Source organism: Oryctolagus cuniculus, chromosome 12 (genome assembly GCF_964237555.1).
Source record: "Oryctolagus cuniculus chromosome 12, mOryCun1.1, whole genome shotgun sequence".
NCBI lineage: Eukaryota > Metazoa > Chordata > Mammalia > Lagomorpha > Leporidae > Oryctolagus > Oryctolagus cuniculus.
The window spans coordinates 64,598,641-64,666,169 of NC_091443.1; the positions used below are offsets into that span (position 1 = coordinate 64,598,641).

The 67,529-nt window shown below is 55.3% G+C and overlaps 4 protein-coding genes across 12 annotated transcripts in view; 1 reads left to right on the forward strand and 3 right to left on the reverse strand.

Moving 5' to 3' along the window:
- The window catches only part of LTK (leukocyte receptor tyrosine kinase), an 8,607-nt gene extending 6,091 nt beyond the window's left edge, over nt 1-2,516 (reverse strand). The window contains exons 1-7 of one of the 5 annotated variants that reach the window (XM_002717779.5): nt 2,259-2,500; nt 1,634-1,777; nt 1,359-1,530; nt 812-962; nt 528-674; nt 156-312; nt 1-80 (exon numbers count right to left, since the gene is read on the reverse strand). The exon at nt 1-80 is cut by the window's left edge and continues 103 nt beyond it. In XM_002717779.5, coding sequence (XP_002717825.2) covers nt 1-80; nt 156-312; nt 528-674; nt 812-962; nt 1,359-1,530; nt 1,634-1,777; nt 2,259-2,301 — 894 coding nt within the window. In that variant the 5' untranslated portion in view covers nt 2,302-2,500. Of the gene's footprint in view, nt 313-527; nt 675-811; nt 963-1,358; nt 1,531-1,633; nt 1,778-2,258 lie in introns of all 5 variants that reach the window. The other 4 variants (XR_007910448.2, XM_008269170.4, XM_017348122.3 and 1 more) reach the window with 4 other exon arrangements.
- A 1,613-nt stretch (nt 2,517-4,129) lies between these two features.
- RPAP1 (RNA polymerase II associated protein 1) lies at nt 4,130-26,485 on the reverse strand. 3 transcript variants are annotated; one of them, XM_051822499.2, is made up of 25 exons: nt 26,080-26,485; nt 17,738-17,978; nt 17,336-17,484; nt 16,318-16,407; nt 15,764-15,884; nt 14,953-15,174; nt 13,962-14,141; nt 12,902-13,017; nt 12,534-12,632; nt 11,658-11,759; nt 11,269-11,436; nt 10,889-11,071; nt 10,641-10,775; nt 10,379-10,549; nt 9,775-9,932; nt 9,212-9,370; nt 8,866-9,067; nt 7,733-7,842; nt 7,309-7,504; nt 6,975-7,127; nt 6,580-6,722; nt 5,275-6,031; nt 4,921-5,097; nt 4,714-4,773; nt 4,130-4,597 (listed from the first exon to the last, which is right to left on the reverse strand). In XM_051822499.2, the coding sequence occupies exons 2-25, from the start codon at nt 17,916-17,918 to the stop codon at nt 4,448-4,450; spliced, it is 4,182 nt and encodes a 1,393-aa protein (XP_051678459.2). In that variant the 5' UTR covers nt 17,919-17,978; nt 26,080-26,485; the 3' UTR covers nt 4,130-4,447. The 3 variants fall into 3 exon arrangements, with proteins under 3 accessions (XP_051678459.2, XP_008267388.2, XP_017203610.2); XM_008269166.4 differs by having other exon boundaries at nt 26,176-26,484; XM_017348121.3 differs by lacking the exon at nt 11,269-11,436 and having other exon boundaries at nt 26,176-26,485.
- A 7,550-nt stretch (nt 26,486-34,035) lies between these two features.
- Nucleotides 34,036-34,656, reverse strand: LOC138844800 (acidic proline-rich protein PRP25-like). Its single transcript, XM_070054851.1, has one exon. The coding sequence runs from the start codon at nt 34,654-34,656 to the stop codon at nt 34,036-34,038; it is 621 nt and encodes a 206-aa protein (XP_069910952.1).
- TYRO3 (TYRO3 protein tyrosine kinase) lies at nt 34,373-50,422 on the forward strand. Of its 3 annotated transcripts, none has more exons than XM_051822497.2 (19): nt 34,376-34,816; nt 36,560-36,743; nt 36,927-37,027; nt 37,671-37,841; nt 39,221-39,307; nt 40,053-40,168; nt 41,488-41,665; nt 42,200-42,345; nt 42,781-42,925; nt 43,239-43,368; nt 43,452-43,552; nt 44,093-44,188; nt 44,504-44,584; nt 45,091-45,183; nt 45,608-45,729; nt 46,128-46,237; nt 46,430-46,589; nt 46,756-46,892; nt 48,989-50,422. In XM_051822497.2, exons 1-19 carry the CDS (start codon nt 34,675-34,677, stop codon nt 49,371-49,373), a joined length of 2,685 nt encoding a protein of 894 aa, XP_051678457.2. In that variant the 5' UTR covers nt 34,376-34,674; the 3' UTR covers nt 49,374-50,422. The 3 variants fall into 3 exon arrangements, with proteins under 3 accessions (XP_051678458.2, XP_051678457.2, XP_008267386.2); XM_008269164.4 differs by lacking the exon at nt 34,376-34,816 and adding an exon at nt 35,103-35,754; XM_051822498.2 differs by lacking the exon at nt 39,221-39,307 and having other exon boundaries at nt 34,373-34,816.
- The last annotated feature ends 17,107 nt before the right edge of the window (nt 50,423-67,529 follow it).

Consider the following 67,529-nt stretch of genomic DNA (forward strand, 5'->3'; position numbering starts at 1 on the left):
CTGGCCGCCCTCGGCCCCCTCCCGCAGCGAGCGGCCCGCCTGCGGCGAGGGGGCCCGCGAAGTCCAGCCGCCGCCTCCACCTGCGGAGGAACAGCAGGGTGGCCGGCAGCGGGGATGCGGTGCACGCCCGCCTGCCCGCGGCCGCGCGCCCTCACCTGCCGCCCCGCCTCTCCCGCCGCTCCCGGGCGCTGCTGAGCGGTTCTCCAGTTTCTCGGGGGCGGCCTGAGTCCGGCCTCCGTCCCGCCGCCTCAGGTAGGCCCGACCACCGCCTCCGGCAGCCACTAGCAGCGGCTCCAGCTCGCCCTCGCGCATCTGTGGGGCCAGCCGCGCATTCAGGCGCGCGCCCCGCAGCCGTCCAGGGAGGACCAGGACCCGGGGCTCCGACGAGGACGGAGGGCTCGCCGCTGGGGCCAGGGAGCGGGCGGCCTCCGGGAGCAGACAGAGCGCGGCTGTGCGCGACTGGGGCAGAGGATCAGGACTCAACCTTGGGCAGTCGGGGCGAGGGCGGCCAGGCCGGGGGCACCTACCTGGAAGACGAAAGTGGCGCCCCCGCCGCCCCCGCCGCCCCCGGCCCAGCGCCTCGACCCAGGCACCGTTTCGGGCCCATCCGTCGCTTCGTGCTCTTCAGCCGCCCAGGACTCTCCGAGGCAGACGCGCCGGCTCTCCGGGCTCCCCTGCGGGCCCCAGGGATCGGGGCAGGCTGAGCTGGCGTCCGCACCCCTCGGGAAGGACCCCCAACCCCAATTCCCACACCGGCCCCCGCCCCGGGCATTCGAGCCGCCCAGGAGTAAGCAGAGCCGGGGACGCTTACGCCGGGGCAGGCGTCCTCTCCCTGCTGCCCCACGAGGATGTAAAGTGGGTCCCCGCGACCCAGCGAGAAGACGGCGGAGACGAAGACGCCGTGTGCCCGCGACAGGTGGTTCTTGGCGCCTTTGCCGCCCGCGGCTCCGTAAGCCGAGATCCTGTGGGACACGACTCTGAGTGCTCCGGCCTGGGTCCTCACGCCCGCTGTCTAGCCTAAAGGTGGGAGCCCGGGGCACCTCCAGGATTTATCTGGGGGCCATTGAGAGGATGTAGTCAACTCTGAAGGGCTGGGAAGACTAAGTTTGTACACCAACGATTTCGATTTCACGTTTATTTCAGGAGTTAATGGAGACGGGGCAGACTCAAGCCATCGGCGGCTGGTTAGGGACCCGGTACCGGCTGATCGGGTTCCTTAGGAAGGAGAGGCGGTGGGGTCACACAGGTTGGGCCGACATCGCTTTGGAGGACCTCAGAACGCAAGGTCGCCCGAGCTTGACCTTCTTGCCCAATCTGGGGCCTGAGGGTCACCACCCACCCACCGCACCCGCACTTACAGGTATTGCCCAGGGCCGGGCGGTTGCCACAGCTGCACACCTCGCAGCGGCCCCGCGGCGCCCACCGTCACCGCCACGCTGCTGCCCGCGTACGCCCCGTCACACTGCGTTTGTGTGGGGCCGCGTCGGCCGCTGGCCCCGCAGGTGGAGAACAGCCAAGGCCCCTCGGTGCCTGGGAGAAGCGGGAAGGGAGGAGGAGGTCACGGAGCCCCTGGCCCGGCCTGGGAGAGTCTGGGTATGGCGCGCAGAAGAGCAGAGAGGAGCCCCGAGTTCACCTAGGGGATTTAGGGGAAAGGGTGGCTCCAAGCTGCCAGGTCGGGTGGTGACTTTTGGGTCCTGGGCGCTGGGAATGGACAGCGGCCGTGGTGAGGATGGCAGAGAAGGCGCTTGGGACCCCGAGCTGGAGCAGAGAATGGCGCCTGGAAGGTGACAAGGAAACAGCAGTGTTGGGATAGGGAGTAGGATTGTAATGGGGGAGGCGGTAAGAGGGATAACCCCCAACAGCCCGCCCGGGTTGCCCGTGGCCACACCCCTAGTCCCGCCCTGCCGATGCCCAATGTCCAGCATGGACGCCGGCGCAGCCCCGCTCCATCCGCCAGGCCCGCGGAGCCCGATACCTCTGCCCGTCGCCAGTGATGACCCGTGGGTCTGCAGGCGCTGCCTGCTTTTTCTGGGCTTGGACTGCGGCCCGCCCCAGGGAGATGCTGAAACCGCCGGGTTTATCCCTCCTTCCCAAGATGCGTGATCCCGCACCCCAGGAGCACAGACCGGAGAGCTTGGGCCGCCAGGATTCCAGGCCTCTGGAGGAGCCACCGGGACCCGGTGTGTGGCGACCGCGATCCCCAGGAGCAGGAAGGCGCCCCGGCCTGAGCGGCCCCCGGACTGCCAGACGGCACTTACCCGCGGCGCCGAGCCACAGCAGCAGCCGGCCCGACCGGCCCATCACCTGTTCCTCGCCGGGGCGGGGGCTGCTGGCTTGGTCCTTCAGCCGCGGCCCCAGTGTCCGGCCGCAGAGATGCCCGGGTACCTAAAGCCGCCTGGCCACGCCCACCTCAGACCCCGGGACGCCGAGGAAGGAAAGGGCGGGGCCTGTGGGCAGCCAGGTCCGCACTCTTCCGGGAGGAGCGTCGCGGGGCTCCGCCCAGGGGCTCCTGCGGGCCGGGGAGGAGGCGCACCGCCCTCTGGGGCAGGCGCGTGGGGAAGCCGCAAGCCTCACCCCAGGCACCTGCGGGGGCTTCGGGATTTCTCAGGACACCGGCAGCGCGGCGTGCGCCTCGATGGTGGAGGTGGTTGAGCTGGACAAGCGCTCTAAAGCGCGCCTAAGAAGGCACCGGCGCTGTGTTTACCCGTGTCTGTCGGCGCCCTGTAAACCACCGGGTACCCCCCAGCTGGGAGGGCTTTCTGTGTTGTCTTCAATCATTTGCCCAAAACACCACCAAAGGCCGATGCCCGTGCTTAATATAACACACTTGAAAAAAAGCCACTATGGTAGTGATTTAGTGTACATCCGCACTGCTGGGTGTAGATGGAACACTGGGTTTTGCAAAACTCTGATACCCATGTGCCGATGTGCTCTGTAGAAAGCCTTCTACAAGGTCACAGAATTGACTTCATAAGGCCTCCATCTATGGCTGGTCCTGGAGAATGGAATCAGCTTCACCTGAGAACCTGTTAGAAATGCAAATTCCCCACTTTCACCCCAGATCTACTGAACCCGAACCTCTGTGGCAGCACTCAGCAATGTTTGTTTTTCAGATGTATTTATTGGAAAGGCAGAGTGAGACATATACATACACACAAAGAGAGAGGGAGAGATGGAGGGAGGGAGAGAGAGAGGGAAAATCTTCCATCCACTGCTTCACTCCCCCAAATGGCTGCAACGGCCAGGACTGGGCCGAGCTGAGTCAAGAACCAGGAACTCCATCCCATTTTCCCAGTGGGTCGCAGGAGCTCAAGGATCTGAGCTATCATCGGCTACTTCTCAAGCACATCTGCAGGAAGCTGGATTGGAAGTGGAGTAGGGGTTGGCATCCTGGCACTTTTGCAGGCTGCAGGCATCCCAAGTGGCTTTACACAGGGCAGCACAACGCCTGTTGTAACGACTGGTTCTTAACATGGTGGTTTGTGACAGGTAAATTTGAGAACCATTGCTATTTGCAAATACAGTACGTACAAGGTTAATGAAACCTGTTGGACCATTTTGTGTTCAGCAGTTCCATATATGGGGAGGGGTTCTTTCTACCTACTGACAGGATGAGTTAAGGCACATTACACTCACTCTGGTGACCTGCTAACAGTTATAAGTAATCCACACAGCAAACAACATCAGAAAGCCTAAGTGCTAGAATTCAGAGAAAAGAACCACATAGAAACCACCAGAATAAAGAGGAGTGTCTGAGTGTATGCTTCATCTACCCCTCCCCCATTCTGGCCCACCACCCAGAAAGTTCCCGGTGCAAATGCTGATGCCGGCAGCCACTGCCCCAGTCTTTGTGGCTTCATGTCTCAGGATAGCAGCAGGCACACACAGGGGGCCATCAGAGTAGATGCTGAGCTCACTAAGGACACCTATCCTAGTGGAATGCTGAGTTCCAGAGGGACCCTCATTCCCAAGAGTATTCAGGTACACTGGGGCCCACAGGCTGTTGCCCCCTCCCACTCAGGATTCCCCCCAAACCCCTCCCCCAACAGTCCTGATCCTCCCTGGGGTTAGCCCACCCCTTCATACCAACCCTGGACTAGCATGACAGAAATCAGTTGCAATCCCATTCTAAGGAGGTTTTCAAAACCTTTATTTCAACGCACAGGAACAGTGTCCATATGCTCTGGCCCCGGGGGGAGACTGGGGCAGGTGCGGAGAGGCGCACGCACCCTGTCCTGTCTCCAGAGGGAGAAAACGCCTGAGGCACCCTTCACTCCCCACACACCCCCTCAGAAGCTGCAGCTCCAGCAGGTGTCAGGAGTGGCCTGGCTCCCACTGGTTCCAGCAACGTGTTTCCAGGAAGGCTTGCTCCTTTGCCGCCTGGCCAGGTGTCTGCTGGTGAACCCAGGGGAACGTGGTGTCCATCTCTCCACCCATAGCCACTACACTAGATCTCGCGCGCCCCACTGTGGAGCCCCCCTGAGGTCAGTCTCTGCAGGTACTGCTGCCGCAACGGGGGCAGCTGGGAATACAGCTGGAAGCCTTCTGGGAGGGCGGAGTCGGGAAGCTTATAGTGGAGGAGGTGCTGTCGGAGACCCTGTGGAGAGGGAACAGACTTTATGAAGCGGGCAGTGACACCCTGCTAAGGTCTCTGTCCCCCACAGCCCAACCACCTCCTACCCTAGCACCGCCCCTCCCCCCCCCTCTACTCACCTCTTCTGCCAGCAGCCACGTTTTCTGCAGCATGCTCCGGCGGGCAGCCTTTACCTCGTCCTAGACACGAAACAGGCAAAGGTGGCCCTGAGCCAAGGGCTGGCATCCACCACTCGCCCGCGTCACCCCCAGCTCCCACCTAGCTGGCCTGGAGCCAGCCCAATCGCTGGCTCCTTTTGTTACTCTGAAAATGGGGACGTAACTTACTGAGCTCTTTGGGTCCTGGGAGAAGATGAAGCTGTTAACGTGAGCCACAGCCACGGCATAGAGCACTGGGCACCAGTGTGGGCGGAGCGCACCTGTGACCAGGGCCCGGAAGTAGAGCTGGAGGAGGGCCAGGTTGTCTTCAGGAGGTCCCGTGTAGCACTCCAGGGACACAGGCAGCTGTGGTGGGGGGAGAGGCGTGCGAATGGGACGGCGTACCACCCGGCAACATGACGGGGGATCCACAGTCACAAACACCAGACCAGGAGGGCAGAGGGCAAATACTGGACAGATATTCACCCTCCTCTGGCCCAGTGCAGAGTGCCCCTGATGGGCGCTGGTGGACTGAGAAAGTACCTGGGTCAGAGGCAGGCTCAGCGCTCGCAGGGCTCCCACATGTTCCCCAAAGAGGGCGAGGCGCAAGGTGACACTGAACCGACGCTGCAAGGGAAGGAGGACCAGAGCCCCGAAGAGGTGGTCCCCAAAGGAGACAGCCTCAAAATGTTCCAGGAAGCTGGCGTAGAGGTCAGGAAAAGACGTCAGACCAGGAAGTGGGCAGTCCAGGTTGAGGCTTGGCAAGACTTGCGGGTGACAGAGCCGGGCCAGGAGGGCTGCTACCAGATGCTGCACCGGGGTCTCCCGGAACAGCTCGCTGTCCACCAGGAACACACACATCAGCCTCGCCAGGCGGGCGGCGGGAGGCACGGCACAGAGGGCCTGGGGGCGCCAGCTCTCCAGAACCAGCACCCACTGCAGGACACGCACGGCTGTGGCCACAGTGTCAGTGGGAGGGAGCTGGGAGGGGGAGTCAGCAGCTTGGTGGTAGAGATGGATCAGTGGCAGGAAGGGCCAGTCGGTGGGCAGAAGTGGCTCCTTAGGCACAGGCAGCAGCAGGCTTGGGAGCCGCTGGAGCTCTCCGCGGTACAAGGCCTGGGAGGCCAGCAGGCTGGCTCGGGCCGGCGAGCAGTGGGTCAGGTAGCAGCTGCGGATGCTGGGGAGGTCTTGACAGGCCTGGGCCAGCAGAGCCCCTCGCCGGCTCCGAGGATCCCCGCTGCTTGCTAAGGATAGCTGGTCAGAGAAGTCAGCTGCCTCTGGACCTCCTGCTGCGTTTTCGCTGTAACAGGACCCAAAAGCCAAGGTCGGGGGCTGGCCCCACAACACCCAGAAGGCCACGCCAGCTCTCCAGAGCTTCCCCAAGGCGCCCATGTCCAACCCTGTTCCACTCTGTTCCCCTGGCTCCTCCCACGTAGTCTGGCTAACAGGAGAATGGCCACGAGGGCCAGCTGCTGGGGGGAAGCTTACAAAAGGGCTTTGCGCCTCAGTCTCCTCACAGTAAGACTACCAGCACCTCATGGCATGGGTGAAATACTTACAAAGGGAGGACCAGACCTGGAGCAGGGACTCGGTGGCTGTTGGCGATCCCATGGGCACTGCTGGTTTCCAACACCAGTTTTTAGCCACATGGTCACACTGAAGTCTCACAGCCACACTCTGTGATGCGGTTAATCTCATCTCTCAAGTTTAGTAATGAGGAAGCGGAAGGTCAGGTTAGGCACAAGCCAGGGAAGGAAGGAAACCTAACCAAATTCAGCACTGCTTTCTTCACCACCACGCAGCTGCCTTTCTAAAAGGGCTGGACTGATGTCACGGGCCTGCACTCACGGGAGGAACTCCAGCCGGAACGCGCAGAGCAGCAGCAGCTCCTGGGCGAGGTGCTCACTTCCAGGCAGCAGCCGGCTCAGCAGGGCCAAGGCCATGCCATGATGCAGGGCGGCACTGGTGGCTGGCATGGGCTGGCACATTGCCTGTGCACAGAAAGGCAGGGAGCAGTTCAGTGTGGCGGTGGGATGTGGGGGACAGGCGAGGGGGGCAAAGCAGAGAGAGGTGAGGGAGGGAGGGGCCATGACGCAGGCTGCAGGGCGCTGGTGCGGGGTGGGGAAGGGGCAGGGTCTGGAGGACAGCAGGGGCTGCACGGGCTGGCAGCAGCAGCACAGGTTTCAGGGAAGCTGGAGGGGCTGAGGGGGTGGGGGCAGAACCCGGCAGACGGCGGAACCCACCACTTTCTGAGCCAGGGCAAGGGCCAGGTACTGCAGATGGCACTCATGGCGCAGGGCCCATGCAGAGAAGGGCGTGAGGGGTGGGGCAGCCCGAGGGGCTATGCACTGGAGGAAGTAGTTCTGGAGGCCTGGGGCAGCCAGGACAGCACCCAGCTGAGGAAAAGCCATTTTGTTCAGGTTTAGTGATTGGTTCTGAGGACTTCTGAGGCTCCCCAGGTAGCTGCCCCTCCCACCTCCCAGCCTCAGCACTGGCTGAAGCCCTCCCCCTTTCTTCCTGACTCCTGCCATCTCGTCCCCCTGCCCGGCCCTACCCAGGCATCCAGGGCTCGCCTACCTGGCCACACAGCCCCTTGTGGATCCGGGCCAGCGTATCGAGAAGGGAGAGGAGGGCAGTGAGGAACGGGAAGGGCGAGGCTGAGCCGGCCAGGCTGAGCCGGGGGCTGCCTCCCGTGCAGCCCAGTGACACAAGGCTGGGGAGAGCTTCAGGGGCCGGAGCACAGGACAGCGGGTTGCAGAGAGGGGAGCAGGGCCTGGAGGGAGAATGTTGAAGCTGAGGTCTGCCACGGGCATGGCTGTGTGCGTCGTTGCCTGCAGTCCTCAGAGCCCCCACGGCTGCTGCCTGCCAGGGCTGCTCTCAGGCTCCGACCTGCTGCACCCGGGAATGGGCCAGGGAACCGGACCAGGAGTCCCATGGGGAGACAAATGCTTCTCTTCTGCCTGTCGCCACCGCACCCCCCAGCCCCACATGTGGTACATACCCCAGCGAATCCCAAAGGCAGCCCAGGCTGGGTTGGCTCAGCAATGGCAGCAACAGCTCACGTGACAGGCGTTCCATGTCCTCAAGCCAGTCCCCTGGGCACAAGCCTGGCTGGAGGACCAAGGGGTTCACTGAACAGATGGCCCAGGACACTGGGTACGCAAGCAAACCCCACCATTCCAGGTGCCCCAAAGGTCAGCTCTGAGGAGGCTTCTCCATGCTGACCTTTTTTTAAAAAATTAATTAAAAATTTTTTTTTTCATTTGAAAGGCAGAGACAGAGACAGAGCTCTCGGATCCACTGATTCCCTCCCAAATGCCCACAACAGCCAGGACCAGGCCAAGCTGAAGCCAGGAGCCCAGAACCCAGTATGGGTCTCCCGATGACAGGGAGCTAGCCATTTAAGTCATCATTTGTTGCCTCCTCGGGTGTGCATTAGCAGGAAGCTGGAATCTGAGTGGAGCGAGGACTGGAACCCAGGCTGTCTGATATGGGATTCAGGTGTCTGATATGGGATTCAGGTGTCTTAACTACTGTGCCAATGCCCAACCCCAGGCTGAGCCTTCTGGAGGGAAAGGCACCCAGTGTCTACGGCTGTCGAGAGGCACAGTGACTGCACGAAGGCTGAGGGGTTTCTGGGCCCCAGCAACAAGGTTCCTTGGAAGCTTCAATGGCCTAGGGAGGAAGCGAGAGAACAGGTGGGAGCAAAAAGGTGCAGGGCGGGGTGGCACTGTGGCACTGTGGTTAAGCTGCTGCTTGGTACACCTGTACCTCAGGTCAGAGTCCCTGGGATGCAGTCTCACCTCTGCTTCCAATAAAGCGCCCTGTAACGCACGTGGGAGGCAGCAGATGAAGGCTCAGGTACCTGGGCCCTGCCACCCACATGGGAGACCCGGATGTTCTTGGCTCTTAGCTGTGACCTGGTCCAGCTGTGGCTGTTGTGGGCATCTGGGGAGTGAACCAGCAGCTGGAAGATCTTTCTCTGTCTTTCCTCCTTTCCCTGTCACCCAGCTCTTCAAATAGATCAATAAATCACTTTAGGAAAAGGTTGGAATGGGGAGGCAGGAGTAGAGAGGTGGAGGGAGAGGAAGCAAGTGGGAAGAATGCAGATTGAGGCAGGCAGGCAAGACTCACTTGCTGGCTCCAGGCCTGGTAGTAGGTGCCCAAGTATAGCAGGCAGGCGGCTGGCACCGGGCCCAGGGCATTCCACATCTCAGGTCTGGGCAGCAACTTCAAGGACTGCCTCAGACAGGGCTCGACAAGAGGCTGGAGCCCAGACACCTGCGTCCATGAGATGCAGGAGGAGCGCGCTGACAGGCCGGCCTCAGCAGACTCACTGCAGGAGGGTGATGGGCCGTGGTAAGGCTCTGGCTGCCTCACTCCCCCTCAACTGCAGCCACTCTGTCCTGCGGAGCAGGCCCGCTGGGCTTGGCGTGGCTGGTAAGATATCCCCGCTGGCATGCTCAGGGCTGTGACCTACCTGAGGGGCTCAGGGCGGGTGCCGGCGGCTGCCAGGGTCAGCTGGGTGAGCAGAGTGAGCAGGGAGGCTATCCGCTGCACGGCAAGGGGCGACGGGGGGTGGGCACCCAGCTCCGTGGGCACAGCCTGCAGGGCCCGCATCAGCACTGGGTAGAGCTCCCTGGTAAGGAACAGTCCCGGACCTTCACTGCACGAAGGGAGCAGGAGAGCAGACCCAAGGCCCTGCCTGCAGGAGGCGGCCCCAGGGCCAGGACATTCTCCCCAGGCTGGGCCCTGACAACAGGGAAGGAGGTGGCCCTCTGAGGCTGCCCCCCAGCCCACAGGGAACTTGGAGCTGACTTCTCCGAGGGGCCGAGGCTGCTGTGCACAGAACCCAGTGAAGCGGGTTTCCTCTGCCCCTCTCTGGCTGGTCCTGACTCCCAGCTCTGCTCTCGCCCAGCAGAATCCGCATCCCCACCCCCATTCTCTGTCTCCTGCCAAGCCGGGGGCCTCCAGCAAGGCTGAGGCAAAGGGGCAGGCCCAAAGGTGGGGTCACCGAGGGAGCCTGCCCTTGCCTCTCCTCACCTGTACAGGTCACCGCCCTGGCCGTAGGAGGCGGCCACAGCCCACAGACGCAAGGCCTCGGTGCTCAGTGTCTCGGCTTCCTCTGGGGGCAAGGCCAGCTCCTGGGGCGCCTCAGCTACGAAGCGGCACAGGCGGCTCCGGAGATCAAAGTTGTTCAACTAGGAGCAGACAGGGTGTGGGCATGAGGGGCAGCTGGGCGTCCCATGTCCACCTGGTCTCAGCTTCTCCCACCCTGTAGGTGAGCTCAACACGGAGTCCTAGCTCTGGGCAGGGGTGAAATGGCCTCATCCTCTCCTCCCACCCTCTCTTTTTAGCAAGCACTGGGGACTTTTCCTAGGGCCACTTGGATATGGGTGATGAGTTCTATCCGTAAGTGGCTCTCCTGATCTGGGGCCGGGACAGAGAACCTCCACTCCTGCCAGTCCACAGCGGGCCTACAGGGTGCACTGGGCCCCAGCTCACATGGTTCCTGCTATGTTTCTAAGCAACTAGACCAGGGAGGAGGAGGAAGAGGGTATGCGCTGGCCACCAGAGTTTGGAGGCCACACTCAGCTCCAACCCAGCCTGTGCCCGCCCCCTATCCCTCGCCTTGCGTTCTGCGCACCAGCCGGGCAGCAATGTTCCTTCCAGCCGAGGCCAGGACTCGAAGCAGTTTCATGGCCATGGCACAGGGCACCCTGTGCAGGCTAGTCGTGGGACCCACTCCCATGGGGGACCAGCTGGTGGGCAGGAACTCTCGAACTATGGTCTCTATCAGCCGAGGGCACTCTAGGACCTGTGGGAGACAGGAGGACAACCGAAGCAGGGAGGCTGAGGGTCAGGAGCAGCCCCACACTCTGCCCCTCCCCTGCTCTCTCGTCTCTCACCCTCGTGGCTGACTCCAGGGAATGCCGGGCCAGGCGGATGAGCACGGCCAGGATGTCGAGGACCACCGCAGGTCCTGGGCAGGTCACCTCCAGCACATAGCGCAGCCGAGGCAGCAGGTTGGTAGCCAGGAGCCCCTGGGGGTGAGACAAACCTGTGCCAAATGCAGCCGAGCCCCGAGCCTTGACGATGCCTCTCACCGTACATGCTGGCTCTAGGTTACAGGGTGGGAAGGCGGCGTTCCCCTTACCTTGATGACGTCATGTCGGGCCAAGTCGGGTGGGGGCCGTCTTTCTTCTTCGGGGCTCTTCCCTTTTGCTTTTTCTCCTGGCGGTTCTTGGTCCTCGTCCTCGTCCTCCTTGTCCTCCTGGCTGGGCATCAGAGGGAATACCAGTGCTCCGTGGTACCAAGAGAAAGTTTTGTCCAGGAGCTCCTGCCACAGGAAAGGAAGCAGGGATTGGGGGAGGGAAGGGGCCAAGGGTGCAGAGTGGGGGCCCCCGCTCCCAAGAGCAGAGAGGCAAGGTTCCTGGGTGTAGGGACCCTCAGGAGGAAGCAGGTGCCTGCAAAGCAGGCCCAGCATGAGGAGTGGAGACCTTGGCCCCACGAGCCCCATTCCCATCCCTGGGGCACCTCATCTCCAGGAGCAACCAGCAGAACCCGGAGAGCCCGGACAGCAGCCGCAATGACCCCATCCACTCTGTCGTCCAGGGAGAAGCGCAGCAGGAAGAGGAAACCAGCATCCAAGAGGAGGCGTAAGACGCTGCCCACGAGCTGGTCCCCAAACTCACCGGCCTGGGCCTTGGTGGCAAGAGGAGAGAACTTTGCTGAAGACGCTGAAGCTTCACGGTCTCTGCCCCAACCCCTCCACCTGCCCACTGATCATGGATGACCTGGAGTTTATCCCAGTCTGAGGCACAGTCAGCTGAGCCAGAGTGAAAAGGGGCAGGAGGTGGGGAAGTCCAAGGTCACAAGCAAGGGGAAAGGGTGAGGGGAGCTGGAGGGGCCAGCAGTGCACTCACCCTGCCGATGACCTGGGACAACACTTGCAGTGCTAGTGTTCTCTGCTGGGACACCTGGCTACGGCTCAGGTGGAACAGCTCCTGTAGAGAGTACCCTGCTCGCTGGGGCAGGGGCAAGAAGTCAGAAGAAGCCAAGACCTAGGGCAGTGCCTCAGAAGTACTCAGCAAGGTGCCATAGGAGAGATAAAGGTGACTAAGTGATTCCCGGGCCCTGCTCTCCAGGGAGCCTCAGGCTGGGACAGAAGACAGAACTGGCTCACAGGTCAGCAAGGCAGATGGAGGATGTAGCCATGGACGTATCACATGCAAGCAGAGGACAGCAGCAGGGGGCTGCACAGGGGATGTGGCCTCAGTGGACGGGTACAACTTTGGCGGCACAGCCTGCAGCAAAGGGAAAGACCTCCCGTGCAGTAGAGGTCCCTGAGCACAGGGGCCTGGAGGGAGGAGCCAGCACAGTGGTGCAGCAGGAGCAAGGAGATGCAGCTGTAGTTCCAGCAGGGCCAGACTGGAAGACTGAGGGCCAGGGCCTTATCCTGCGAGCAGAGCAGGGCAGGATGCCTTCCGAGGCAGGGCATGGCCTGAGCTGAGCCAGAGGAACTAGCCGAGCAGTCCCGTGAAGGAAGCAATGGCTGGGGCACAGTGTGGAAGGCATGGTGACTGAGCAGACACGAGTCAGCAAGGGAGCACCACAGGGAGGCGACAGAGTGGGCTGGCAAGTTTTGGCAACGACCAGAATGGGAGAGGAGAGGAAGAAAAGCAAGATTTTGAGGCTACAAAACCACATAGACAGCACGGCCATGATGGGGCACAGGGTACACAGAGGTCAGAGGCCACCAGGCAGAGGTCGTCCTCTTCCACGGGCGGCTAAGTCCTCACCTCCGCCTCCTCTCCATGGTGGTGCAGGCCCAGATGGGTGGGCAGATCCACATCAGGGGCCAGCAGCTCTCCCTGAAGACTGAACCGGGCCTGCATCCTCTGACAGGAAGAGACAAGGGACGGGGGCTGGGGCAGCGGCCCCCTCCCCGCCCCACCCTCGCCTGAATCCCAGGCCTCTCAGGGCTCAGGTGCTGAGGCTACTTCTCACTGGAAATGGGGCTCGTCTCGCCTTGGGCCAGACAGAGAGGTGGGAAAGCAGGGCCGGGGAGAGCTGTTTCTCAGGTTTAGGGCCTGAGTTCTGGGTGCAGGCGGGCTGACCACACCCACCCCGGCCACCCAGCCCTTGTGGGCCAGCTGGCCCTTCCCACCTCCTGCGTCTGCTGCCGGCGGAGTGGGGGCAGGTCCTGGGTCCAGTGGAGCTTCTCCAGCTCCACGGCGTCCATGTGCAGCCACTCTTTGTGGGGAGTCACGGGCAGGGCCAGAGCTGGGGAGGAGCAAGCACACAGCACTGCCTAAAGGACTCGCTGTTCACAGGGCGCCCCGCCATCACCCGGCAGCTGCCATGTCCTCCTCTGCCTCCGATCTGGCAGCTTCTACCACGGTGTGGCTAACCCACATGGCCAGGGGGCTGGGAGGCCTGGGAAGCAGGCATACATCTCCCATAGGGAAGCACAGCTAGTCCTGGGCTCAAGCCCCTTGCCGACTCCATGGAGGAGGAGGAGGAGAGGAGAAGGGCGTGGGGAGGAGGAACACAGGATGCATCTCTGGGAAGCAGAGCTCTCCACTCCAGCACCAACATGCGACAGGAGCAGGGGAGTGGGGACAGCGGGGCAGGGGCAGCTGAACTGCTCTGGGGGCAGCATACAGAAACTGCCCCCCAACATCCTCCTTCTTAACCCCTACTCCCACCCAACTGGCTCAGCTGGCCCAGACCTCCTCCGGGGGCAAGAGGTTCCTGGCTGCCGTAATTCAATTTCTTCTTTTGTTAATCCCTAATGAAATAATCGAGTTTCTGGGAAACGAGTGCTTTTGCTGGCCTCTCTGCGTCTGGCCCGGCATGTTCATCAGCCTCCGTCACACTCGCCCTCTCCCATCCACCTGCCTTGCCATCTTCCTCCGGCACAGAATGAAGGGGCAGAATGAGCTACGGGACGAGAGAGCCAGAGCTGGGGAAGCTACAGCAAAGGCAGGGATGGGGCTACGTGGCCATGCTGCCCTGTGGGCCCTCGCTGGGCTGGGGGAGAAGGGGCAGTAACAGGACAGAATACAGGAAGCATGTGCAGGAAGAAGACAGGCATCTAATTTGAGGCCAATTTAAAGCCAATAATGAGGATTGATGTTACAAGTCCAAGGGAAAAGAACCTTCTCTCTTCTTCCATTGGCCAGGCCTACACTTAGCCACCAAAAGATAGTCCCCCTCCTCCAAACCTGGGGCTCCTGGCTCCAGCTCGTCTTCCTTCCTGTGCTCACTGGCAGAAGGCGACACGCTGGCCTCCTCTTTGGTGACATCCACAGAGGCTCCTCCTAGCCTTTGCTCCTCGGTGGCCTTCTCTGCTGCCTGCTCACGGGTGCAACTGCGAGATCTCAAGAAAGCAACGAGGCTGGGGTCTGGAGGCACAGGTGGAGGGGGAGTGAGTGAGGCAGGTCCTCCCCAGCTCCCACAGACCCGGCACCTGCTGAACACCACCTGCCCTGGGGTGCCAAGGTCAGCAGGTGCACTTCCCAGCCCTGCCCTGGGCTGCCTGGGCTCTCCTGCAGCCCTTCAGTGACCCGGTCTTCTCACACCTGTCCCTCTACCTCCCACAGTGCCTCAGCCCAGGTTCCTGTGCCTGTCTCTGTGTCGGCTCCAGGTCACAGGTCCCAAGGAAGTGGCTATGGAGCAAATGAATGGATGTTGACTAGGGCGAGAGGAAAGGCATTTAGGGGAACAAGTTCCCCCCTCTTCTCTCAGCTCATTTACTCAGGTACCTATTATTTACTGAGTACCAAATGAGTACTGTGCTGTCACATAGTGACCCATGGTGGGGGACAGGACCGGCGTTTGCATGCACAGAAACCAGGGGGAGGTGGAGTACGGGACGGTGCCACGTAAGGAAACGCTCTGTCCTCGTACCGAGAGTGGCTGTTCTAAGGCAGAGCGCACTGTCAGGGTAGCCGTAATTCACGGCACGGCTCAGAGCAGGCCTGTGAGGCCTCACAGACCCGGCTGTGTTCCTTGGCTGGGAGCCTGGGGAGACTACCTTAGTGCTGAGCCGCAGCTTTTCCTTAAGTAGCATGAGGTGGACCCCACACCCTGCCCCCAGCGGACCAGTGTCGGGACAGAATGGAATAAGGCACAAAAGTCGCAGCACAGCGCCCGGCCCGCCCGCTGAGCCTTCCTCAAGCTGCGCAGGCCAGCTCAGCAGAGCCGGCGCCTCACCGAGCTGCGCCAGCAGCCGCTGCCGCTCCTGCACGATCTCCTCAGGAGCCATGGCTTGCAGTCGCGCTACGTTCTCTTCATGGATGGTCCAGGCTTCCTGCTCAGCCTCCTGGTCCCTGAGTCCCTTCCCAGTGACCAGGCGGGGTCCCTGGAAGCTGTGGCTGCTTCCTGGAAGCCGGCAGCCCTGGTCCCCGGGAGCGGGTGCCTCACCGGTCGCAGCCCCTGGACAGAGTGCATGATTGGTGTCACGGCCTGCCCTCCTGGCTCTCACCAGACCTCGCAGCCCCTTCTGTAAGTCTCTCAGCCCCGGAGACGGGTGCAGGGCCCTGGGCTGTCCTGGGCACAGGGCTCCAGGCACTCCGGGGGCATGGGCGGCTCTTCTACCCATCCTTCCCCTCGGACCTTCAAGAAATGGTTTCCCTCAGAAACAGCCTCGTTTCTGACCCTGCCCTTGGAGGTCTACACAGCCGGCCACACCAGGAACTTGCCCCGTCTCACCTGCAGGTTAACCTGCCCCGTGAACAGACACTTTATTTTCCGTCTTTGTTTTACAGTCTCCGCCTGACACTTCTGCCCCCTTCCCTTTCTCGCTGGGTTGCATAATGGCCCAGGCCCTTCCCTGTGCCTAAGACCCAGATGTGGGCCCCAGCACCCAACACTCAGTACTCCAGGTGGAGACACGGGATGACTTTCTCTCGTGGTAGTTCAAATGCACCTCCCATCTGAGGCCGGGGAGACACATCATCAAAAACAACTGGACAATCGTATCTTCCAGAAAGGCCAAGCCCAAGCGTCCTCAACCCCAGCTCACCCTGAGGTGGGTCCAGGTGGGACGTGACCTCCTCGACCGGGGGGACCCCGGGTGCAGACGCCCACCTCGCTGCAATCTCCTGGGCAAAGATGCTTCTCTTGCCGCCCGGCGCTGGCCTCTCCTACGGGGTACAAAACCCCAGGTTGCTGATGCGCCTTATCCCCCTCCCCTCAGCTGCTCTAAACTGAGGTCATAACAGCATAGAGCTAGAAGGGAGCTCTGCCCCACCCCGCCCCAGGGGTCACAACCCTAGTTCAGAGAAAGAGGACAGGAGCACAGGTCTTGAAATCTAACAGATGTGGCTTAAGTTCTAGCTCTTCTACCGAGAAGACGTGCTGTGCAAGCCAACCCGTGTGTCACTTTGGGACAAGCTGTTTTCTTATCTGAGCCTCCCAGAGCTGTGACGAGGACTAAGCGAAGGCATGTGTATGAAGTGCTCGGCACGGTGCTGCTTTAGAAGCAGATCTGCTTATCATGAAAGCGATCCACCTGGAGACACGCACTGTGAGACTCCTCCCACTGCGCCCCCACACCACCCTAGGTCACCTGCCTACCTGTCTCTCCTGTGAGCGATGGAATACTGGGGGGAAGGCAACACCACTGGGCACAGGCAGCTTCACAGCCACTGAACTTGTATCTCGTTCCTGTAACAACAAAACACAAGGCAGTGACAAGGTAGGGACTTGGCCAGGCTGGACGCTATCCCACCAGCCCCGGTTCTATATGGCAGGAAGCTCACTCTGTGGGGTCAGGAATCCATCTTGCTCAGGGCACAGTGACCCTGGTCCCCAGACTTAATGCATGGAGAAAAGTCACCCTTTCTTTCTTCCTTCCTTCCTTCCTTCCTTTCTTTCTTTCTTTCTTTTAACAGGCAGAGTGGACAGTGAGAGAGAGAGAGACAGAGAGAAAGGTCTTCCTTTGCCGTTGGTTCACCCCCCAGTGGCTGCTGTGGCCGGCACACCACGCTGATCCAAAGCCAAGAGCCAGGTGCTCTCCTGGTCTCCCATGCGGGTGCAGGGCCCAAGCACTTGGGCCATCCTCCACTGCACTCCCAGGCCACAGCAGAGAGCTGGCCTGGAAGAGGGGCAACCAGGACAGAATCCGGCGCCCCGACCAGGACTAGAACCTGGTATGCCGGCACCGCAGGTGGAGGATTAGCCTATTGAGCCACGGTGCCGGCCAGTCAACCTTTCTTTTAAAAATGTTTTATGAAGGCAGAAAGAGAGAAAGAGATATAAGGTTCACTCCCTATTGACTGCAAAGGCCAGGGCTGGGCCAGGTTGAAGCCAGGAACCCAGAACTCAATCCAGGTCTTTCATGTGGATAGCAGGGACCCAAGCCCTTGAGCCACCACCTGCTGCCTCCGGTGGGTGCATTAGCAGGAAAGTGAATCAAAAGTGGAGCCAGGACTCTAACCCAGACACCCTGACAGGGCATATGGGCAGCTCAAGCAGCACCTTAACCACTGAGCCAAATGCCCACCCCAAGCCCCCCTTTCTGAAGACCCCCCACTCAGAAGGCTCATCCCTGCTGCCCCAGGCCACCTCGCCCCCTCAGCCAGGTGAGACGCACAATGATCTTAGTCAGGACTGCAGTGATGTGCCGATCGTGCCTGCTCAGCCTCTCCTCGGGGTCCTCTTCCACAGGCAGGGAGTGGCCGGGGCTGGGCCTGGCTCTCTTTGGGGGAGCAGGGACCAAAGCTGGAGGCAAATCCGGGAGAGCTGAAAAAGGATAACACCCAGAGGTGCGGATGGTCATGCCTTCCCAGGAAGACACTGAGAGTGAGGGGGACCAAACAAAGGCAGCCGCCATGAGGCTGTGGCTCAAGCTGTGCTGCCTCCAGGGGTCTCGGGTTCTTCATTTGTAGGATGGCGCTGCCCCAGAGGCTATGCACCCTCTCCAGTAATGAGGGGAAGGCCCCTTCATGGCTGCTCCTGCTCCTCCTCTGCCCCGCCCTGCCCCGCAGGTACTCACTGTCCAGCGTCACCACATCCCGAGCGTCCTGCAGCTGCGGCTGGTCCCGGCTGGCATCGCCACCTCGCCGACTTCCTTTCTTCACCAGTTGTACCGCTGGGGCTGTGCCAGCGGCGAGAAACTGGCTCTGGAAGCGCAGCAGGTCCACCTCGGACTCCCCAGGCTTGGGTCTCGACAGCATCTTGCCGCTCCCGCTGCCTCCCTTGCACGGCTTCCAAGGGGGCCTCCCTCTCACTCACCCCTAGGAGCAGTGAAGAGAGTGGGCCTTCGGGGGACTAAACCCGAGCCTCTGAACTCACCCCTCCTCCATCCCGCCTCAGCGCCACTCCCTCCCTCTTCAGCCCTCTCTGATGTCACCAGCCAGGCAACAGTATTTACAGCCAGCTCAGGCTGTTTACAATCTGTGGGTGACAAAACTCTGGAAACAAACCAGCAGGAGAGCTGAGGCAGATGCCATCAGGACAGGCAGGTAAGTCTGTAGGGCGGTGGAGTGGGGGGCACTCGGCGTGGAGGTTAAGACACTGGTGGGGACGCCCACATCCACACTGGAGCGCCTGGGTCTGAGTCCAGCTCTACTCCAGACTGGGTCCCTGCCTCCCGTGTGAGGGACCTGGATTGAGTTCCTGGCTCCCAGCTTCGGCCTGGGCCGCTGCACGTATTTAGAAAGTGAACCAGGGAATGAGAGCTCGCTCTGTCTATCTCTGCCTCTCAAAAACAAACGAACCAAAAACCTGCCTGTCGAATAAATCAAAGTATTCGAATTATTAAAAAACTTTGAGCTGTAAAGATCACTTGCATGTCTATATACTAGCCAAGAACAATGAGAAAATGGAATTAAGAAAATAATTTCATTACAAGACCATCAAAAAGAATAAAATACCTCAGAATAAATATAACCAAAGAGGTTTAAGACTTGTCCGCTGAAGGCCATAAAACACTGTTGAATTAAAGAGGCCTAAACAGACAGAAAGACATCCTGTGCTCACGAATTGGAAGGCTTAATATTATCAAGATGGAAACACTGTCCGATCTCCAGATTCAACGCAATGCCTTTCAAATTCCAACTGTCTGTTTCTGCAGAAACTGACTATTTGATCCTAAAACTCATATGGCAATACAAGGGACTCAACTAGCCAAAAATATCCTGACAAGGTTGGAGGCCACATACTTTCCAATTTCAAATACAAAGCTATTGGCATCAAGACAGTACTGACATAAAGACATACAGAAGGAATTGAGAGTCCAGAATAACTTCACAGATCTATGGTTAACAGATTTCCAACAATAATAAGATTGTCAAATTGGGAGGCCAGTGCTTTGACAAAGCGGGTTAAAGCCCCAGCCTGTAGCACCAGCATCCCATATGGGCGTCAGTTCGAATCCCAGCTGCTCCACTTCTGATCCTGCTCCCTGCTAATGGCCTATGACGCAGCAGAGGATGGCCCAAGTCTTTGGGCCCCTGCACCCATATGGGAGACCCAAAAGAAGCCCTTGGCTCCTGGCTTCAGATCAGCTCAGCTCCAGTGGCTGCGGCCATCTGGGGAGTGAACCAGCAGGTGCAAGACCTTTCCTCTCTGTCTCTACATATCTCTGTCTTTCTTTAAAAGAAAAAAAATTTTTCAAATGAGGAAGAACAGTACAGGTTGAATGTCTCCTATCTGAAATGGCTGGGATCTGAAGTAAATCATATTTTGGAGTTTTTTTTGGATTTTGGAATATTTGCAAATACTTAACCTGGCTGAGTACATTGATGTTCAAAAAATGTTGGAATTTGGGCAAGTATTTGGCCTGGTGGTTAACGCAATGATCAGGATACCTGCATCCCACATCTGAGTGTCTGAATTAGATGGCTGGCTCCACTCCTGACTCCAGCTTCCTGCTAATGCAGACCCTGGGAGCTGACAGTGATCACTGAAGTAATTAGATTCCTGCCACCCACGTGGGCGTTCTGGTATGGGTTCCTGGCTCCTGGTTTCTGCCCTGGCCCAGACTGCTGTCAGCAGTTGGGGAATGAATCAGCAGAGAAGAGCTCTGCATCTCTCTGCCTCTCAAATAAAAAAAAAAAAAAAAAAAAAAAAAAAAAAAAAGTTTCAGATTTTGAAGGTTTTCAGACTTCAGATCGTCAGATTAGGGACACTCAGACAACTGGACAACCATATGCAAAAGGATGGTCCCTCACCTCATATCATATACAAAAACAAATCCAAAATGAATCAAAGACCTAAACATAAAAGCTAAAATTACAAAACTCTGTGACCTCAGATTAGGCAACAGCTTCTTAAATACAGCACCATGGGGCTGGTACTGTGGCACAGGTAATCCTCTGCCTTTGGCAACGGCATCCCATATGGGTGCAAGTTCTAGTCCCAGCTGCCCCACTTCCAGTCCAGCTCTCTGCCATGGCCTGGGAAGGCAGCAGAAGATGGCTCAAGTGCTTGGGCCCCTGCATCTTCATGGGAGACCAGGAAGAAGCTCCTAGCTCTGGATTGGTGCAGTTCAGGCCGTTGTGGCCATCTGGGGAGTGAACCAGCAGAAGGAAGACCTTTCTCTCTGTCTCTCCCTCTCACTGTCTGTAACTACCTCTCAAATAAATAAATAAAATCTTAAAAAAAAAAAAAAGCACCAAATGCAACCAAAGAAAAGACAGATAAATTAGACTTCATCAAAGTTATACTTTTGTATATCAAAGATCATTACCAACAAAGTGAAAAAATAACTTGGAGAATGGGAGAAAATATGTGCAAATCATATAACTGAGAAAGGGCCGTATCCAGAATATACAGAGAACTTCTACAACTCAAAAATTAAAGACAACTCAATTAAAAAATGGGCAAAGGATCTGAATGGATATTTCACCAAGGAAGATACATGAATGGCCAACAAGGACATGCAAAGATTCCATATTCATCTTTAGTCATTACAGAAATGGTGTAGTGGTTAAGATGCTGCTTGGGAAGCCAACACCCCATACTGGAAATGGAGTGCCTGGGTTCAAGTCCTGGCTCCGCTTCTGATTCCACCTTCCTGCTGATGTGTACCCTGGAAGGAAGCAGGTGACAGTCCTTGCCACCTAGATGGGGGGCCCTGATTGAGTTCCAGGCTCCTGGCTCTGGCTTGGCCCAGTTCCAGCTGTTGTGGGCATTTGGGAAGTGAACCAGTAGATGAAAGGTATTTCTTTCTTTCTAGGTTACTCTGTCTTTCAAAGAAACAAGTCTTTTTAAAACAGGGTGGGGAGGGGAGAGATGACAAGTGTTGACTGAGGTATGGAGAAAATGGCTCCCTCACACAATCCTGGTGGGAATGTAAAATGGCACAGCTGCTAGGGAAAAACAGCTTGGCATTCCCTCAAAAAGCTAAACACAGACCTACCATATGATCCAGCAATTCAACTTCTAGGTATATACCGACACAAACAAAAACATATGCTAACCAAAAATATGTACCTAAATGTTCCGAACAGCATTATTCATAACAGCCGAGGTTGAAACAATACGAAGGTTCATCAAACTGACCAACAAACGAAGAGTAGTATATCCAGGTAAAGGGATAGTGTTGGGAGATACAAGGTATAACATGCATGGATCTTGTAAACATTATGCTAAGTGAAAGAAGCCAGTCATAAAGGGCCTTATCATGTATGGCTCCTTTCATACGAACTGTCCAGAACAGACAAACCCACAGACTGAAGACACAGCAGTGCTTGCCCGGGGTGGGAGTTACAGGGGAGAGGCGATTGACTGCTAAGGCATGTGAGGCTCCTTTTGGGGATACCCAAAATATTCTAGATAGTGACATTGGCTGCAACATGGTGAATGTACTCAAAAGCATTCAATCATTTAGCTCAAAAATCATGGCATGTGAATTAGATCTCAATTAAAACACAAAACAAATTCGGGCTGGCCAAGCAAAATAGGTCTGCAAGCCATCCGACTAGTCTGCAGCTCCTGAGCTAGATGCTAACAAGAAAATTCTCCTTGTCATTATTCTAACTCTGGCTGCCCCATACTGAGCACTTGGGCCACACACTGTTTGCAGTACTTTTGCTATATTCATGCATTTGATCCTCGTGGCAACCACAGGAGGCAGGCCCGGTTTATCACTCATGGTTGACAGGTGAGCAGAGGGGCTGCTGAGCAGCTCAGTCATTGGCCCAAGTCTGAGTCAGTAAGCCGCAGGACTGGGATTTGGCATGCAGGGTCAGTGTGGATGCTCAGCCACTTTTCCACTGCCCAGGGCTGTGTGCTGCTGCAGGGTCCTGAAGTCTGCACCAGTGGGAGACACAGGCTGATATGGCTCCCCGAGGAACAAAAGCCAGAACTGCACTGGGGCTTCTCAGCAGGGATTACTGACTTTGGGGGCAGATAAGTCTATTTGAAGATTTATTTATCTGAAAGACACAATGACAGAGGTGGGTAGTGGAAAGAGATCTTCCATCCACTGGTTCACTCCCCAGTGACCAGATTGAAGCCAGGAGCCAGAAGCTTTATCCAGGTCTCCCACGTGGGTGCAGGGGCCCAAGCACTTGGGCCATCTTCTGCTGTTTTCCCAGGCACATCAGCAGGGAGCTGGATTGGAAGTGGAGCAGCCAGGACTTGAACAGGCTATTACGCCACAACACCGGCCCCTCCCTCCCTCCCTTCATCCACTTCTAAGCATGATCAGAGCTAATAACTAGATCAGTACTGGAAACACCCCTCTCCCCCATTAACATATGGTGTATGGGGGGGGGGGGGAGTACAAGGTGGTAAAATGGGTAGATACCGCCAAACAATCACACTAGAGTGTGACTTTAAGAATATTATCAAAGGGCCAGCGCTGTGGTGCAGTGGGTTAACGCCCTGGCCTGAAGCACTGGCATCCCATATGGGCACCGGTTCAAGACCTGGCTGTTCCACTTCCAATTCAGCTCTCTGCTGTGGCCTGGGAAAGCAGTGGAGGATGGCCTAACTGCTTGGGCCCCTGCACCCGCAAGGAGACCTGGAAGAAGCTCCTGGCTTCGGATCGGCGCAGCTCCAGCCGTTGAGGTCATTTGGGGAGTGAACCATCGGTTGGAAGACCTCTCCCTCTCTGCCTCTTCTCTGATTTCAAATAAATATAAATAAATATTTTAAAAAATTAAGAATATTATCAAAAACTTTTTTGAAAGTTTACTCTGGAGAGAGGGGTGTACAAGGGGCTATAAAGACAAAGAAACTAGGGGCCAGAGTTGTTAAAGCCCTGGTCTACAGCTCTGGAATCTCATATGGGTACCAGTTCAAGTCCCAGCTGCTCCACTTCTGGTTCAGCTCCCTGCTAATGTGCCCAGGAAATCAGAAGAATATGGCCCAAGTCTTTGGGCCCTTATACTCATGTGGGGGACCTGGAAGAAGCTCCTGGCTCCTGGCTTCAGATTGGCCCAGCTCCAGCCAATGCAGCCATTTGGGGAACGAACTAGCGGATGGAAGACATCTCTCCCTCTCGCTCTCGCTCTCTCTCTCTCTGTTCTACCGCTCTTTGTAACTCTGCCTTTCAAATAAATAAAATAAATCTTAAAAAAAAAATATGGGGCTGGTGCTGTGGTGTAATGGGTAAAGCTGACGCCCGCAGTGCCAGCATCCCATAGGGGCGCTGGTTCGAGTCCTGGCTGCTCCACTTCTGATCCAGCTCTCTGCTATGGTCTGGGAAGGCAGTAGAGGATGGCTCAAGTCCTTTGGCCCCTGCACCCACGTAGGAGAGCCAGAAGAAGCTCCTGGCTCCTAGCTTTGGATCAGCACAGCTCTGGCTGTTGTGGCCAACTGGGGAGTGAACCAGTGGATGGAAGACCTCTTTCTCTGCCTCTCTGTAGCTCTGCCTTTCAAATAAATAAATAAATCTTTAAACAGATAAATAAAGACAAAGAAACAAAGGTAAAATGTCAGCCATGAGTTCTAAGGGGCTGAGTCAAAATTTTGAGTCTTTTTTTGGGAGCTCTGAGGCATTATATTGTAAAAGCGAGTACTCGGATGTATAAACAAACATGATAAAAACTCAGCATACATTTACTTCAGTTTTTAGCTCTACCTCCTAGTAAATCTTTGGCATCACTGAGTCTGAATGCTATCCAAGGAGTCCTCCTCTCTCTCTCTTTTTTTTTTTTTTTTTAAGGCATGGCCTAAGCTGCCTTCTGCCTTCATCGTTAGATATCTACCATATTAGTGGTGTTTTCTTCTCTCTCTCTTTCTGTCGCTATTATTTATTTAAAAAGGCAGAGTGAGAGTGAGAGTGAGAGAGAGAGAAATCCTACCCACTGGGTCACTCCCCAAAGTCCCCCAACACCAGGGTTGGGTCAGGCCAAAGCTAGGAGCTGGGACCTTATTTAGATCCCTCACTTGGGCAGCAGAGACTCAGCTACTCAGGCTATCAACTGCTACCTTCCAGGGTCTGTATGAGGAGAAAGCTGGAATCTGAGATACAGCTGGGGTTAGAACCCAGATACTCCAACATGGGTCCCAGGTACCCCAAGCTGGGTCTTTACTGCTGTACCAAATGTCCCCACACCTACTCCACTGCCATTTGAGTGATTTAAGAGCACAATTTGCTGATAATCATATTTTAAAAGTATTTTTATTTTTTTATTTTTTTTTTTTTTATTTTTGACAGGCAGAGTGGACAGTGAGAGAGAGAGAGAGACAGAGAGAGAAAGGTCTTCCTTTTGCCGTTGGTTCACCCTCCAATGGCCGCCGCTGCAGCCGGCGCACCGCGCTGATCCGATGGCAGGAGCCAGGATCCAGGTGCTTTTCCTGGTCTCCCATGGGGTGCAGGGCCCAAGCACCTGGGCCATCCTCCACTGCACTCCCTGGCCATAGCAGAGAGCTGGCCTGGAAGAGGGGCAACCGGGACAGAATCCGGTGCCCCGACCGGGACTAGAACCCGGTGTGCCGGCGCCGCAAGGTGGAGGATTAGCCTAGTGAGCCACGGCGCCGGCCGGATAATTTTTAAAAGTTCTAATTATTTCGAAGGTAGATTTATTTTGGTGCAAAAAAATTGAAACCCACGCATCCTTTTTTCGTAACACACATTTTCTATGAGCTTTCTGAAGGGCCTTCATACATTCACAAAAGCATTACATCCCAGTGACAAACTTAATAAGATACAAAATCAGTGCTACGGGATTTCCCAAAAGTTTAAAAATAGGGCTGGCTGCTGAAGAAAAAAAATTTAGACAAGATGACAACAGAAGTGGAATAAAGACCTGTCTACAACTTTTGGCCTTCAGTGTGTCACAGATACTGTAACAATGAGATATATTTGTAGAGTGACAGCAAAGAACACATGTAGGTGTGCCCCTTCCTGGATGAGTCCTAAACCATATGGAGACTGACCACCTGTATTTAAATCCAGGCTCTGCCATTTACTACCTGTGAGCTTAAACAAGGCACCTGACTCCAGTTCCTGTGCCTGTTTCCTCATCTGCAGCATACAGGCAACTGTACCCAGTTCAGGAATGACCTATTTATAAAGTAATTAGAACAGTCTCACACGTGGTAAGTACACAATACCGGTTGTGACTGTCATTATTTAAACAGCCAAGAGCAATTAAACCATATCCCTTTGTTGAGCAGTCTTGCCAACAAACAGGAGGAAAAAAATCTCCTACCCCAGTGCCCACTCAAATGGCGCAAAGAAAGGCTGAACTGGATGAAGGGAGAAGCCACAGCATGTGAACAATTCACTTCTGTCAGATTCCACTTCCTTATCCATGGATTTATAGGACCCAACGGTCAAGTGCAGCCCACTTCTCCACACAGCAGAGACTTAGAGCGATGACAGGCACCTGCTTTCCCAGCGCCACTGTACTTACTAGACACGAGAAATTGAGCGAGTTGTTTAAGCTATCCCAAGTCCAGCTTCCACAACCACAAAACGTGAACAATAACACGCCCTATATAACAGGAATTTTGCCAGCATTTTAGATGACCACGCACACAAAGCGCCTACCACTCAGCCTGTTACATTAATAAACCTCAGTAAAATAAGCGATTATTTTAGTTATAAGGAAAGCCATCCATGTACTTCCCCACAAACTCCAGACAGATCTGTATCGAACGAATCCATGCTGTAAGTGATAACATCTTCAAACACAGTAAGTCTGGTTCTAAGCAAAATAGCGTCAACTATGGACCCCTGGGTTTTCTCGGAATGCCGCTGGAGTCAGAGGCTCTTTCACGGCGGTTTGTCATCCTGCGGGCGGATCCTCCCGGGCTGGGACCAGCGACTGCACCCAGGGCTCTGCATAAGCCTCCCGGGCCAGCCGCCTCAGCAATCCGCACGCGGCTCCGTCCAGGGGGCGCGTGGGGGAAGGGCCGTGTGCGAGATCCACGCACCGAAGAGGTCGCAGCCGCTCCGGGCAGGCTCTGACGAGGGAACCGCTGGGTGCGCCGCGCTCACCCGAGCCCAGCCCCACCAGCCCCTCTACCTACTTGCTCAGGGTCCGCCTGGGCGCCGCCATCTTGCCCCGCAGTGGCGGCGCTTCCGCCGCCGCCGCCTCTCGGCTTCCGCCCCGCAGCGCGGCGCTCTGTCTGGCGGGCTGGCTGGGAGTCCTCAGGTGTTTGCTGTTCTGCGTTGCGTGCGGCTGAGCGCCAGGCGGACCCGGCTCGCGGGGTCTGGCCGCACTCGGAATACATGTGCTTTGAGGTACAGCCGGCGCAGCTCCAAGAGCTCCTCAGACGTCCGTCCGCGCTCTCCAGCGCGCGTGCCCACGTCTAGAGCGCCTAACCCTAGCACCGATGTGACCTCTCGGTGTGTTCATGGTGACGGTGAAAAAGGCTTCACTGCCAGTGAGCACTGCGGGAATGGTGGTGGTGCGGAGAGAGACGACGGGCTCCTGCGCATCTCGCCTTTGTTCGCGCCCTAAGTGGAAATCTGTCCTCTTGTTCCTGCCATCCCACTCCCAGTCTTTCTATATCTCTTTAAATATATATATATATATATATATATATATATATATATTTGAAAGGCAGAGAGGGAGAGATCTTCCATCCACTGGTTCACTCCCCCAAGTGGTCACAGCAGCGACCACAGCTGGGCCTATCTGAAGCCAGGGGTCAGGAGCTTCTTCGGGGTCTCCCACGCAGGTGCAGGGACCCAAGCACTTGGGCCATGCTCCACTGCTTTCCCAGGCCATAGCAGAGAGCTAGATCGAAGTGGAGCAGCCGGGACTGGAACCGGTGCCCATGTGGGATCACCTCAGGTGGCGACTTTACCCGCTATGCTACAGCATCAGCCCCCCAAAGTCTTTCTTTAAAGCCTAGCTGGAGTTAGCCTCAAAACTTTTGCCGGCCATGCCCACTCTCTAAACTGTCCTTGTAGCTGCCTGGAATCTTACCACCTGCACCACTTGTGTGGCATGGGGGGAACGTGCTGCCTATTACCAAGTATTGCTGGTTACTTTTACTTATCTATTTATTTTTTAAAAAGCCTTATTTATTTGAAGGGCAGAATTACAGAGGGAAAGAGAGAGACAAAGAGATCTTCCATTCACCAGTTCACTCCCCAAATGGTCTCAAGGGCCACTTCTTGGGAGCCAGGAGCTCAGAACTCCATGGGGATCTCCCACTTGGGTGACAGGAGCCCAAGTCCTTGGACCATTTTCTGCCACTTTCCCAGACACATTATCAGAGAGCTGGATTGGAAGTGGAGCAGCCAGGACTTGAAACAGTGCCCTATGTGACGCCAGCGTCACAGGCAGCAGCTTACCCTGCTGTGCCACAATCCCGGCCCCACTCTGCCTTTGAAATAAATACATCTTTTTTTTTTTAATTTTTTAAACTATTAGATATAACTTCTAATGTTCTGTAGCACAATAGAATAACTGTGGTTGATAAAAATAATTGGATATTTCAAAATAGAATTTCAAATGCATCTAACACAAAGAAATGGTAAATTTCTGAGGTGATTTATCCGCCGATTACCCTGATCTGCTCTGATCATTACACATTCTATGATTTATAGAAATGTCACACTGTATTCAGTTACTAAGTGTCAATTAAAAATGTTACAATGGGCATTTGGTGTGGCTGTTGAGACCCCACTTATCCCTTACTGTAGTGCTTTGTTCTAGTCCTGGCTCTGCTTCTGATCCAGCTCCCTGCTAATGCACTTGGGAAGCAGCAGATAATGGCTCAGGTGCTTGGGTCTCTGTCACGCACGTGGTGGACTCAGATGGCATTTTTGGTTCCTGGCTTCCTGGCCAGCATGGGCTGTTGCAGCCATTTGGGGAGTGAACCAGTAGATGAATGATCTTTCTGTTTTTCTCTCTCTCTCTGTTTCTCTCTGTCACTGTGTCATTCAAATAAATAAATAAATCTTTTTTAAAAAGGATATTTCATTACATTTAGTTGTTGGATCTCCTTAGGCTCCTCCTGGCTGTGACAATTTCTTAGACCTCTTATGTTTGCTTTTTATTTTGTTTTTCTTTTAATTTCCTTTTATTTGAAAAGCAGAGACTTCATCCATCTCCTGGTTCACTTCCTGGTCACATCATCTCACTGGTTCAAAGTTCAAAGCCAGGAGCCAGGAATGCAGTCTAGGTCTCCACATGGGTGGTAGAGACCCAAATACCTGAGCCATCACTGGCTGCCTCACAGGGTGTGCATTAGCAGGAAGCTGGAACTGGGAATGGAGCTGAGACTAGAAGCCGGGCCCTGTCACATGAGATGCAGGTGTCCTTAGCAGTGGCTTAACTGCTGTGCTGAACGCCTGCTCCACCTTTTATGTTTGTGATGACTGTGACATTTTGGAGTAGCACTGGCAGAGTATTTTGTAAAATGTTCCTCAGTTGGGGTTGGCACTGTGGCATAGCAGGTAAAGCCACCACCTGCAGTGCCAGCATCCCAAAGAGGCGCTGGTTCAAGTCCCAACTGCTCCACTTTTGATCCAACTCTCTGCTACAGCCTGGGAAAGCAGTACAAGATGGCCCAGGTCCTTGGGCCCCTGCACCTGTGTGGGAGATCTGGAAGAAGCTCCTGGCTCCTGGCTTCAGATCAGTGCAGCGCCAGCCATTGCAGCCAGTTGGGGAGTGAACCAGTGTGTGGAAGACCTTTCTCTCTCTCTCTCTGCCTCTCCTTCTCTCTGTGTGTAACTCTTTCAGATAAATAAATAAATCTTTTTAAAAAAGTTCTTCAATTGGCATTTGATATTTCTCTTATAATTAGACTAGAATTTTAGTTTTTTAAAAATATTTAATTTGGGGGCCAGCTTCTGGAGTAGCTGGAAAAGCCTCTGCCTGCGACGCCGGCATCTCATGTGAGCACAGCTTTGTGTCCTGGCTGCTCCACTTCTGATCCACTTCCCTACTAATGGCCTGAGAAAATCAGTGGAAGATGGCCCAAGTGTCTCCCTGCCATCTGCATGGGAGACCGGATAAAGGTCCTGGCTCCTGACTTCTGCCTGTCTTCAGTACTTGGCTCCAGCTCCAGACTCCAGCTTTCCTGTTAACGCAGACCCTGGAGGCAGTGGTGATGGCTTTAGTAACTGGGTTCCTTCCATCTTCACTGGGGCCCCCACACTGAGTTCCCAGCCTCCGGCTTCAGCCCTGCTCGGTCCTAGCTGTGGCAGGCATTTGGGGAATGAACCAGCAGATGGGAGCATGCTCTCTTTCTCTCTCTCTCTGCCTCTCAAATAAATACATAAATGTTGGCCGGTGCTGCGGCTCAATAGGCTAATCCTCCGCCTTGTGGCACTGGAACACCGGGTTCTAGTCCCGGTCGGGGCGCCAGATTCTGTCCCGGTTGCCCCTCTTCCAGGCCAGCTCTCTGCTATGGCCCGGGAGTGCAGTGGAGGATAGCCCAGGTACTTGGGCCCTGCACCTGCATGGGAGACCAGGAGAAGCACCTGGCTCTTGGCTTCGGATCAGCGTGATGCGCCAGCTGCAGCATGCCGGCCGCGGCGGCCATTGGAGGGTGAACCAACGGCAAAAAAGGAAGACCTTTCTCTCTGTCTCTCTCTCACTGTCCACTCTGCCTGTCAAATGTAAAAATAAAAAATAAAAAAAAAATGTTTTTTAAAGTATAAAACCCAACACTACTTAATTCTATTGCTCGAAAGTTCCCATCTTTCCTGTAACTCTTTGATAGACGTCAGCATTGTATGTTTCGAGCACCTCCTTACTTTCTGGCTCTACAAGACACTTCAAGCTCATCTTGTACATTTCCTGTTCCAGTCCTAGAATCAGCCATTTCCCTAAGCACGCTCGGGTCCTTTTATTGAAGAATGATGTTAGAAACCAAAACCTGGAGCTGGCATTGTGCCACAGCAGGTAAATCCACTGCCTGTGATGCCAACACCCCATATAAGCACAAATTTGAGTCCTGGATGCTCCACTTCCGTCTGATCCAGCTCCCTCTAATGGCCTGGGAAAAGCAGTGGAAGATGACCCAAGCATTTGGGTCCCAACACCCACATGGGAGATCTGGATGAAGCTCCTGGCCCAGCCCTGGCCATTGTGGCCATTTGGGGAATGAACCAGTGAATGGAAGATCTCTCTCTGTGTGTCTCTCTGACTTTCAAATACATAAATGAATCTTAAAAAAAAAAAGGGGGGGAGGGGGTTGGTGCTATGGCATAGCAGGTAAAGCTGTCACCTGCAGTGCTGGCATCCCATATGGGCACCAATTGGAGTCCCAGCTGCTCCACTTCCGATCCAGCTCTCTGCTATTTCGTGGGAAAGCAATAGAGGATGGCCCAAATGAACCCATGTGGGAAATCTTGAAGAAGCTCCAGGCTCCTAGCTTTGGATCTGCCCATTTCCAGCTGTTGTGGCTATTTGGGGAGTGAACCAGTGGATGGAAGACCTCTCTCTCTGTGTTGTGGCAGTGTGAGTTAAGCCATCACTTGGGACATCTGGATATCCACAGCCTGTATCAGAGTGTTTGGGATCAAGTCCTGCCTTAGTTTTTTTTTTTTTTTTTTTTTTTTTGCCAGGCAGAGTTAGACAGTGAGAGAGAGAGATAGAGACAGAGAGAGAGTTATAGACAGTGAGAGACAGAGAGAAAAGTCTTCCTTCCATTGGTTCACCCCCCAAATGGCCGCCATGGCTGGCGAGCTGCGCCGATCAGAAGCCAGGAGCCAGGTGCTTCTCCTGGTCTCCCATGCGGGTGCAGGGCCCAAGCACTTGGGCCATCCTCCACTGCCTTCCTGGGCCACAGCAGAGAGCTGGCCTGGAAGAGGAGCTACCAGGACAGAATCCAGCGCCCCAACTGGGACTAGAACCCGGGGTGCTGGCCCCGCAGGTGGAGGATTACCCTAGTGAGCCGTGGCACCAGCCATCTTAGTTTCTGATCCAGCATCTGGCTAAGGGCCTGAGAGGCAGCAGACAATGGCACAAGTACTTGGGTTCTTGCCACCCACGAGGGACACCTGAATGGAGTTCCTGGCTACTGGCTTTCTCTGGCCCAGCTCTAGTTGTTGCAACCATCTAGGGAGTGAAACAACAGATGGCTGATAGACCATCTCTCTCTCATTCTGCCTTTCAAATAAATACATCTTAGAAAAAAAAGTTTCAATGACAAGAGCACAATGGGCCGCACAGTGGCTAAGACAGACATGGAAGCAGTGTGATGGGTATGTTGGGATTCATTATACTCCTCTCTGTGTGTGTGTGTGGGTGAAACAGTCCATAGAGAGGGCGAAATAGAGAGATGCAGTCAGCCAGATGCAAGGTGTTAACACACACTCAGCCTCACTCACGAAGCTCTTCCTGTCGGCGTGATCCTCGGGTGAGGCGTTGAAGAAGACAGCTTCTCGTCCACGTGCAAGGGCCACCAGCCCTTTCAGAAATCCAGCCTGATGCTCTCTTCTCATTTCCCGACTCTGAAATCATCCCCATGGAAGTAAGTCAAGAGGATTTCACCCTCTGTTTCATGGTCAGCGGGGCAGGAAGTGGCCTTGTTTCTGGCTCAGGGATTTCAGGCTGAGGTTGTCTGATGCAGACAGCAATCATCTCCAGTACCCCACCCCTGCGGCCCCAGGTTCACACCTATAAACACCCTTCCTACAAGCTCCAAAGGTAGAGATTTTCTGCCTTCTCCAAGGTGATAAGGAATAGTTACCACCCTGCTCCAGCCTTTGAGTGGAACTTGCCAACTCTCCCCTCTTAGCCAGGTTGCTGGTCACAGGGTCAGTGAGTCATTACTCCACCTTAGTTCTGTCTTGCTTCCTCCTATGAGGGCTGGGGACACCTTAACTCTGAAAAAGCTGTAGTAGCTGCTTCCTGAGACTGCTGGACTTGGCCTTAGGATCTACTGTGGGATTCTTGACCTCCTGGGGCAGCTCTGGGTAGGTCAAAAAAGCAGAGAATGGGGAGACTTACCTCACCAGAGTAGGGAGCACCACAGTTCAGCCTAGCCCTGCCCATAATAAGGGACTGCCCGGGGTCCTTCCTCTCACTCAGCACTCATGCCACCTTGTACCCTCTCACTCCCATGGGACAGATCATGGCTGGCTCTGCTTCTGTTCTGAGGACAGGAACTCCTGGAACAGCTGCTCCTGCATTAGGTCAAATACATTTCCTGTTGATTGGATTAGTTTCCTTCCAAGCAATGCATTTATGGAAGGAAGGGAGCTTTTGCAGGCATGCATTTGCACAGGCAGCCAACCTCCTCCAGTCGTACACACACACACACACACACACACACGCATGAACATTTTCTCCTCATCCACCCACAAAGTGTCAGTCACATTTAGAATTTGCACAAATGCACACCCTCCCCCATACCTCACAATGCACACCCTCTCACCCACCTACTCACGTGTTCCACAAAATCACACCTGCTCACATATCCTTGGAAGCACATTGCTATACTGTACCCCCAAGAGAGAGCAAGATGGGGGAGACAGGCAAGGAGAGTAGGTTGTGAGAGCTCAGGAAGCCAAAACTCTGCAGAAAAGTCAGAAGACCAGGACCTCACAGTCCCTACTCCCCCACCCTGCAAGTCAAAATGCTAAGAGTTGTGAAGGAGCAGGGACTCAGGGCTCCCTGCCTTGCATGGAAAGTGCACTACCCTGGGCCGATAGTGACAGGTCACGGGCCTGTAACTGAGCTGGGAAGTTTCTCAAGGCTGTATGGAAAGAATGCCACTGCCTCTGTGACATCTCCAAGCCCCTGTGGTTGATGGCAAAGGATCGCCCTTGGGCTGGGATTCCCTGGCAGCTCAGGAAGTGACAGGGAGGGAATGGATTGAGAAATGGAAGTTAAAGACTAGCCTTGGGCTCTGGGTCCAACATCCTGTCGGAGGAGTCTTTCTAATGTCAGCTAGAATCAGGAGGAGGAGGCCCCCAGCCACTGGAAACCTGGAAGTCCCCTCCTGTGAAGCAAGATGGGAGAGCAGTGACAAGTGCTGGGGAGCCGGCTAGCAGCAGCCCCAGTCATTCTGGCCTCAGCCCCAGACTGTTGTCTGTCTGCCCTGATCCAAGTCGGCCCCAACTCGGAAGCTTTGAATTCTGGAAAGGAGTAACTCTTTCTCCTTTAGGAAAAGATCCTGGAGCCGACCGACAGTGCCCAAGAAAATTGGCGCAGAGCTCAGGGCAGGACATCAGGACCCTGCCATCCAACTCTGATAGGGCGCCCTGAGTCTTTCCCTGTGCTGCCGCCGGGGGGCGCCCCCAGCTGGGGCTGAAGCCGCCGCCAGCAAGGCTGTTATCATTAGCGTAATTAATAAACAAGCACTGCTGGGGCCAAGCGGAGGAGGAGGCGGGCCCCTGCTGCCCAGAAGAGTCCCTGGAAAGATCCAGGGCGGTTGTGGGGAGGTTGAATGGCAGCCCCCCCGCCCCAGGGCCTCTGGGAAGGGTTGTCTGCGTTGGTCTCCCTGCGGAGGCGGGGTGGTACAGGCAGTGGCAAGGACACGGGGAGGGGAACACTTGGTGGGCTTGGTTGGGAACCAGCTCTGCATCTGCTTGACAGGATGTCTGTGGGCAAGGCCACCCCCGCGACTGCTGGTTTTCAGGCAGGCTGTGAGGCAGTTATTCATTCACTTAACTGACATCTGCCTATTTATATAAGGATTGCCTACTGTGTGCAGGGTGGCATAGAAATAATGGCTAATGCATAACTGGGCAGGGTGGGGACATGGCCATCTTTCACACCAGATTGGGGGGGGGCAGGGAAGCACTAGGCAGAAGGGACAGCTCCAAAGGCGGGCTGTTTGGCCGTGTAGCCTAGCGCGGGGACCAGTGAGTCTCAAGGTAGCACCTGAGACTGCAAGACCCCAGACCCAAGTTGGAAAATACGCCGCTAAGGTGGGGAGGCGAAAGTGGTCATTTTCGGGTAGGAGGATACTTGGGAATCAGAGGCGGGACATGGAGCAGGAACGTGAAGACGTGAGGTGAAAGAGAGAGGAGAGAGGCGCGAAAGGCACGCAAGGGGGAGCCGGTTCTGCGGGGGCAGCCTGCGTCCCAGCGACGTTGGGGCCCGGGGCTAGGAGCGTCCCGTCCAGAGGGGGAGTGCTGGATTCTGCCACCAAGAGTCTACACAGAAGTTGGGCTGCGTAGGGGCTCCGGCGGAGTTTCTGAGGCTCCGGAGTATTTGGGGAGGGGGGCGTGGCCGGGGGCCCTCCAGGGGCCGGAGTCCGATCCCGGCGGCCGGGGCGGGGGGTCAGCGACCGAGCGCGGCCCCAGGGCTCCGCGGGGGGGCGGTACGAGTTCGGGCTGCGGGCAGGCCGGGAGGAGGCGGCGGCTCCGCGAAGAACATGAATCAGCGGCGGCGGCGGCTGAGGAAGGAGCGCGGTGGCCCAGGAACGGCCCCGGGGACCCCCCGCGGCTGACGGTGGCGGCCGCGGCGCGGGTCTCGGAGGCACGGGTCCCGGCGCCGCCCCCCGGGCGGGCTCCAGCCCCTCCCCCGGCCCTCCCTCTCCTCCTCCCCCTCTGTCCTCCCTTCTTCTTCCTCGCTCGCGGGCCGGGCCCGGCATGGTGCGCCGTCGCCGCCGATGGCGCTGAGGCGGAGCATGGGGCGGCCGGGGCTCCCGCCGCTGCCGCCGCCGCCGCCGCCGCCGCCGCCACCGCCGCCGGTACTGCTGCTGCTGCTGGCGGGGCTGGTCTCTTTGCTGCTCCCGGAGTCCGCGGCCGTAGGTAGGGGCTGGCCCGGGAGGCGGCGGGAAGTGGGGGCTGCGGAGGGGCGCGGCCGGCGCTCGGAGCCCAGGGGCGGCAGCCGAGCGAGACCCGGGCCTGGGCGGGCCGGAGGTTTGGGTTGGGGGGTCGGAGGCTGGAAGGCCGAGGTGGGGGCGGCGGAGGGCGCGCTGCGGAGTGTTGGCCGCGGGGTCTGCGGTCGGGCCCCCCACCCCCAACTTTCTCGCGACTGGAGGCAGGGTGAAGGGAGGCGAGTGGGGTGTGGGCTGTGCGGTCAGCGGGGGGCGGTGGGGACTGGATTTTCCCGCCGTGATGTTCTTGGCTGTTTGCTCTCGTCTGCCCACCTCGCACGCAGTGGTCCCACTCGGAAAGCAGAGGCTGGGGCCGAGAACCCAAGGGGCACCCCATACCATTTAGAAACAGGGGCTGCGAGGATGCCCTGTCACAAAAACATCTGGGCACACTCAAGTTCCTGGGTCCGCAAAGCTTCCTGGAACCGGGTATGTTGGAGGGCAGGGGCTGAGGCTAGGCTGCTGGTCTCTGCCGGGGTAGCTTGATGTCCCATGGAGCCGCTGGGGCAAGAGTGCTCCATGCAGCTCCTGGCTCTCCCAAGCGCACACTGCACACCTCCGGGACTGCTAGAGGACGAGGGGGTGTGAGGCTGCCCTGCCTGTCCTGCGTCTGAGCCCGACACCAAGAAGGAGGTGGAGAAGAGGCAGAGGCCAGGGCAGCAGGCACTGGGCTGGCACCTCCTGAGACAGCAGTCTCTCAAGGAAGGGAAGGGAAAGACGGTGACAAGGCTTTAGCAGCTAAGAGGTGTGCATCTGATGCTCAGAGAGCCCAGGCATTTACCTAGAGTCACACAGCCAAGGACAGGAGGAAGCAAGACTGGATTTCAGCCATGTGGAGACTTCCCTGCACCTCTGCCAGGGAGCCAGGAGGTGTGTGCGTGTGGTGTGTGCGTGTGCATGCATGTGTGCACAGAGGAGAGGGGCAGCGTTCCAGAGGGTGGCCCTTGTTGATGTGACAATGGCTCTGCAGTCTTGGGCTAGCTGCTCAGGGCCCCACCCCTCTCTTCTGCCTCCCACCCTCCTAGCCTCCGCCCCTGCACACATTCAGGTATTAATAGAGCCGGTGGCTGCCAGGAAGGCTGCCATGTGTTTGATCTGACGTGGTTTTGTAGCCATATGTTCCCTACTTTGGGAGAGCACCCCCTTCCCTTCCGCAGCCTCCTTTCTTTGGCAGAAAGGGTGGAGGGGGTGCTGGTGCCGTCGCAGGGGCTACGCTGACTCCTTGGGTGGAGAGCGGGCAGCCTGTTGCACCGGCTGGGTGCAGTAGCCAATTCTAGGGCAGTGCGTGCCCCAGGGGCTGAGGACTTTCCCCTGTTTCAGCCCTCTCCCCCCTTTTTTTTGGGCTTTCCCCTTGGTGGTTGGGCCTGGATTTGCATTGCCCAGCAGGGAGGCTTGGAGAAAAGGGCCTCAGAGGTGGTGTTGGAGGGACTTGGTAGAACAGAAGTGAGGCCTGAGCTGTCTGTCCTGTGTCTCCCCGCCCAGCCCAGGTCCTGGCCACCTTCCCTCCCACGCTGGCCTGCCCCTGCTGCCTCCTTGGCTCTGGTGGAGAATCAGCCCGAAGCTGTGTTCTGGGAGGGAATAGGAGAGATTTCCAAGGACAGGGTCTCTCTCTCTGACACCGACTCGCTCTCGGTCTGACCCAGTTGGTGACACTGTCTCCCCCTGCCTCCCCCAGACCTGAAGCTCTGGGGAGCCCCGGTGAAGATGACCGTGTCTCAGGGGCTGCCTGTGAGGCTCAACTGCACCGTGGAGGGGCTGGACAGCCCTGACATCCACTGGATGAAGGACGGGGCTGTCATCGAGACCCTGGACGAGGTGTTCATCCAGCTGGACGATCGGCACTGGGTCAGCTTCCTCAGGTGCAGGACCAGGGGGCACGGTGCGGGGGCCGGCCGGGGCCAGGCTGTGCCGAGGGCCGGGGCTCTGCAGGGTTTTTGTGTTGGACAGCCTGTGGAACCCTTCTGAAGTGGGGGCAGGCTGAGTGCTCCATGTCCTGTTGCCCCTGGACCGTGGGAGGCGAGCCTAGTGTCCTGTTTCCGCAGCCTGAAGTCAGTGGAGCGCTCGGATGCGGGCCACTACTGGTGCCAAGCGTATGATGGGGGAGAAACGGAGATGTCCCAGCAGGTGTGGCTCACGGTCGAAGGTGAGGAGGCAGGCCACATGGATGCGCTGGCCTGGAGCAGGTGCTGCCTGATGCCGGCCGGCCGTATCAGTGGAGGAGAACTCCATGCAAGCCAGCTTACCCCACTGCCCTGTGGGGACCAGCTTACACCAGGCTCTGGGCCCACCCCAGACTTCCGATCTGAGAACCAAGGAGATAACCAGGACCCGCAGCCCAGGGAGAAAGGGGCTGGGGGATGCAGCCTGTTTCAGTTGTCAGAGCAACATGCCTCTAGCACCCATCTGGGGCTGGACTCTGTTCCGCCAAGTGGCCCGGCCAGCAGGGCGAGGGGTGGGGGAGGGGAGGAAAGCTCCGCAGCTGTGGGAGCTCAGAGCTGTTCAGCCCAGGAAAACAAAGTGACTAAGAAAGTAACAAAGGGCCGGGACCCAGAGCCTGCAGAACCCTGCTAAAGCGCCCACCCACTCCCCTCCTCCAGCCCCCACCCCCTTACTCTTTGAAGAGCTGTCAGAGTAGGAATGGGAAGGGAGTGGAGGCTGAGGAAGAAAAGCGCTGGCAACCCCCTCCCCCAAGCTAGATGGATGCCTGTGGTGCCATCACCCCCGTCTGCACGGAGGACTTCAGGTGGGCAGCTGGATGCCCACCACCCATTGCCCTCTCTCTCCAGGTGTGCCGTTTTTCACGGTGGAGCCCAAAGATCTGGCAGTGCCGCCCAATGCCTCTTTCCAACTGTTCTGTGAGGCCGTGGGTCCCCCCGAACCCGTCACCATTTTCTGGTGGAGAGAACACACGAAAGTTGGGGGCCCTGTTCCCTCTCCCTCCATTTTAAATGTGACAGGTGAGCAGCCTCAGGAGAAGGCTTTGAGCAGGGTCCCGGAGTGTGGTGAGACTGGCATGGGTCGAATCGCCTTTAAATCGCGGAGTTGGCTGTGGTGAGGTGCCAGAGCAAACCTCGGTGCCTGGGTGCGTGATCTGCACGTTACTGAGCTGGTTAGCCAGGTGTGCTGGGCTGCCTGGGTGGGCTGATTAGTGTCCTGATGAGTGTGTGTGTGTGTGTGTGTGTGTGTGCGCGCGCGCGCGCGCACGCTCTGAGAGGGGAGAGGGGGAGTGCTGGGGCCGCCTTTCCTCTGTTCCCAGCAGTCTGGGCCCTGTGCAGCTGGCCCTGGGAGATGAATCGTGTGAGGCCAGGGGCACCCATCCCCCAGCCCCTCCCAAGGGAAGGAGCCAGAAACCAGCCCACGCAGAGCTGGGGAGGAGTGTCTGGCAGGCACTGAGATTCTCAGGCTGCAGAGTGGGGAACGGGAGGGAGGGGGAGGCCAGCAGAAAGATACAGTGACCTCCCCCTTCATGGCCCTTTCCAGAAATCTCCAGACATCTTCCCAAACAACAGTACCTGTCTATCCCTCGGCACAGTTAAACCCCAAGCAGCCACACCTGCACACCCACTGGGCCCCCAGACGCTCAGGCTCACGTGCTGGTGTGCTGGTGAGCCTCGCTTACCTCCCTGCGAAGTTTGTTTACCGTTTTCTGGGCGAGAAAGATGGGAGTGCAAACCTGGCGCTGGAGGAGGGTGAGGGGGAAGAGGCTGTGCTCTGTGGAGTCCTCCAGCAATTAGAATCTGGAGAAGAGGTGGGTGGGTGGGGCGGAGGGAGGGTCCTGTGCAGGAGCTGGGGTTCACTTCTCTCCAGATGTGCAGCCAGCCCGTTAATAAGCACTCACCAAACTCCCACTCCACACGCCACACTGTGCTAGGCACCGCAGGGGAGGAAAGAACAGAAAGAGAAGCTGCCTTTCCCACCCCGGAAAGAGCTGAGTATGTAACAGGACAGGAAGACACACGCCTAAGGAGTACAGAACCGAGCAGACCCGCCAGTGGCAGGGCACAGAGCAAACTGAGCAGGAGAGGAGGGAGCTGGCCCTGCCGGCGGGAGACCGGGTGGAGGTGGGAGAGGTGTGGCATTGCTCACGTGCCTGCTGCCTGCCTTGTGCTTCACTCACGTGCCTGTTCCCACAGCTCTCCCATTTAAGAGATGGGAATATAGCGTCCTAGCCAGGCTCCTTAGATTCCAGAGCCCCTCTTCATCTCCCCATACTGCACCCCCAGCCCCTTCCTTCCTTTGGTTAAAGGAACTTCCAAGGGTCCCCCCTTCCCAGCTGCACAGTGAGTGGGAGTTGCTGAGAGGGCTTAGGCGGCTCACTGAGATTTTCTGGCCCCAGGGGTGACCCAGAGCACGGAGTTTTCCTGCGAAGCCCGCAACATAAAGGGCCTGGCCTTTTCTCGCCCTGCCACTATTTTCATTCAAGGTAGGAGGACGAGTGGGAGGAGGGGGGTGGGGCCAGGGGCATTTTCCATGTGGAATGATTTGGTGGCCCTGCCCCCCTCGGTCCTGCTGGGCTGTCAGGATGAGGGGTTAATTGGCTCAGCTCCCGTTCCTAGTGGGAGCACCTGAGACCCTGCCGTGGCTGAGATGAGAATAGAATCCTGACGTCACAGCAGATTTCCCATCACGAAGCACAGTCCTTGGGAGGGAGGGAGGCAGACAGGCAGAAGGAGATGGTCAAGGCTTATGCCCAACCTTGTTTCTTCACTCCCTGTAGAGGGAACGGAGTGGGGGTGCGGGGGTAGGGGGAAAGCAGCTTTGTAGAAGATAGAGGAGCCCCAAAGGGCGGGTGCACAGAGGGAGAGGGGGAGAGAGGAAGCAGCGAGCCATTGCAGCAGGAGCTTGGCTGTGGCTGCAAGGGCAGCTGCCTATTTTGTTTGTGTCTCCCAAGGCCCCAGGTGCCACCCCCGGACACTCTTAGCTTATTCCTTGGTCATACCGGGCCCCTGATTCAGGGAGAGGTGACCCCTCTTCACAGCCTGGGCACTCTCAGTGCTGAGCAGCTGTTCCCTGCTGGTTGCTTGGCTTGTGTGGAACTGTGGTCCTGGGCATGCTAAGTAGCCATCTTTAGGTTGATAGTGTCCCAGGCCCCAGGGGGTGGGGAGCGAGTCAGGGCTTGGCTCCCGCGTCTCTTGTTCCCGCCACTGACTCTGAGTTCCCACTCACAGCACTGCCTGCAGCTCCTTTCAACGTCACAGTGACAAAGCTCTCCAGCAGCAATGCCAGCGTGGCCTGGATGCCGGGGGCTGATGGCCGAGCCCTCATCCAGTCCTGTACAGTCCAGGTAGGCGGAGACGGGCCCCAAGGGCTCTCCCTGCCTGACCAGCACTTGGTTGACAGTGATGTCACGTTTACTAGGTCTGCCTGTGAGGCCTGGGCTGGAGCTCTATTCAGGTGCTGCACGTTAGCGGGAAGAACCCAGGCCACTGTCTCTTTGTCATAAGGTGCTCTGGCAGGTTGGCTCAAACCCTTGCGTTCTTCAGGCTACAGAGCAGATCACTGGAGCAGATTGGGGGTCCCTGGAAGAGGCTTTCTTGTGTGGGTGAAATCTCGAACCTGATACTCGCATTCTCATAACCCCCAACCCAAGCCAAAGGGAACAGGAGGCCCAGAAGGGTCCTCAGCCCTGGAGGGTGGAAAAGCTGGGAAAGGTGACCCTAAGAACAGGAGGTAGTGCAGCCTTGCTCATTTTCACCTGTGTATTCAAAGGCATTTAGTGAACACCTCTCAAAACTATTCTAGGCAGTTTCCCTGGGTCCCTGCTCTGAGCTACCCTTTTAGAAGACCCCACCCCCCTCCTTTGGCCACACCTCTTGATCCTAGGCAAAGAGGCTTCAGGACCAGGGGACAAGCTGTGCAGGTGGGGAGGACTCTCACTACCACTCCGGCATCCAGCTGTACCTGACCTCTTGCCCAGCTGCACTAAGTCGGCTTCCAAGGCCTGTAGAGGCTGTTCCCCTGGCCCATCCTCCCAAGGATGTGTACTTCTGAGGGGCAGCCTTTTGCTGGGGGCATGGGCACCAGGCTTGGGCTTGCAGGCAGCATTGCCCACACCTGTGTACATGAGGCCTCCAGAGTTGTAGGCCCTTGGGTGGGGTTGGCTCTTGCAGTGCCACCACATTCACACGTGGAACTCCAAGGATTTGGAGAATTATAAATGCAAACCTGACCTTCTGTGTATCTGACAAGGTATCAAGATAGAAACTAGTGCATAGTTGGATTAGCTGATTTCAATATTTAGCCATGCAGTAGTATGTAGGGTCTTTCCTCTGGGCCCCAAATTGTATAATGAGAGACTGGTTCATGGTGGCTTGAGCAGTCCAGGAATGTGAGTCTGTGTGTCAACAATGACTGGAATCCAGTGCTTTTGTAGTTATGCACCGAGTGCAGTGGGGCTGGGGAGTTCTCCAGAGTAGACCAGGAAAGCACGTGCAAAGGCCTGGAGGTGTGGGAATGTGCTGTGGGGCAGAGGCTGGCGGGGGTGGGGTGGGGGGCCAGGCACACATTCAGGCTCCCAAGCCCCTGCCTAGCCTTCTTTCATCTCATCTCACAGTCCTAGGACCCTCCTTCCCCTACAGTGTTCCTTTTCCGCCTTTTCTGTAGGTGACACAGGCCCCAGGGAACTGGGAGGTCCTGGCTGTCGTGGTGCCCGTGCCACCCTTTACCTGCCTGCTCCGGGACCTGGCGCCTGCCACTAACTACAGCCTCAGGGTGCGCTGTGCCAACGCCTTGGGACCCTCTCCCTATGCCGACTGGGTGCCCTTTCAGACAAGAGGGCTAGGTAAGGGACTCAGAGCAGAGGAGCTGGGTGGGGGGGTGGGGGTGGAGCTGGAGTTCTGCCCAGAGTGCATTTCGAGCAGCTACCTGAGGGAGGGAGGGAGGTTCAGGCATCACAACATTGACCGAGCTGCCTGTTGCATACCATCCCACACTGCTTCCTGACGCTGGAGAAGTGAACCAGAGAAGATGGGATAATGTGGTGATGAAGGAAGCCCCTCCCAAAGAGAGCTGATTGAGGTCTAGGGGATAAGTAAGAATGCACGGAGATGTGTGGGGGACAGCACTGCAGGGAGAGGCACAGTGGGTGCAAAGGCACAGGGGCCAGAGCTTACTTGGGGTTCTGGCAGTTGCAGGGAGGCTGGCACTGCTTTGAAAGGGGTGTGGCCAGGGATGAGGCAGAGGCAGTAACCATGGTGATGAGCAGCTGGGGTGTGAACGCACTCCCTCCCCCCCATGCTTGGTTCTTAGGGGTAGATGGAGAGTGACAGTGACGGGAAGGGGAGGGCTCTCGGCAACTTTCTCTCTTTGGGAACAGCCCCATCCAGCGCCCCCCAGAACCTCCATGCCATTCGCACGGACTCGGGCCTCATCCTGGAGTGGGAAGAAGTGATTCTCAAGGGGCCTTCCGAAGCCCCCCTGGGACCCTATAAACTGTTCTGGGTCCAAGACAATGGGACCCAGGTAAGGGATCAGAACCCTCCACTTTCTCTCTTCTGGGGCTCCAGCCCGCGGGGCTCTGAGGCCTTTCAGAGCGCCTGTGGGCTGGGTCTCTCGCTGCCCCTCCCCTGCAAGTTCCCTCCCCCATTGGATTACCTTGGGGATCGCCTTTCCTGTGGCGGCTGTCTTTGTATGGGAAGCAGGAAGTACATTCCTGCACTAGCGGGGGAGGGCACAGATAAGGCTCTATCCCCAGGCCAGTCCCGCCCCCCCGCCCCCGCCCCCGCCCCCCACCTGTGGCTAGTGTTCTGGAGAAGCCTCTGCAGCCGGATCTGGAAGTGAGGACTCCGCAAGCTTGTGTTCCTAAAAGCTGCCGAACCCACAGTGCCCCTAGACTCCCATGTTTCTGGCTGGACTTTTCTGGGCTCAGTGTGGGGTGGGGGCTTTTCCTGGCTGCAGGAGGAGCTGATGGTGGAGGGGACCAGGGTCAATTTGACCGGCTGGGATCCCCAGAAGGACCTGATCGCTCGCGTGTGCGCATCCAACGCAATAGGCTACGGGCCCTGGAGTCGGTCACTGGTGGTCTCCTCCCGCGACCATGCAGGTGAGGCAGGAGATCGGGGCTCTCAAGGGCAGCCTAGCACCCTCCTTCCTCATAGGCCCACAGACTCCAGAATTAAGCAGTTGAGGCGGGGGGTCGGTATTTAAACTGTGTCTCAGAGCCAGCACAGAGATCCTCGGCCACACTGTCAAGTGCAGATGGTAAGGGCCCGTCACGACCCGGCGGGGACTATGGGTCTTCCTTGGGAACTTCTGACAAGGGAACCCCTTGACCAGGCCAGATGTCCGTACTGGGAACGATCTGAAGGGATCCTTTGGCATCGGCATGGCTCATGCTCCTGTCCCTCCCTCCCTAGGCCGCCAGGGCCCTCCCCACAGCCGCACATCCTGGGTGCCTGTAGTCTTGGGTGTGCTCACGGCTCTGGTGACGGCTGCTGCCCTGGCTCTCATCCTGCTTCGGAAGAGGCGGAAGGAGACACGGTTCGGGTAAGGGGGTGGAGACACGGAGGGAGAGGCAGGTGGGAGCCCAAGACCTTGCAGCTAACCCTGTGTGCTGGCTTTCCTTTCAGGCAAGCCTTTGACAGCGTCGTAGCTGGAGGGGAGCCCGCCATTCACTTCCGGGCAGCCCGGTCCTTCAATCGAGAAAGGCCAGAGCGCATTGAGGCCACACGTGAGTGGTGGGCATCATGGGAAAGGGAAACGTGCCATCTTGTGTCCCCATTGTCATTCCTTTTACCTGTTCGTTAATTTGATGAGAATGTATGAACCTAGAGAAGTCCCAGGCACATAGCAGTGACCCAGCCCTGAGCAGCTGAGTGCATCTCTGTTCTCGGAGGGTTACTCCTGGGGTGGGCACTGTGATGTAGCAGGTTCAGCTGCCACGTGGGACAACCACATCCCATATTTGAGTGCTGGTTCAAGTCCTGGCAGCTCTACCTCTGATCCAGCTTCCGGGGAAGGCAGCAGATGGCTCAGGTGCTTGGGCCTGCTGCCCATGTGGGAGACCAGGATGGAGTTTCAGGCTTTTGCTCACTTCTGTCTGTTGTGGGTATTTGGGGAGTAAACCAGTGGATGGAAGATCTCTCCTTCTATTGCTCTGTCTTTCAAGTAGATGAAAATAGTCAATGAGTGTTAAAGAAAAGGGGGAGGGGGCAGGCTAGGGTTTGGATCAGAACTACAGGCCCCGTTTCCTCTCCACCCCTCAACGCAGTGGACAGCTTGGGCATTAGCGATGAACTGAAGGACAGACTGGAGGACGTGCTCATCCCTGAGCAGCAGTTCACCCTGGGCCGCATGCTGGGCAAAGGTGTGTGGGAGCCAGGGGCTCGCCGTGGCTGAGGGGGCTCGCTGTGGCCGAGGGGAGCGGCTCCTGGCACTTTGACAGCGTGGGTTTGGGTCAGCTTCTGTAAGCCACATATGTGTGTAGATTCCTGAGTCTGGGATGTTTTAGGAGGGGGGCACTGGGGACAGGGAGGGCTGAGGAGCCACTCCCAGCATGCTCTGCTTTGGCGAGGGGCAAGGGAGTTTCTTTCAGTGGCCCATGGAAGGTCACCTGGGAAGGAAGTTGCGGGGGTGGACTGCCAGAAGCCAGGGAGACCCCCTCATGTGGACCCTTTCCTAGGAGAGTTTGGTTCTGTGCGGGAGGCCCAGCTGAAGCAGGAAGACGGCTCCTTCGTGAAAGTGGCTGTGAAGATGCTGAAAGGTGAGCACACCGCAGCCATCGTGGTGTGAAGGCATCCCTCGGAGGGTGGAGGGTGGAGGGTGGAGGGTGGAGGGTGTGGCGTGAAGGCATCCCTCGGGAGGATGGAAGGTGACTGACTGAGCGGGCTCTGCTCTGCCTCCAGCATTTCAAAGAAGAGCTTGTCAGCACTCACTGGGGTGCTGTGTGTGCCATGTGAATAATTCATGGGCAGCAGCCCCACACACTCCCGTGCCCCAGCCCTTGCTCCCTGCCGTCAGCAGTGACCATCCGCTGAGCTTGGCTTTGGGGTGCTTATGGCCGCGGTTGCTTGAGGTGCTGTCCAAACCAAAGGGAAGGCGTCATTGACAGGTGGAGAAATTGTTGGCTGGCGCCATTCCTGCTCTTGGCTGGACTGCTTCCCAGGAGCTCTAGGAAGCCCCGGACATCTAAAGCGCAGGACTTAGGAGTCTTGGGCAGAGGTGGGGGCACATCTCACTTCTCTCCTCCCTTGCACCCTCTTCTCCTAGCTGACATCATTGCCTCAAGTGACATTGAAGAATTCCTCAAAGAAGCAGCTTGCATGAAGGAGTTTGACCATCCACACGTGGCCAAGCTTGTTGGTGAGCCCCTTTTTGGGGAAGGCAGACAGGGAACAGAGCCCAGTGTAGGCTCCGCCGAGGTGAGGGAGCAGCTGCGGGAGAGAAGCTTGGGCTTCCCTGGTGAGTCAGCGGATGGCAAAACAGCTAGCAGGGTCCTGGCTGAAATCTGGCCATGCTCCAGCTGTGGAGTTGGGTTTGCAGACCCTGTCCCAAAGGGCTGCACAAGAAGATTGCTTCTGTGGACAGAGGAGGGGAAGGAGGGCACAGAGAAGGTGCTCCAGGGGAGGCGGGGCAGCCAGAGCCGTCCTGCGTAGTCCCACAGTGGTAGGCCAATGCGGAACCAGTGGGGAAACAGGTGGCGGAGCCTGGGCCAGAGGTGACGCAGCAGGTGGGGTCTTGGGTGGGGACTTTGTGTGCCCAGGTTCTAACTCTCCCTTGTCCCCAGGGGTGAGCCTCCGGAGCAGGGCTAAAGGCCGCCTCCCCATCCCCATGGTCATCCTGCCCTTCATGAAGCACGGGGACCTGCACGCCTTCCTGCTCGCCTCCCGGGTTGGGGAGAACCCCTTTGTGAGTGCCTGGGGTGCAGGAGCAAGGCCGGAGAGGGACAGAGCCTGGAGAGACAGGCCTGAGGCCGGTGGAGCGGTTGGGAGTAGGAGGGTTCTGGGTTTGACCCCTTTTAAGCCGGCAGGCTTCCTTTTCCCTCACAAAGCCCAGCTGGGAATCAGAGGCGAGGCCAGGGCCACTTCTGGGAGAAGGAATTTATGGAACCCCAGGCTCAGAGAGTCTTGGCCCCACAGCCTCACTCTGAGCTGCCACAGCTCCTTGCCTCGGGCGAGGCTTGTCTTCCTTTCCCTGCCTTCATTGATTCTGAGGATGGTGTTCTGGCCTTCTGGCCAGGTACCCCATTCATCCTGCTCCAGCCGGGTGGGTAGGCCCAGCCTGAGTTTGCCCTGTCTGCCCACCAGAACCTGCCCCTCCAGACCCTGATCCGGTTCATGGTGGACATTGCCTGTGGCATGGAATACCTGAGCTCCCGGAACTTCATCCACCGAGACCTGGCCGCTCGGAATTGCATGTAGGAATTCTGGTGGGCTCAGGGTGGGAGCCAGCGGCTAGTGCCAGGAGGAGCGGGCTCACTGGCAGTCAGCTCCTTCCTCGGATGATATCTGCTGTGCATGGGGCCAGCCTGGGAGCAAAGATACACCAGCTGCAGGGAGGCTGTGGGCCTGAGCGGGGAGGCCGACCCCATCTTCCAAACCCCTTGCAGGCTGGCCGAGGACATGACCGTGTGCGTGGCTGACTTTGGACTCTCCCGGAAGATCTATAGCGGGGACTACTATCGTCAGGGCTGCGCCTCCAAGTTGCCTGTCAAGTGGCTGGCCCTGGAGAGCCTGGCTGACAACCTGTATACTGTGTATAGCGACGTGGTGAGCAGAGTGGCTGGTTGCTGATGCACGTGACGGGGGTGGTTCCCCAAGGGCCTAGCCAGGTCTGTTCTCTGTGCTCTGAATGTCCAGTTATGAGGACCCTGAATGTCTTTGCTGTCTGGCCATGGCTTTGACATCCTCCTTCCCCACCTCCACGTTGTTGCAGTGGGCCTTTGGAGTGACCATGTGGGAGATCATGACTCGTGGGCAGACGCCTTATGCTGGCATCGAAAACGCTGAGATCTACAACTACCTCATCGGCGGGAACCGCCTGAAGCAGCCTCCGGAGTGCATGGAGGATGTGTGAGTGCTGGGAAGGGGCTCTGGGGTCCTGGCTGGGCCAGGGGGAGCCTCTGCACCATCTCAAATGGACCTCGTTTGGGCAGGAATGTCCTTGGCGTTGGAAGGAGCCAGACCTCCACCCCGTCCGCCCCGTCCGCCCCGTCCTGCGGCTGTCCCCTTGTTTCCTCTGTTGTCCCTTTGCCTTCTCATTTCTTGCTCCAGCCTTTTTCTGGAGAGAACTGGGAACCCCAAGGGCAAGAGACACAGGGGCTGAGCCCATAGCCCTATCGCCGCATCCCGACCTCCTTCCTCCTCAAGACCCTGGCTACTCTAAGAGAACCGAGGTCGAGTTTCCCTCCCTGCATGGAGGGCCACAGGCAGCTCTACCACTCTCCTGCTTGCCAAGCGCCAGGTGGAGGAGGGCGTGGGAGGCTGGGGTTGGGTTCCTTTCTTGGTTTCCGCCTCCTCTTGAGGGAGCGGGGGAGCAACAATGAAGCATGGAAGCCCTGGGAGGAGGGGCACTGCCTCCTTTTTTTTTTTTCCCTGTAAGCCTAAAGCCTGCCCTTGGGGGTGGAGCAGGGTGTGGCTCCTTGTAGAAAAATGTCACCAGACCCCAGTGAAGCCATGGTAACCTGAGTTGGGTGCTTGGGGTACCCTTTCATGCCATCTTCCTCTAACTCTATGAGGAAAAGACTTAGTGTGGATGAGGGGATGGGATTAAAGAGGCTAAGTGAGCTGCCCAGTCACATGCTGTTGAGTGGATGAGCTGGGATTTGAACCCAGAGCCCTGTGATTTTAGAGTATGCGCTCTTATTAACCTTGACGCCAACTGAGCTAGCCTGTTTAGTGGCGCTTCTTCTCCACTCTGTCCCAGCCAGGCTCTCGTGGCCCCCAGAGGACCTTTTGCTAGCCCCACAGAGGGAGCCCACAGGGGCCCCAGAAAGAGCCTGCTCTGTTGCTGTGGGGTCTGAGCTGCAGAGGGCCACAGACAAGCAGGAGAACGCTGGGGTTCCCCTCCAGCACAGTGGATTTGAAGTGTCCTAAGCCTGGGCTGTGGGTGACTCACCTGCCTCCAAGAGGGAACTTCCTGGGAGGTGAACCAGTGCCCCCCCCGCCCGCCATTGCTCAGCAGGCATGAGGGGCTGGTGGGACAGGAAGCTCAACCTGCGTGGTGGCGGCTGCAGCTTCGGAGGCTCCAACAGGCGGTGGGGGACAGGCCTCGGCTCAGCCTCCTCCCAGCCTGGGCCTGGTGTTGTCAATGGAGGGCGGGCTGGCCTCCTACCAGGCTGCCTGGTGGACAGGCGCCAGTTGGCTCCTAGCACAGCCCTGGGAATGTGTCCTGGCCTGGCATGTCCCCGTGGCCCCCAGCCATTCCCACGGCCTACTTGGGGTCTGGCATGATTGCTCCCATCACTGGGGCCCTGTCAGGAGGGCTGCTGTGTGAGGCAGAGCGTGGGGCTCTTGTCATGGGCTGGACTCGTCTCAGCCCCTTCCTATTGGGTTTTGGTTTGCTTTTTCTTGCTCTGCCTGAGTCATTCCTTGGGAACAGTGATAGGCTTCAGGGAATCTGTAAGGCTCCTGAAATAGTATGTAAAAAAAGGCGTTTTTGCCAGGGAAAGAGAGCTGGAAGCTTTTCTCAGATTCTCGAAGGTGTCCAAGAACAGTGAGGACTGCAGACGGCCTGAGCGGGTGCCGCCTTGTGCGGATCTGAGCCTTAGAGTCGGGGCTCCAGCCCAACCTGTAAGAGTGACCGTGGCACCGTGGCTTGGGCTGGGTTCTACAAGACAGGAACACCCCAAGGACCCTCCCCCGTCAAGACAGCACAGGAGGGACCTCGGAGCCAGCTCACCTGGCTTCAAGTCGTGGCTCTGTAGCTTCCTACCTGTGTGACCTCCATCCAGGAGCTGAGCCTCTGTGCTTCAGCTTCCAGCTTTGTAAAATAGGGACTGGTGATTTCATAGGGTGGGTGCGAATGCTGCAGAGTGCCTAATGCATCGTAAGCCCCTTGCACAAGTACGGTAGATGCCATTTTCAAAAACCCCTGTGCCATGGGGTTAAGGGGCCCCAGCTTTTGAGGGAAGGGCCGCCACCTCCCCTCACATGTCTCTGTCCCCCAGGTATGAGCTCATGTACCAGTGCTGGAGCGCCGACCCCAAGCAGCGCCCAAGCTTCACATGCCTGCGAATGGAACTGGAGACCATCCTGGGCCACCTCTCCGTGCTGTCCACCAGCCAGGACCCCTTGTATATCAACATTGGGAGAACCCAGGAGCCTGCCGAGGGGTGCAGCGGGGAGCTGCCTGGCGGGGATGAGCCCAGTGGTGGGGCTGGGGATGGCAGTGGCATAAGGGCAGCAGAGGGCACCCCCAGTGACTATCGGTACATCCTCAGCCCCGGAGGGCTCGCCGAGCCATCTGGGCAGGCGGAGCAGCAGCCGGAGAGCCCCGTCAATGAGGCCCAGAGGCTTCTGCAGCAAGGGCTGCTGCCCCACAGTAGCTGTTAGCCCACAGGCAGAGGGCTCCTGGGGCCATCTGGCTGGCGCTGCCAGCTGCTGTGCTGGCCGGCTAAGCCCTGTCTGACCCCAGCCCAGGCAGCAAGGTGTGGGGGCTCCTGTGGAAGTCCTCCGAGCTGGGCTGGAAGCCTGGACTGACCAAATTGCCCAATCCCAGTTCTTCCTGCAGCCACTCGGGGCTGGCCTGGCATCGGTTCAGGCTTTGGCTTCATGGAGGTGGGCCAGGCCTGGTGGTCTGAACCCAGGCAGCTGGCAGGAGGGGCGGTGGTGGTGATGTTTCCATGGTTACCATGGGTGTGGATGGCCATGAGGGAGGGTCTGTGCAGCCTTTCCAGGCCCTGCCCTCCCAGCTGAGCTGTCCCTGCTGCTGTAGTGCATGCACTGAGCCGCCTGCAGCCGGGGGGCCCAGCTGTGCCCACACTCCAGCTTTCAATGCCAGGCTCACCCCTCGGACTCAGAAAGAGGTGCCCTGTATTGTTCCCTTTTAGGGGAGAGTTGGAAAGGGGCTACGACAGCCGTGTCCCAAGTCCTGCAGTAGGCAGTGGGATGCTCCGAAGGCCGCGTCCTCATGGAGTTTCTGATTCCCCACCCTGCCTAGGCCACAGGCCGTGGAGGGAGGGTCTTCTGAAGACAGTGCCCCGAGCCCAGCAAGGGAAGCGCTGCCATGGGGCTTGCCCGGCCATGATGGAGGCCAGAGAGGCGTCTGGGCACTCCTCCGTGCCCTGCCCCAGTCTGAGCATGCTACCCATCCCCACACGTCTCAAGACTAACAAAGGCAGCTGTGTGTGAGCCCAGCCCTTCCGTGCAGTGACCCTCAGCCCCAGCTTCCCAAACAACGGGAGACCCTCTTTTGTCCCTGTCTCTGGAGAGGAAATAGGCCTGTAGCTGGTGTGGGTGAGGGGGAGAGACTGGAGTCTGGCTCCAGGCCAGGCTGGGGGAGTCTGCTGGAGTGCATGGGGCGGGTCCTTGCTGTTAGGGGCATTTCCAAGCTGTTAGTTGCTGTTTAAAAACAGAAATAAAATTGAAGACTAAAGAACCAAGGCTTTGTCTCTTAAAATGTTTACTTTTTTTTTCCAGATCACAAAAATGAAGCATCTCTGCGTAGGGAAAAGTCTGGAAAGACATATGCCAAAATGTTAACAGCTGTTACCTTTATAGGATGTGATTAAGGAGACTTTCTTCCTCTGTGTTTTCCAAGTCTTCTGCATTGAGCGCAGAATGCTTTTGTAATTACATAAGATCCCAGTGAATCTTAATATATTAAAGATAATTCGCAGTCATTGTAGCCAATTAGGAAAATGCAAAAAAAATCCTAGAGAAATGCCAGTTACCTATATTCCTACCACCCAGAGATAACCATCATTTATCTTTTGAAACTGCAAATATTTTCAGGAAGTTCTTCATCTTGGAACAAAGAGGCAGTCATTGCTGTCTCCCTCCCTCCCTGAATCAGCCTACCACTGGGTATAGAGTCTTTATTCTCACCTTTACTCTCTTGCCTGGGCCAGGAAGACCTCTCTGGGAATAACGGAGCCGTCTGAAGACCAGAAATAAGAGCTCGGCAGCGGGCGTTGTGGCACAGCCGGCGGGTTAAGCCACCGTTTGGGATGCCTGAATTCTATCCTGGAGTCCCGGTTGGAGTCCCTGCTACTCCTTTTCCTGCTAATGTACACCCTGGGAGGCAGCAGATGGTGGCCCAAGTGCTTGGGCCCCTGCTACCCATGTGGGAGACACAGATGGAATTTTGAACTCCTGGCTTCAAAGTGACCCAGGCCTGGCTTCTGTGGGCGTTTAGAGAGTGAACCAGCCAGACGATCTCTTTGTCATTCTGCCTTTCAAGTATGTGGAAATAAGTAAGCAGTTTAAAAAAGAAATAGGAACATGGAGTTTACTCCCAAATACTTCCACCTGAAAATTTAGAAGCTTTGAGAACAAGCTCGTGGGAGCCTGGAGCAGCAGACATGGGAATCCTGCCTGCTTTGGGGCGGGCTGGGGAGGCCAGGAAGGGCACAGCCTTGTCTGCCGGCTGAGAGAAATCAAGTGCAATCAAATGGGCTGGCACTTGTGAAAGCAAATATCCTGAAAAACCTGTTGCTGTGGCTCCACGTGCTAGTTCCCACGTAGATCATGAAACCTGACTTAAGTTCCCGGCAAGTAGCTTTCAGAATGTTTCCTGCAGGGATCAGCTGTGAGTGTCGTTGGTGATTATCTGAGCGATAACTTGAGTAGAATTGTCTACCATTAATGGTCACTTTGATGCACCAGGCACTGTGTCTGGGGCTTCACATGTGTCGGTATTTCAAAAAGGGCCTGGACGGCGCCATGGCTCACTTAGCTAATACTCCGCCTACGGCGCCGGCATCCCATCTGAGCACCGGGTTCTAGTCCTGGTTGCTCCTCTTCCAGTCCCGCTCTCTGCTGTGGCCTGGGAGTGCAGTGGAGGATGGCCCAGGTGCTTGGGCCCTGCACCTGCATGGGAGACCAGAAGGAAGCGCCTGGCTCCTGGCTTCGAATCAGTGCAGCACCGGCCGTGGCAGCCATTAGGGGAGTGAACCAACAGAAGGAAGACCTTTCTCTCTCTCACTGTCTAACTCTGCCTGTCAAAAAATAAAAAATAACAATAATAAAAATTAAGGCCGGCGCCGTGGCTCAATAGGCTAATCCTCCACCTTGCGGCGCCGGCACACCGGGTTCTAGTCCCGGTCGGGGCGCCGGATTCTGTCCCGGTTGCCCCTCTTCCAGGCCAGCTCTCTGCTGTGGCCCGGGAAGGCAGTGGAGGATGGCCCAAGTCCTTGGGCCCTGCATCCCATGGGAGACCAGGAGAAGCACCTGGATCCTGGCTCCTGCCATCGGATCAGCACGGTGTGCCGGCTGCAGCGGCGGCCATTGGAGGGTGAACCAACGGCAAAGGAAGACCTTTCTCTCTCTGTCTCTCTCTCTCACTGTCCACTCTGCCTGTCAAAAAAAAAAAAAATTAAAAAAAGATTTATTTATTTGAAAGAGTGATAGAGAAAGAGGGGAACAGAGAAAGAGATCTCCCATCCTCTGGTTCACTGCCCAAATGCCCACAACAGCCAGGGCTGGGCCAGGTGAGAGCCAGGAGCCAGGAACTGCATCTGAGCCTCCCACGTGGGTGCTTTCCCAGGTGCATTGGCGGGGAGCGGGTCAGCAGGGGAGCATCTGGGACTGAGCCAGGACTTGAACCGGCCCTGGGATATGGGATAACACTGCTACAAGTGGTGGCTACAACATCAGACCCCCTCCAGCAGGTTTGAGGTAGGTGAAAATAATGGAAATTGAAAAAAAAAACACATTATTTTCTATAAGGTATAACTTATTTTTCAATCTAAAGCAAAGAAAGTTATTTCTGACATGTTTTTAAAAGTTGTATTTATTTATTTATTTGAAAGGCAGAGTTACAGGGAGAGCGGGAGAGACAGAGAAAGTTCTGTCTTCTGATTCACTCGCCAACTGGCAACGATGGCCAGAGCTGGGCCAGGCTGAAGCCATGGACCTAGAACTCCATTCGTCTCCTCTGTGGGTGGCAGGGGTGCAAGTACTTGGGCCATCCTCCATTGCTGCCCAGGGGCATTAGCAGGGCGAGACATTGGAAGTGGAGCAGCTGGCACTTGAACTGGTGTTCCTATGGGATGGTGGTGTCAAAATCAGTGGCTTGGGGCCAGCGCTGTGGCACAGCGGGTTAACGCCCTGGCCTGAAGCGCCGGCATCCCACATGGGCGCCGGTTCTAATCCTGGCTGTTCCACTTCCGATCCAGCTCCCTGCTATGGCCTGGGAAAGCAGTGGAGAATGGCCCAAGTCTTTGGGCCCCTGCATCTGTGTGGGAGACCAAGAAGAAGCTCCTGGCTCCTGGCTTCGGATCGGCACAGCTCTGGCCGTTGCGGCCATCTGGGGAGTGAACCAACGATGGAAAACCTCTCTGTCTCTACCTCTTTGTAATTCTGTAACTCCCTCCCTCCCTCCCTCCCTCCCTTCCTCTCCTTCCTTTTAAGGATTTATTTATTTGAAAGGTAGAGTTATAGAGAAGGAGAGACCGAGAGAGATTTACCATCTGCTGGTTCACTCTCCAAGTGGCTACAATGACCAGGGCTAGGCCAAGTCAAAACCAGTAGCCTGAAACACCATCGAGGTCTCTCACATGGGTGCAGGAGCTCAGGCACTTGTACCATCTTCTGCTGCTTTTCCAGTGCATTAGCAGGGAGCTGGATGGGAAATGGAGCAGCTGGAACTCAAACTGGCATCCATATGGGATGCCAGCACTGTAGACGGCAGCTAAACCTGCTGTCAGAAGGCTGGTTCCGTTCATTTCTTTATTGCAAAGGCAGGACAAAAGAGAGCGAGAGCAATCTTCCATCCATTGGTTTACTCCCCAAATGCCCACAACAGCCAGGGCTGGCCTAGACCAAGACCAGGAGCCTGGAACTTAGTCCGGGTCTCCCACATGGGTGGTAGAGACCCAAATTTGAGCCATCACCTGCTGCCTCCCAGGGCGCACATTAAGAGGAAGCTGGGGCCGGTGTTTGGCGCATGGGTTAAACCACTGCCTGCTGAACCAGCATCCTAGATGGGGGTCAGGTTGAGTCCTGGCTGCTTCACTTCAGATCCAGCTCCCTGTTAATGCACCTGGGAAAGCAGAGGAAGACGGGACAAGTGCTTGGGCCTGTAGCCACATGGGAGACCAAGCAGAAGCTCCTGGCTTTGGTCTGGCTCAGCCCTGTCCATTGGGGCCATTTGGGGAGTGAACCAGAGGATGGAAGATATCTTTCTCCCTCTCTCTGTGTAGCTCTGTATTTCAAATAAATAAAATAAATCTTTAAAAGAAAAGGAAGCTGGATCAGAAGTGGGGCTGGGACTCAAACCGGGCACTCCCAGTGGGATTTTAACCTGCTGAGTCACAGCTCACACCCGTCCTGTTCTAGACTTTTCATATGGGAGATCAATGTAGCTCCTTTTGAACTCACAGAAACAGAATCACAGAGGGTGGATTACTTCGCGTTTGGCTTCTTTCACTCAGCAATGTTTGTGAGAATCATCTAACCACAGCAATTTTGAGAGGTGAGGATCAAAGAGAAGAAGCAAGAGCACAACAGTGTTTTTGCTTTGTTTTGCTTTTCAAATTACGTCCTTTAGCTCAGAGCTTCTCATCCTTCCCAAACAAGGTCCCCAGGGCAAATCATCCAAGAATCTTGGCAAAATTCTTTGATTCAGCGCATCAGGGTGGGCCTGAATTTCTGCTTTGCTAACGAGGTCCCCGGTGATGCCAGCGCTGCAGGTCTGAGGAGCACGTATTGAGGCAGCAGCACTAGGCACCACGAAGAACTGGGAAGTTCCAGGGGCATCGTGGTGCAGCAGGGAAGCCGCTGCTTAGGACGCCCACATCCTGTGTTGCTGTGCCAGTCTGAGTCCCTCAGATCCAGCTCCTTGCCAGCGTGCCTGGGAAACAGCAGATGATGGCTCAAGTTCATCCTCTTTTTTTTTTTTTTTTTTTAATATTTAGTTATTTACTTACTTACCAAAGGCAGAGCAGCAGAGACACACACACACACACATATACACAGAGATTTTCTAGCTGTTGGTTTACTCCTTAAATGGCTCTACCAAGCAGATCTGGGCCAGGCCAAAGCCAGGAGCCGGGAACTCCATCCTGGTCTTCCACGAGGGTGGTAGGAGCCCAAGCTGTTAGAAAGTCAGGTGCCTTCCCAGGTACATTAACAGGAAAAGTGGATCCCAAGTGGAGTAGCTGGGACTGGAACCGCAACACAACACAACATGAGCCCTAACCTCTCCAAGTATTTGAGTCTGTGCCACCCATCTGCAAGGGTGGAGCTCCTGGCTCCTGGCTTTGGGCTGGGCCAGCCTGGCTGCTGTGGGAATCTGGGGAGTGAACCAGTGGACAGAAGATTCTGTGTCACTCTGCTTTTCAAATAAATAAATGAATTATTTTTAAATATTTATTTATTTATTTGAAAGAGTTATACAGAGAGAGAAGGAGAGGCAGAGAGAGAGGTCTTCCATCTGCTGATTCACTCCCCAACTGGCCGCAACAGCTGGAGCTGTGCTGATCCAAAGCCAGGAGCCAGGAGTTTCTTCCAGGTCTCTCATGCAGGAGCAGGGGCCCAAAGACTTGAGCCATCTTGTACTGCTTTCCCGGGCCACAGCAGAGAGCTGGATCAGAAGAGGAGTAGCCGGGACTCGAACTGGTGCCCATATGGGATGCCAATGCAGCTGGTGGTGGTTTTACCTGCTACACCACAGCACCAACCCCAATAAATCTTTAAAAAAGAATTTGGAAATGTTCAGTGAACATTTGGAAAGCCAACATTGCAAACATGAGTATAAATACAATCATTTTAACAAAATAACACTAATGGAAAAGACTGGAGCATAATTTAATTCCATATCCTTCTGTATGTGTTTCTGATTGGTATTTCTCTGCTTTAAAAATTAATTTATTGGGGCCAACAGTGTGGTGTAGCGAGTTAAAGCCCTGGCCTGCAGTGCCGGCATCCCACATGGGTGGTGGTTCAAGTCCCGGCTGCTCCAATCTGACTCCCTGCTAATGAGCCTGGGAAAGCAGTAGAAGATGGCTCAAGGCCTTAGGCCACTGCACCCATGGCAGGGACCTGGAAGAAGCTCCTGGCTACTGGCTTTGGATCGGCTCGTCTATAGCCGTTGCAACCACTAGGGGAATGAATCAGCAGATGGAAGATCTCTCTCTCTGTCGCTACCTCTCTCTCTAACTCTTTCAAATAAATAAAATAAATCTTTTTAAAAAGTTAATTTATTGGGGCCAGCACTGTGGCGCAGCAGGTTAAAGCCCTGGCCTGGAGCGCTGGCATCCCATATGGGCACTGGTTCTAGTCCCAGCTGCTCCATTTGCGATCCAGCTCTCTGCTATGGCCTGGGAAAGCAGTAGAAGATGGCCCAAGTCCCTGGGCCCCTGTGCCTGCGTGGGAGACCCGGAAGAAGTTCCTGGCTCCTGGCTTCGGATTGGCGCAGCTCCAGCCATTGTGGCCATCTGGGGAGTGAACCAATGGATGGAAGACCCTCTCTCTCTGTCTCTACCTCTCTCTGAACTCTGTCTTTCAAATAAATAAAATAAAGCTTTAAAAAAAGTTAATTTATCATTTTTAAATGGATGTCAAATACCTATCTTAAAAAAGTTCAAAAGGTATAGAAAAGTGGACAGCAAAAGTAAGCCACTTTGCCCTTGGCCTCCTCAGCTCCTCTCTCTACAGGCAACCACTGTGACTGAATTATTGGGTATTTTTCAAGAAACATTTTATTCACATATTTATTTTCTTTTAAACAAATGGTAGGTTATTATACATGTTGTTCTGCCCTTGCTGTTTTTATTAACAATTTATGTAAGTAAATACCTAATGCTATATATTCTGGACATTGCTGTAAGTGCTTTAGATGTTTGTTAAAGTATAAATTTATTTAGCTGTTGCCCTCCATCGATGAGATTTTATCTGATAGGTGAAAAAGTGTATTTCTTTGTTGTTTCAACTTGCATTTCTTTTACAGAGTTTGATCTCATTTCATATGTTTAAAAGCAATCTTTTTTTTTTTTTTTTTTTTTTTGACAGGCAGAGTGCACAGCGAGCGAGAGACAGGGAGAAAGGTCTTCCTATTCCATTGTTTCACCCCCCAATGGCTGCTGTGACCGGCGCACCGCACTGATCCGAAGTCAGGAGCCAGGTGCTCTCCTGGTCTTCCATGCAGGTGCAGGGCCCAAGGACTTGGGCCATACTCCACTGCACTCCCAGGCCACAGCAGAGAGCTGGACTGGAAGAGGAGCGACCAGGACAGAATCCGGTGCCCCGACCGGGACTAGAACCTGGGGTGCTGGCGCCACAGGTGGAGAATTAGCCTATTGAGCCGTGGCACCAGCCTAAGAGCAATCTTTAAAAATATTTATTTAGGGACTGGTGCTGTGATGTATTGATGTAGCCTCTACCTGCAGTGTCGGCATCCCACATAGGTGCTGGATCTAGTCCAAGCTGCTCTACTTCCGATCCTGCTCTCTGCTATGGCCTGGGAAAGCAGCAGAAGATGGCCCAAGTCCTTGGGCCCCTGCACCCATGTGGGAGACCCAGAAGAAACTCCTGGCTCCTGGCTTCAGATCTGCCCAGTTCTGGCTGTTGAGGCCATTTGGCAAATGAAGCAGCAGATTGAAGACCTTTTTCTGTTTCTCCCTCTCCCTGTCTGTAACTCTATCTCTCAAATAAATAAGTAAAATATTAAAAAAAAAAAGATTTATTTTTTTAATTGAAAATCAGAGTTACACACAGAGAGAGTGAAACAAAGATAGACAGAATCTTCTACCTGCTGACTCACTCTCCAGATGGCCGCAACCGCCAGTGTGGGGCCAGGCTGAAGCCAGGAGCCTCATCTGTGTTTCCCACATGGGTCTCAGGGGCCCAAGCACTTGGGCCATCTTCTGCTGCTTTTTCTAGGCCACTAACAGGGAGCTGGATCAGAAGTGGAGCAACCAGGACATGAACTGGTACCCATATTGGATGCCAGCATGGCAGATGGCTGCTTAACCTGCTGTGCCAAAATGCTGACCCCAAGAGCCATTAAAAAAAATTTACTTATTTGTTTACTTGAAAGGCAGAGAGATTAATCTTCCATCTGCTGGTTCATTCTCCCAAACGGCTGCAATGGCCAGGCCTGCACCCGTCTGAATCCAAGAGCCAGGAATTCCATTCATGTCTCTCTCATGGGTGGCAAAGGCCCAAGCACTTGGGTTGTCTTCTGGGGCTTTCCCAGGAATCTTACCAGGAAGCTGGATGGCAAGTGGTTTAGCCAAGACTCAAGTGGGCACTCAAACCAGTGTTTCAAATAGTAGCTTAACCCGTTACACCACAGACACTGGCCGTTATTACTACTTTTAAAATTTTTATTTATTTTTTATGTATGTGAAAGCAGTGAGATAGAAAGAGAGAGACAAACAGATTTTCATCTGCTGGTTCACTTCCCAAATGCTTGTAACAGTGGAGGCTGGGCCAGGCCAAAGCCAGGAGCCTGGAACTCAGTCTGGGCCTTCCACATGGGTGGCAGGGACCCATGTACTTGAGCCATCATTTGCTGTCTCCCAGGGTCTGCAGAAACTGGAATAGAAAACAGAGCTGCTGTGGCATAGTGGGTAAAGCTGCCGCCTGCAGTGCCAGCATCCCATATGGATGCCAGTTCAAGACCTGGCTGCTCCACTTCCTATCCAGCTCTCTACTATGGCCTGGGAAAGCAGTAGAAGATGGCCCAAGTCCTTGGGCCCTTACACCCACGTGGGAGACCTGGAAGAAGCTCTTGACTCTTGGTTTCGGATTGGCTCAGCTCTGGCTGTTGGTGGTCATCTGGGATGTGAACCAGTGGATGGAAGCTCTTTATCTCTCTTACTCTCTCTGCCTCTGCCTCTCTGTAACTCTTTCAAATAAATAAATACATCTCTTAAAAAAAAAAAGTAGAGCTGGAACTGAAACCCAGGTATTCTGATGTGGGCAGCTTAACTGCTGCATGAAACACCTCCCTCGTGTTCTGTTATTAAGTTCTGAGTGTTCATTTTTATATTTAGGAAATTATTTCTTTGTATATGGTGGGTTTTTTTGTTGTGATGGTCATTGATCCCCTGTATGTGTGTTTGTGTCTGTGTATGTGTCTTCTGGGTTTCATGTCATACTTAGAAAAGATTTCCCCACTTCAAAATTATTTTTTAAAAGATTTATTTATTATTTGAAAGAGTTACACAGAGAGAGAAAAAGAGGCAGAGAGAGAGAGAGAAGTCTTCCATCTGCTGGTTCACTTCCCAGTTGGCCACAATGGCTGGAGCTGTACCTGATCTAAAGCCAGGAGCCAGGAGCTTCTTCCAGGTCTCCCATGTGGGTGCAGGGGCCCAAAGACTTGGCCCATCTTCTACTGCTTTCCCAGGCCATGGCAGGATTGGAAGCGGAGCAGCAGGACTTTAACTGGCGTCTATATGGGATGCTGGCACTGCAGACAGCACTACACCACAGCGCTGGCCCCTTCAAAATTATTTTAAGACACTTATGTTTTCTTCTAGTGCTTCTAAAATTTATTTTTCATTGTTTCATTTGTATTCATCTGAAATGTATTTTGGGATAAGTAGTGTGATGTGGATTCAAATTTATTTTTATCCTGATGGCTCTCCATGTTTCGACACCATTTGTTGAACAATATGTTCTGAATGTTTCTTGCATAATCTATTTCTGTAGATAATCCCCTGTACCATATCTAAATTCCCATGTGTATTTGGACTTACTTTAACACTTTTTTAAAGATTTTATTTATTTATTTGAAAGAGTTACATGCTGGCGCCGCAGCTCACTAGGCTAATCCTCCACCTTGCGGCGCGAGCACACCAGGTTCTAGTCCCGGTTGGGGCGCCGGATTCTGTCCCGGTTGCCCCTCTTCCAGGCCAGCTCTCTGCTGTGGCCAGTGCAGTGGAGGATGGCCCAAGTGCTTGGGCCCTGCACCCCATGGGAGACCAGGATAAGTACCTGGCTCCTGCCATCGGATCAGCGCGGTGCGCCGGCCGCATTGCGCCAGCCGTGGCGGCCATTGGAGGGTGAACGAACGGCAAAAAGGAAGACCTTTCTTTCTGTCTCTCTCTCTCACTGTCCACTCTGCCTGTCAAAAAAAAGTTACAGAGAGAGAAAGGAAAAAAAAAGAGAGAGAGAGAGAGACAGAGAGAGAGAGGTCTTCCATCCACTGATTCACTACCCACGTGGTTGCAACAGCCAGTGCTGGGCCAGGCCAAAGCTAGAAGTCTGGAGCTTCTTCCAGGTCTCCCACGTGTGTGCAGGGGCCCAAGGACTTGGGCCATCTTCAGCTGCTTTCCCAGGCACATTACCAGGGAGCTGGATTGGAAGTGGAGCAGCCAGGTACCATCACCCATATGGGATGCTTTACCCACTACACTACAGTGCCAGCCCCATTTATATACTCTACTCCATGTCTACATGCCAGCTCCCACCTACACCATTTTAATTACTGTAAAGTATGATGTAGAGTTTCTGTGTGTTTCTCTTCCCTTTTTGGCAATTCTCCCCTGAGTAAGGCACACCATTGCAGGGCATGGCAGGCCTGCAGCCATGGGAGGGAAGGAAGTTCTCCCATGGCTTCCCGGAAGAATGACTTGTGTGTGGTACCACCACGAGCGGCGACTGGGGCCCCCTGAACATCAGAACCCAGGCATGTACCTGGTCCCACCAGCTTTCCCCTGCCCTAGGGTGGGACAGTGGGGACGGGGGAGAGGCTTTGGGTAACAGAGGAGCGGAAGGAACAGCTGGGTAGACTCTTCTGCCACGGTCCACAGCGAACAGGTCTCTAAGGCCCCCCAGTCTGTTTTCAGTGAGTCCTCCACCAGCAGCACCCTCACGCCCTCCCTCTTCCCAGGACTGCAACAACCCCTTAGGTAAGGGACCTAAGGGACCTAAGGGACTGGGCTATCAAGGCCCCTCCCCTCCCCCAGCCCATGTGGACTTTGGCGGCAGAGTTCTCATTCCTCTCCTGCCAGTAGAATAATCATCTCTTCCCTCCTCTTGGTTTAAGTTGTGGGAGCACAGGGACCACACTGTTTCCTTTATTGCAGTATCCGCAGCACTTTGCACACAGTAGGCACTCAATAAATGTTCATTAAATGGATGTGAGAGTTAGAGAAAGGAAGTCTCCGCAAGTGGACAACAGGACAGAGCTGGCATTTGGTGCAGGGGCCCTAACAGTGTTTGGGAGCCCCCATCCCAAAGAGGGGTTCTTAGGTGCAGGCTGGACTCTGCGTCCGGTCCCGCTCACTGCTAATGCAGACCCTGGGAGGCTGCCATGATCCCTGCCACCCACCTGGGCGGCACTGAGTTCTGGGCCCCCGGCTAGGACCTGGCCCAGCCTTGACTGCTGTCTGCATTCATGGGTGAACCCGAAGATGGAAGAGCATTCTCTCTCTCTCTGCCTTTCAGATAAAATGAAAATACATAGCATTTTTAAAATGAATATTTTACATTTTTATTTGCAACGGGAGCCTTTGGTGGATGTGAGGGTATGAAGCAGCGCTTAGGGAAAACACTAATAGTAGTTATCTCTGGAGGCCCTGGGATTCATGGAAACAAAGGGCAGCCCAGCAGGAGTCCCAGGCTGGCTGCGGGCACCACTAGGCACCACTCCTCCCCTTTCCCCACAGCTCCAGCTTCCCGCTTCCCCCGGGAGCCTCCGCGATTACATTTTGACCTTTGGAACACAAAGGCCCCACAAAGGTGCCTTTGAACTTTGCTGCAGCAAGAGCAGGGGGCAGTGTCCGTGGAACCTTTCTATCTCTAGTTCTGTCCCACTGAGGGGCTCAGGCAGGGCAGCCGGGGGCGCTGGGCGCGGGACAAACCCTCCGGCGCCGTGGGGAGCGGAGCTGGGTCACACGCAGCTTCGCCCCGCCCCGGCCTTGGCAGCGAAAGGCTCGGCCTGGGCGGCGGGACACCGGCCCCATTGTGAGCAGCAGCTCGGAGCGGCCCCAGCTGCAGGCCGAGCCGCGCACCATGTGCCGGAGAGGGGGAGCGCCGCGGACTGCAAGCCCCGCTGCGGCTGACCCGCAGGCTCGACCCCGCGCGGGGCGGGGGGGGGGGGGGGGGGGAGGCGTGGGCCGTGGGCCGTGGGCCGTGTCCGTTATTTCCAGGTCACCCTGGCGGGGTCCATTCCATGCCCCATCTTTGCGTTTGCCTCCTATGGAGGTAAAATTTAATTCTGCAAGTACCGACTTGGCCAGGTGGAAAAGGAATGGACCTTGAGCTCAGGGCTGTGCATCCAAAGACTCCCGCTGTGGCTGCACCTCTCCAGGCAGCTAAAGGAGCTGTGGTGGCATTAGTGAGTGAGCTAGGGAAGGTGGAGGAGCGGAGAGCTCAGAGGACAGAGGCCGCGGTGCAGCCAGGGCAGCCGGTTCTTGCTGGCAGGAGAGATGTGGAGAGTGTTTTCCTAAGATTGGTAGCAGTACTCCTATCAAAATGAAATATGTATTACATCAACATGTAAGGTAGATGAAAATAGTAAATGCCATCCTCAAAACATTTAAATCTAAATTGTTAGGAATTACTGCACCTGTTTGTGACCTTGAGGTGCCTTGGTCCAACTCCTGAAACTAAAAAAATTTAAAATCATTTATTTATTTATTTATTCAAGAACCAGAGATACATAGAGAGCCAGCGAGAACAAACTTCCATCTGCTGCTTCACTCCCCAAATGCCCACAGCAAAGGAGCTGGAGCCAGGAGCCAGAGGCCAGGAGCCAGGAGCTCACTCCAGGTCTCCCATAGAAGGCTTCCACTGAGGTACCACCTGCTGTCCCCAGGGTCTGCACTGGCAGGAAGTTGGATCCTGGGTACCTGAAACTGACAAATGAGAAGAGAGAAAAAGCCAGAACCAGAGTGGACTGCAGCTGATTCAAACTCCCATTGTAAAATGCGGTGGGTGTTTCTACCAGCACGAACTCTACTCTCCTGGGTTTCAAGGAAAGTGTTCAGCCTGGTGGAAAGAGTTCTGGATGCCTTGGGAATGTTTTTAGAAATACCATGCAGTATATGGAATGGTGTCAGAACTGTTCAGCTCCTTCCAAATCTGCTGTTCTTTCTTTTAATCAGATCATGGAAAGATTTGATGGCACAATCATTGTTCGAAGACTGTTCAACCATAACTACATAACAGGAACTCTCCTGGAAGCTTTGCTGTTTTTGATACTCAAACAATGATATTAATTTTATGTATTTACAGGGTACAGTGTGATGATTTTAAAAATTATTTCTCTATTTTCATTTTATTCAAAAGGCAGAGAGACAGAGATCTTCCATCCACTGGTTCACTCTCCAAATGCTTACCACAGACGGGGCTGGGCCAGGTTGAAGCCAGGAGCCCAAAATTCAATCTAGATATCCCCGAGCAGTGGTGGGGACCCAAGTACTGGTGCCGTCACTTCTGCCTCCCAGGGTGTGTAGTAGCAGGCAGCTGGGACTGGATGTGCATCGGGGACCCTAACTGAAGAACTCCCCTGTGGATGAAGACACCCAGGTAATCTTGTCCCTGTGGTGACTGGTTTTTTTTTTTTTTTTTCTTTTTAAGATTTATTTACTTATTTGAAAGTCAGAGTTACACAGAGAGAGGAGAGGCAGAGAGAGAGAGAGAGAGAGAGAGGTCCTTCGTTGGATGGTTCATTCCCCAGATGGCTGCAATGGCCAGAGCTGCGCCGATCTGAAGCCAGGAGCCAGGAGCTTCTTATGGGTCTCCCATGTGGGTGCAAGGGCCCAAGAACCTGGGCCATCTTCCACTGCTTTCCCAGGCCACAGCAGAGAGCTGGATTGAAAGTGGAGCAGCCAGGTCTCGAACTGGCACCCATATGGGATGCCGGCACTTCAGGCCAGGGCGTTAACCCACTGCACCACAGCGCTGGCCCCGGTGACTGTTTTTTTATTTGAAAGAACTAAAGCATAGCTACAGTGGAGGCCCTCCATTGTGTGACTCCCTGGTGCCATTCATTTAGACTGCTCTGTATTCCATTGTGTGAGCACAAGGCGACCTTGCCTCTGGATGGACATTCAGTTTCTAGGTTTCTGTAGTTTGAGCAATGCTCCAGTGGACACTTGTTGGACACACACAGTAGAGACTCACCCTGGACCTTGGGACTGCATGTGCCCGGCTCTGCTAGATCCTGGTCCACGCTCCAAGGGGCACTTGGTACAGTCGATATTTTCTCCGGCTGTGATTGAGGTTCTTGCTGCTGTGTATTCTTTTTTTGACAGGCGGAGTGGATAGAAAGAGAGACAGAGAGAAAGGTCTTCCTTTTTGCCATTGGTTCACCCTCCAATGGCCGCCGCTGCAGCCAGCACGCTGCAGCCGGCGCAACGCGCTGATCCTGGTCTCCCATGGGGTGCAGGGCCCAAGCACTTGGGGCATCCTCCACTGCACTCCCGGGCCACAGCAGAGAGCTGGCCTGGAAGAGGGGCAACCGGGACAGAATCCGGCACCCCGACCGGGGCTAGAACCCGGTGTGCCGGTGCTGCAAGGTGGAGGATTAGCCTAGTGAGCTGCGGCGCCGGCCTTCTGCATTCTTAATAGTACTTTCTATTGTCAGAGGTTTTAATTTTTAACCATCTGATGGGTGTGACATGATTTCCTTCCCTGTCAGTGAGCTTGAGCATCTATTCAAATGTTTATGGGACACTGGAGTTTTTCTTCCTTGGATTTCCCTACTTCCTTTGCCTGTTATTTTTCTTACTGATTGTAGAAATTCTTTATATATCTGGACATTAATAATGTAGGAGAAACTTCTGTTTGTGACTTGGCTTTTCACCTTGCCTTTTTTTATTTTCATGTAGTCATGTGTATTAATATTGTACTTTCTAGCTTTTTCTGATTTGTTTAAGAAATTATATCTTACTTCAAGGTCAGTTAGGTACTCTTCTAAATACTCTCTTTAAAGTTTTCAAGTCTTCTTTTCAAATCAAGGTCTTTATCTGGAATGTCTGTTTACAGTGTGAGGTCATCTCATTGTTTTTCCTGTGCATATCTCTAATCATCCAAGCCAGATGAGGTCAGCTCAATAAAAAGATGAGAGAAAAACCATAACTATAGCCCTGGGAGGGGGTGGCTGTAGAGAATGGGTAAGAAGCCTGAAGGGGAACAGTGACAGAGGCCACACAGGTCCAGCCTGCACCCAGGTACTCTTTACTTAGATGGTGCAGCTGGCTCTGATCTATGCCAGGCATCAGAGAGGAATTTAGGAAACTCGGAAGAAGGCATGTCTGGACACCATGGGAGCTGGGTCCAGCCTGCAGTTTCCTGTCTGACCTAATTCAGTGCCCAGCCACTAGAGGAAAGCACATCAAGGAAGAGAGGTTGGGGCCAGAACATAGCAGGTGAAGTCGCCGCCTTCAGTGCCGTCATCCCATATGGGAGCTGGTTTGAGTCCCGGATGCTCCACTTCCAATTCAGCTCTCTGTTGTGACCTGTGAAAGCAGTAGAAAATGCCCCAAGGCCTTGGGCCTCTGCACCCGCGTGGGAAACCCCGAAGAAGCTCCTGGCTCCTGGCTTCAGATTGGCTCAGCTCCGATGGTTGCGGCTTTTTGGGGAGTGAACCAGCAGATGAAAAACCTTTCTCTCTGTCTCTCCCTCTCACTGTAACTCTGCCAATCGAATAAATGAATAAAATCTTAAAAAAAAAAAAAAAAAAAAAGAGGGCTTCCTGAGGCCCATGGCCCGGGACAGGAAGCTGACCTGGAGGTTGAAGGGCAGTACTGAGAAAGGTGATGGCCTTTCCCAACCATTTTCCCTAAAGCAATAGCTCCATACGTATGTCTGCCCAAGTATTTTTCCACAGGAAAGATTTTTTTCCAGAAATTTGGATGTGTCACCAAAAATCCAACCTATAGCATCTGTTTGCCATAAGCTGCCATACACTAAACCAGAACTGTATATTTTAGGTTATCATTACAATAGCCACCCCATTTTGATGTACTAATTTCTGTAGTATCAGATTGTAGAGTAAGTTGTTACCACAAAGGGATTACAAAATACAATCCTTCTAACAATATGGGAGTTTCTTTTACTCTCACCCAACCAGCTGGAGGTGGACAACTGTCTGAGGCTGGCAGGCAGTACTGCACTGTATTTGGGGACCCAACTTCCTGCCATCTCATTGCCCCAGGTCAATGCTGGGTTACACGGGCTGGTGCTGTGGCATAACAGTTAAGCCACCACCTGCAATGCCAGCATCCCCTATGGGTGCCAGTTCCTATCCTGGTTGTTTTACTTCCAATCCAGCACCCTGTTGATGCATGTAGGAAAGCAGTGGAAGATGGCCCAAGGGTTTGGGCTCCTGCCACCCATGTGGGAAACCTGGATGGAGTTCCAGACTTCTGGCTTCAGCCTGGCCCAGGCCCCGCTGTTTCGGCCATTTGGGGAGTAAACTAGTGGTTAAAAGATCCCTCTCTTGGGACCGGCACTGTGGCACAGCAGGATAACGGCCTGGCTTGCAGTGCCTGCATCCCATATGGGCGCCGGTTCGAGACCTGGCTGCTCCACTTCCAATCCAGTTCTCTGCTATGGCCTGGGATACTTCAGTAGAAGATGGCTCAAGTCCTTGGGCCCCTGCACCCACGTGGGAGACCTGGAAGAAGCTGCTGGCTCCTGGTTCCTGGCTCCAGGCTCCTGGCTCCAGGTTCCTGACTTCAGATCAGCGCAGCTCCGGCTGTCACGGCCAACTGGGGAGTGAACCATCAGATGGAAGACCTCTCTCTCTCTCTCTCTCTCTCTCCCTGACTCTCCTTTCTCTGTGTAACTCTGACTTTGAAATAAATCTTAAAAAAAAAAAAAAAAAAAAGTATGGTTACCGGGGTGGGTGGTGTGGCATAGCAGGTTAAGCCACCACTTGGAAGGCCTGCATTCCATATTGGAGCACCTGGGATTGAGTCCTACCTCTATTTCCGATCTAGCTTCTGGGAAGCAGCAGATAATGATCTAGGATTTGGGTTCCTGGCACTCACATGGGAGGCCTGGGTGGAGTTCCAGTCTCCTGGTTTCAGCCTGGCTAGCCCAGGCTGTTGTGAGCATTTAGGGAGTGAATCAGTGCCTGGAAGATTCTTTTCCTTTCGGTCACTCTGCCTTTCAAATTAAGTAATTTTTTTAAAATCTGAGTTACTCATACAAGCACATTTTAGCTTGCCATTCTTTATGTCTACATCTGTCTAGTTTTTGTGGTCAACTGAAATTATTTCTTTTGTTGATTTCTCTCTGAGGACTCGTGGGAACAGTAGTCTCTGAGTTTTTGCAGTCTTCCCAACGGTTTCTCTGCAGGATTTTTACTTGGAGATCAGCTTGGCTGGATAGAAAATCCGCATTTCCTTTCATTGACTATCTTAAATATGTCATTCTAGGGGTTGTTGTGGCGCAGCGGGTTAAGCTGTCTCCTGCGACACCAGCAGCCCGCACTGGAGTGCTGGTTTGAGTCCCAGTGGCTCCATTTCAGATCTGGCCTCCTGCTAATGTACCTAGGAAGGCAATGAAAGATGGCTCAAGTGTTTGGACCCCTGCCACCCACATAGGAGATCGGGGTGGAGTTCCTGACTCCTGGCTTTCACC

Excerpts from the sequence above, each read along its gene's own strand:
- RPAP1 (XM_051822499.2), bottom strand. The coding sequence starts at position 17,918 with ATGCTGTCGAGACCCAAGCCTGGGGAGTCCGAGGTGGACCTGCTGCGC. Across the intron at positions 11,437-11,657 it reads TGTCCCAGGTCATCGGCAGG|GCCCAGGCCGGTGAGTTTGG; the intron begins GTGAGTGCACTG and ends CTTGCCACCAAG. Across the intron at positions 7,505-7,732 it reads TGCCTTTGGGATTCGCTGGG|GCCCTGCTCCCCTCTCTGCA; the intron begins GTATGTACCACA and ends TTCTCCCTCCAG.
- LOC138844800 (XM_070054851.1), bottom strand. The coding sequence starts at position 34,656 with ATGCCGGGCCCGGCCCGCGAGCGAGGAAGAAGAAGGGAGGACAGAGGG.
- TYRO3 (XM_051822497.2), top strand. The coding sequence starts at position 34,675 with ATGGCGCTGAGGCGGAGCATGGGGCGGCCGGGGCTCCCGCCGCTGCCG. Across the intron at positions 37,842-39,220 it reads CTCCATTTTAAATGTGACAG|GGGTGACCCAGAGCACGGAG; the intron begins GTGAGCAGCCTC and ends TTCTGGCCCCAG. Across the intron at positions 45,730-46,127 it reads GGGTTGGGGAGAACCCCTTT|AACCTGCCCCTCCAGACCCT; the intron begins GTGAGTGCCTGG and ends TCTGCCCACCAG.